Raw genomic sequence first — 69,060 nt, 5'->3', positions numbered from 1 at the left:
GACGGCGGCGACAGCGGGCTATATAGGAGGCGACAAGGAGGGGGGCAGAGTTCTGGCTACATCTTGGGCGGATGTAGCACGGAGCATGCTGCCCGCATACGCGCAGCAGCGCACAGCACGACGGCGACAGTGGTGCGGCGATGCGAGGAGGTGATGGCGGCAGCGGCGAGGTACGTGGGGGACAGCTCTCCCTCTCGTAATGTTGTTGGCATGATGGTCCCCTGGCTGGCGCACTCTCCGAGCGCGGTCTCTGGCTCGGGTGCTCCCCAGCGCGTGCAGTCTCCAATGGCCAGGCCCTGCAGGTACGTCCTCTCCTAGTTTGTTCATCTTGAGCATGTTATGATGGACCTCTACTGTGGATATATTGAAGATCATTTGAATCTCCTTCCTATGATCAGATCTCGTGTTTTAATTAATTCTCAATGTATTTCTCCTTGTCATGCATAGAAAAGGGCCAATGTTCTGATTAGTGGCCAATCAGTCAACTGAAGTATAAGTAGACGTGAATGAAAGAGGAGAGCTAATAGCTTTGGTGCACTAGCAGTAATAGAGTTGTAGTAGTGCATTTTGCATTAGATTTTCTTACCTGCTGGTGGCACATCATGATGCAAACTGGATACTTATTTTTAGCTGTGCAAGTGGGACTCGTGCATCCAGAGTGAGATATGTTGGCTAAAATAAACAAAGCGAAGCACAAAAGTAGGATAGTAAGCACATACAAGAATTTGTAGGATATGTAAAATTTCTCTGTTTGAGGAATTTTGCAGTGCTTGGATTAGAAAGGTTTATGTAGCCATGTCATTGCCATTGTTTAGTTTTGATGAATGCTATTCACACTTCTGAATAGTATGCATCTTCATTTACTCGTTTGCAGTTGTTGAATTAGTATGTGCTCTGGACCTGAGAATTGGCTTCATAATCTTTGTGATAGGTGTCTAGCTACTCATCCAAGGCAATGCAGGGGAGAGATAGTGATGCCTCGCCAGAAGCAGTGCGAATGCACTAAAGTGGGGGAACTGATGCCAAAGAGTGCTTCTGGAGGGCGTAGGAAAAATTTGGTGAGGAACTTGCACGAATGCTTCATGTGGAAAGTCGATGAGGCAGCGAGGCGGGCGGCAATGGAGACGCGTCGTGGTGGTGACGGTGATGCCGACTCGATTGGCGGCGAGGCAGCGGCCTAGGATGCGACAAGCCGGCGCACTGGGACACGACGGACTCTCGGCAGCAGGGTGGGCGGCGACGGAGATCTCGACAATTCGTGCATTCGTGGAGAGAGCCCTTATAGAGTTGACCCGTAGGAAAAAAGTACTAAGCTGCCCTTAATTAAATTTTTTAACTAAAACCTGCTGCAACGGGAGGAACCGATGGTTCCTCCAAGCACCCTAAAAAATCTCATATTGTAAATTTGTAATTAAAGTTAAATAGTTTGACTTAGGCCCTGTTTAGTTACTCACCTAAAAAATTTTCATCCATCCCATCGAATCTTTGGACACATGCATAGAACATTAAATGTAGATAAAAAATAAACTAATTACATAGTTTAGTTGAAAAAATCGCGAGACGAATTTTTTAAGCCTAGTTATTCCATGATTAGCCTTAAGTGCTACAGTAACCCATATGTGCTAATGATAGATTAATTATACTTAATAGATTTGTCTTGCAGTTTCTGACGAGCTATGTAATTTGTTTTTTTATTAGTTTCTAAAAACTTTTCCGACATCCATCCTTTCGACATATTCGATGTGACATTCAAAAAATTTTCATTCTTAAACTAAACAGAGTCTTAAAATGGTGCCAAATGAGTGGTACTGTATTTGATTGTACTGCTCAAATTTTTGAATGACGTGAGTGTGACCACCCACAGGCCACAGCTAAACGCCTCTGACATGAACAATCGCCATACTTTTGCACTACGGCACCGTGTGCTATTGAACAGCAGCAGTTATGGGGCTCTGTTCATATCTGAGAGATGGGATGGCCAGATGGCACGTCGTCCAAATTTTGTAGGAGCTGAGGCCTTGTTTAGTTCCTGAAAATTTTTGCAAAATGTTTCAGATTTCCCGTCACATCAAATCTTTAAACGCATGTATGAAGTATTAAATATAGACGAAAATAAAATCTAATTGCACAGTTTAGTCGGAATTGACGAAACGAATCTTTTAAGCCTAGTTAGTACATGATTAGATAATATTTGTCAAATACAAACGAAAGTGGTACTATTCCTATTTTGTAAAACTTTTTGGAACTAAACAAGGCCTGAGTCGCTGAGATGGTTTGGCATATACTTTTGGCTTGGCTCGGTTACAGAAATTGCAAAAGGCTAACGAGTTCAAGAATCTCTATGAGCATTGACAAAAGTGTAAAGTAGGATTCGCAAAGAGGACAGTGGACAGGCGTCACAGATTCACAGGCATAATTGTGATGGAATAATTGTGTTTTTGGTAGAATATTTAGAAGGAATGGAATGGGAGAACGTCCCAAAATACCACAATGCAGAAGCTTCACATGGCTTTCATGATCATGGAAGACATCAAACTATACAATCGGGCGTTTTAGTTGCTTTGGGAGCTCTCTGGTTTGTAGCTATCTCGGTGGTTACTATTGCCGTCCCTTATGGCCGGCGTGAGTTCCGTAATCGGCTATGTCTAAATGATGTGTGTCCGGTGTCCCTCGCATCTCATTAGCGATCACTTTTCTTTCGTTGTTTTTTCTTCTTCTCCTTTTTCTTTTACGTGCTTTGTAATTATTCTATTTTTTTCTAATAGAGTGACTAGATAAATCTGTTGTCGTCCTTTGAAAACAAAATAGGCCACACTGTGACTTCTTTCCGAACAATTTGAGAGTTTAGGCCTTGTTTAGTTCGCAAAAATTTTCAAGATTCCCCGTCACATCGAATCTTTGGTTACATGCATGGAGCATTAAATAAAGATAAAAATAAAAACTAATTACGCAGTTTACCTGAAATTTGTGAGATGAATCTTTTGAGCCTAGTTACTCCGTGATTGGACAATGTTTATCAAATAAAAACGAAAGTGCTACAGTAGCCAAAAAGCCAAAATTTTGCCAACTAAACAAGGCCTTAGGACTTGGGTTCGGACACAGCCCTATAATTTGCGTGTCCTTCCCTACGTCCACGACAATATAAAACAAGAAACGAACAAAAACGAAAACAGTGATCCTCATGTCAGAAAAAAAAAGGGGGAAAACTGTGAGGTCTGATAGTCTCATGTCAGTGCAGTACGAGTACGCAGCAAACAGGCCATATCAACTGTTCACACTTTCAAACAAAAGCCAGAAGTTAGCAGCTATTTGAATTCTAGAAACTGGAGACCTTGGAATCTTTTGCAAGCGATACATGCCGCCAAATTACAGGAGTGGAGCATACGGATCCAAGTGTAAGAAACGGATAGCCTTATTTTTGTTCGTTCCATGCATTTCACCGAGAAGATGGGCTGGCAAACACACTCAAGAAACAGTTGTTCTTGAGCAGAGCACTACAGCACCTACCTACATGAATTTCCGTCGTCCAGTGCGCGCAAACTCGCAAGCAACAGAGCACCTCAAAAGCAAGTGCAGGTAGGTACGCCCCCACAGGAACAGGCCACAGCTTTTCCGCAGCCACGCGTGAAAAGGCCACGTCGGCACGTACTACGCCTAAAAAAACGCGTGGAAATCAGCGTCCACGTCGGCTCCGGACACGCCATGATGGATGCCGACACCTGCGGTGCGGATTTTCGAGCCGCTTCCCTTCGTGATCCCTGCATGGACGTGGCGGTAGGTGGTGGTAGCTCGGCAGGCCCAGTCAGGTGCGCTGCGGCGGCGCGGCGACGGCGGCGGCGGCGGCGGTGGCATGGGAGGTGTTGGTGTTGTTGAGCTCGAACCAGACCTGCCGGAAGACCTTGACGATGCAGTCGTGGTGCTCGTCGGCGTTGAGCGACAGGTAGCACGCCAGCAGCGTCTCCAGCTCCTCCGGACGCCCCACCATGCGCTTGCTCGCGATCATCTCCACCATCGACGCCCGGAACGCGCGCTGCGGGTCCCGCGTCCGCCGCACCACCGCGAACCGCTCCAGCTCCGACACCGCCGCCGCGGCGGCGCTAGGCCTAGGGGAGCGCACGCGCACCGCGCCCGCCATGCGCGCGCCGGACGCCGGGGCCTTCGCCGAGGAGGAGGAGAATGACCGCCGCCCGCTGACGACGCGCCGGCGCCGGCGCCGGCGGCTTCGTGTTGTCGTCCGCTTCTCCTCCTCGTCCGTGTCGGAAGAAGGCAGCGGGGGCAGCATCGGTGTCAGCGTCCGCACCGGCGCCGGTGTCGGCGGCGCCGCCGGGTTCGCGGAGAGTGAGACGAGGTGACCGAGCGGAGGACGAAGGTCGCGGTCGCCGCCGACCGAGTAGTGGCGACGGTGGTACAGCTGCTGCCGCGCGGTCGCGGCCTCGGTCCTGCTGCAGGTGTCGTCGTTGCCCACCGAGCGGCGCCGCGGGGCGATGCCTGCCACCGTGTCCCCCGTAGCGTCGTCGCGACGCGGCGGGATAATGCCAGCTGCTGCCTCTGCCTCGGCGGCGGATGATGACGAAGAGGCCAGGCTGCTCCGCGACGCCGACGCGGTGCCGGGGCTCGTGGGCTTGTGGAAGCAAGATGGGAATGCGGTGGCGGCCTGAGCGGTGGCGTTTTTTGCCGCGGGCGTCGCATGCACGGCCTTGGTAGCGGCCACGCCGTTCTTGGCCGTGAGCTTCGCAAGCCATGCCAAGGGCGAGAAGGACGAGAAGATCGCCTTGCTCTTGCCCTTGCTCTCTGGCTGGCGCTCTTGCTCAAGTGGTTGCAGGGATTCCCTCTGCTGTTGCTTGCTGCTTCTAAGCCCCCACCTCATGGCCGAGCGGAGCAACTGGGTTTCTTGGCGAGCTGGCGTTTCGTGAGGTTGGCTCTTCTTCACCTTGGAGTCTGGACAGTGGAGAGTGTGGAGACTGGAGAGTGAAGAGGAGTGTTTGAGAGGGTCTGGGACTTTAAAGTGGGAGGTTTTGGCGGTTCACCGCATGGCATGGCCGCATGGGGAATGTAAGGAGTGGTTGGTGCGGGTGCTATTGGAAATTTGCAACTTTCCGTCGAATAAGAAATGTGCAATGCGACTATGAGTTTGAACTTTGAAGTCGCGAGAGCTTTCTGCCACGCCACGAGGAGTAGGGGGGAAAGTGGCTGTTTCACTTTTTCATGGCGCTTCTTTCTCGTGCATGCGTGCCTCTGGGCTATGCTATGCCTGATTGATTTCCGTGATTGATGCTATTGATTTTCAAGCACTCTGTGTAGGAGTACAAGTGTACAGCATGCTAATGCTGCTACTATCTCTCGCTTTCCTTTTTTTTTTCTTTCTATTAGGGCCGTGCAATGCAGATTAAAGAACAAGTGCCGGTCGTACTGCATTGCAGCCTTGCAGGAGTATGCACAGTGCCGGCCGGGAACTGTGTGCGTGGATTTTGAGTTTACCAAGATCTTGGTCATATCTGTATCACACGAGGAGATTATTGGCTGTGCATGGAACTAGTTTAACTGTTTGTTTAAGCCTATCATCAGTCCCAGATCCTGTGTGGTGCGGAACTACAAGAAAACCCCACGAAGAGTCGAGGATCGACCGAATGCGCCCCAAGTGCAGCTTCGGGAACAGAGAGGATGCTGGATGCCAGCAGCAGGCGTGACCCGACCTTTGTGTGCGTGCGTGCGTGCCTCCGCCTGCGCCTGCGCCTGCGCGCATGGATTTCGCTAGGGCCATACCGTGTCCCATCTTTGCGTGCACGCTCCTATTGCAGTGGCACACAATGACACACAAAAGCACCGAGCAGTGTGAGCGAGCACACACACAATACAGGGAGGAGCGGAGCTCGCGCCATCGACAGACAGCGAAGCCACACCACACAGAACTGCGGAAGCGGCGAGAGTGGCAGACACGCGCAGGCGCACAGGCACAGCGCAGAATGGGAAATTCGGGCAGCGCGGGGCCACACTCCTGGCTCTAGTCCTGTTGGCTACTGTTCTCGTTAGTATTTCCTGCGCCGCCTCTGCCGGTGCGCAGCGACCAGCGAGCACCGCCTGTCGCCCGCCCCGCCCCGCCCCGCCCCGGGCGGCTTCGTTGTTTGAATCGAACGGCGTCCGGGGCGTCCTGCCACCTCATGCCTTTTTCAGTCTTCAGACCGACGACACGACGGCGGTGCACGGTGAACACAACACATTCCGTGGACGGTAATGAGCCTGAGCCCTCAGCAGATGCGGCTATGCGCTGTTGCACGTCAACACCAAGTTCTGGGAACGGTAAGACTGTCTCCAATAATAAATACCCAAACATCGAACTCATTCTATGATTTAAGTCATGTACAATAAAAAAAATCATATACTCAAAACTTAGCTTCTCCAACAGTTAATCCAACTGAAAACCCAAAACCTCCTCCTCCGACAAAGAAGACGACCGGTACAACAATTCCGATAAGGAAGAAGACGCGGACGACGACCCGGAAGACGACCAAAGCGATGAAGACAGCGCCCACACGCTGAGGATGGCGGACGCGGCCACAGTGGCGATGTTAGCAGGCGCACGGGGGAGTTGGCCAGCGGCCAATTCGGCCTAGTGGGTGGCTAGACGACAAGGATTTGGACGCCCGCCGCTCTCACCATCCATCTCGGCTTCTCTACCATGTTCTTGAGGAAGATTGCTCGAGGTAGAGAAAGATGTGTCAGTGAGGCAGGCGAGGAGCGCAGTGGCCCTAGATTCGCCGGAGGCGGCGGCGTTAAACTCGAGCAGCGCGTCACCCACGTGGAGAAGAGGAAGTCGTGGCTTACGGTGGAGATTTGCATTCTCCCATTTGGGAGACACTTATTTGTGTGCTGTCTGCGAGAGTATACAAAGGTGTCTTTGGGTATCAAAACACTATGCATGATCTATTTTAAGTATGGGTTGCATATTTGGAGCTAGGCCTTGTTTAGTTCCGAAAAGTGAAAAGTTTTCGGTACGGTAGCACTTTCGTTTGTTTGTGACAAATATTATCCCATCATGGACTAACTAGGATCAAAAGATTCGTCTCGTGATTTACAGCTAAATTGTGTAATTAGTTTTTGTTTTCGTCTATATTTAATGTTTCATGCATGTTCTACAAGATTCGATGTGACGGTGAATCTTGAAAACTTTTTGGTTTTCAGGGTGAACTAAACAAGCCGTGAAGACCGATCGGGGTCTGCTTGTAGCGCGCGGCAGAGAGTGAAACACGAGTTGGTGCGTTATGCGGTTTGCCTGCTTCTGTGAGTGAAATATTTTTAGGACGTAGTACGATACTTTAGCTCACAATGTTACAGAGGTTGCATGATCCCATCTTTCCAAGAACAAACCCAAGCACTCAGCATTTCCTGCTGCCAGTAGGTTTCCATTACGCGTGGTTCGCTAAAAGAATTGGACGAGGTACCTTGTGATTGAACCATGGCCAGCGCTTACACTTCCGTGGCACAGTGACAGGGGCAGGTCAGCTAGAGCAGGGAGCTGGTCCATGCATCCCAAAGACAGCTTTTCTCCTGCTTCCCACCGGTGAAAGATCATTCAATTCTCTGAATCCCTAGCTACTTTTGCTGATGCAAGATCATCGTTCATTCAAATACTTGGGCCAAGGCAGTCGATTTGTATGTTCGCCGCCGGTCTCATCCATGTGCTCGGTCGTCTCCAGTTCAAAAATCGCGTCCCCTTTTTGTCGTCCTTTTTCTGTCGTAGCAAGCTGTAGCCTCACTTTTAGCCATGCAGCAGCGTGCCTCAAGGGCAAAGGATTCGAATCGGAGTAGATTGGGGCACGCAGCCGTCCTTCCCGTCCGGTTTTGTCCACGACACAGTACCATGGTTTGAAATTTTGAATCGGAGGATGTGAAATGATATACTCCAGGTTGATAGCTGCAAACATGTAGGCAAGTCTAGTCTAGAGTAGCTACTGTTTGTGGTCGTTTTACTTTCACTTTATGACTGTCAATTCACCCAGCAAATAACTTAACTTTCCGGCATAAAGTTTTGATTTGAAACAAAAACCTGTGAAGAATGAAGATGCAACCTGATTGCGGTTCTGAAATGTGCTTTCGATAATTGATACACAATCCTTGATCCTTTCCCATGTTTAAGGACAAATTGCAAGGGAAAAAAAATCCCAGAAGAACAGCCCAACAAGGCCCAGTTATTCTGCTGGCAACCTTGCATGGACTCAGCTTACGGCCCATGAACACCTGATCCATACAGCATGGAGTACTTTCCTTTCTCTTATACTAGTATTTCCGAGTATTTATAGCGCCAAAAGAAGTACATTAGCATTTATACTGCGATGTTTTTTTTAAATTACACAATACAATTCAGATACTCACAAAGTCACAACACATGCATATTCACTCCTATGAGCATGTCCGAAAGACTTTCTGAAGTACTACACCGTGTGAAAAGAAGTACATGAGCATTTATGATGTACACCCCCCAAAAACCAGTTGGTCCACGAAAATAAAACGATGTCTGGACCATCCTCTAAACCAAACCGACAAGACACGAGATAAAAACGAAGACTTGCCTCCCAACGGTGCAGCCGTGCTATCAAAATAATGCCAGTCTCACCGAAGTCCTTGACCAGAGACTCGCTTTTATACAAATGTATATGTATCTTCCAACGCGTATCTTCGGAACGTATACATACAACATACTGATAATCTGATATGCATGGACCGAAGCTACGATGGACGGATGAATAGGTCACGATCCGTCCGCGTGATCTGGTTGTACGTGCGTGCAGTGCAACCACGCGGTTGCTCAAGTCTTCTACACGTACATCTTGGTCGCAGCAGGCATCATGGCATGTTGCGGCTCATGGATTGGCGCTAGATACGCAAGTTGTACGTAGGCTCTACTAGTTGTAGTTGTACCTAAGGGAACGATCAGCACGTTTGACTTGGAAGCAGGGATTGTGGTTTGGGATAAGCATATTCCCATGATCCCATCCCTACTGCTTTTTCCTCTTCCTTTCGCTGCTGTTGCATGAGCCTATCACTTGCGCGGTTGCGCCGACGGTCCGACGTCAAGGCGGAAACTGCGTGCACATCACGTGGCAATGTGTATACTTGCAACAAAAAACGGCATGGGTTCTACCTACGCGAAACTGAACACGATGGTCGATGGTCACGATTCTCTGAGGGGGGGGACATCGCTGTCCAAACACAGCCGCCGAACTGTGTGCACCGGCGAGCAGAGGCGTCCGAAAAAGAAGAGGCCAAAATCAAGGCGGCCAGGGCCAGGGAGCACGAGCGCAGAAAGAAACCAAAGAGAAGAAGGCCGCCGCCGTGGCCCCCGTGGTCCCTGCAAATCATCCAAAACCAACCGAAAATTATCGCGCGCAGGCGAACACACGGAGAGCCGTCCCGCGGTTCCTGTCCACAGCGGATACGCGTGCATGTTGGACGGATGCGCGTCGCCGTCTTATCGCGACCCGCGAGTCAAGCCCCTCACAAGCACCCCGAACCCAACCCAACCCAACCCAACCGGATCAGATCGCGCGTCGCGCCGGGGCCGACGACGGCCTGATGCGGTGGCGCCCACGGCCGAAGGCGAAGCCATCATCCATGGCGCCTTTTCCGCTCCACTTTCTGCCGACGGCGACCCTGTCGCGACGCCCCGAGGCGAGGCCAAGCGCGCAGCGGCAGCGCAGCCGTATCCGCTGGGCGCTGGCTGAGCTATCCGAGGAACGCATCTGCCTGCAGCTGGTGGCGCTGCTGCCTCCCCCCTGGGATCTCAGTGAAGTGCGCGCAAAATTTCGCCAGCTTGTCGCGTCTCTGGTTTGCGGATACTATCACTACCACTACCACTATCCACTTGCACTTCCAGGTCCAGCCATGCGACGTGACCGTCGTCCGATCTTTCTCCGTATCCCGCGTGATTTTGCCTATTCGGGATTTGTGGCGCCGCCGTGCCGGCATATCCTTTGCTATCTCGTCTTGCTGGATAACCAGGGCTCTCTTGTGTTCCACCACTTGTGACTGGTCAATCAAGCCCCACTCACCAACACAACATGTGGTATAGAGTATATCGGTTTTTGGTGTAAGTGGTGGGCTGGTGGCGGAGGAAAGCCGGAAAGTATCTTTCGTCGAAATAGAGGGAAAGCGGCTTTTGATTTTGCCACTACAATACTACGCTTACAATCATAGTAATATCACGGTGGCTTTCGGTTTTTTATTATGTACTTCACGGCATGTGGGCAACATTTGATTCGATCGCGGAGATGCATGCAGACCAATCGGCGACCCAGAAACTAGAATCGGTGCCATCGACCCAGGCCACGTGAATAGTACGTGAAACGCTGAAACGTGATGTTCTTTGCCCCCTCTTGCGATGCTAGGGCAAATTCCTGTACACGTACGGCGGCTATCTGAAGACCCAAGGGGCCAGGCAGGCACATTTGAAACATGTAAAAGGTACAGGCCAGCCGGGATATGCAGGGTCCGGTCTTCTGACTGAGGCACGCTGCTTTTGCGGAGATCCAACCGCAAGTGGACGATGTTCGTACCTTCAGTTTATATTTCCTATAAGCACCAAAAGCAAGAAAACAAAGCCAGGAAAAGGAAAACGAGGTCGTCAGGTCCAGAGCTTTTGTTCCTCGGCACCTGCAGACGGCTAACCCAACTAACTTCAAGTACATGCGCTCGGAATCAGATTAAACATGCGTGTAGGCCTATAGGGGCTAGGCGCTACAAGGCAACAACAAAAGACCCTGAGCTAGTCGGGTGGTGGTATGCTGCTGCGGAACGCTCGGACGCAAAGCAAGCAACCGGAAAAGGAAGCGGCAAACGCATGAGTGCTCAACTTAAAGCGTTAAAGGGTTTATTATCACCAGCACGCACGCAGCATCGTCAGATGCATCGACAACAAAGCAGGCACCCAGCCCTTTGGATCCATCCATCTGCCCGCGAGAGACCACTAAACACCAGCGCACGAGGGTGCCGCTGGGGGATTAAAGTATACTCCAGTTGACACAGAGCTAGGGCCGGAGAGCCGGCTCTCCACTGATGATGCTCGTGCCTCGTGCTATAGAGATCGACGGAGATCGTACAAGGCAAGTTGGTGTATTTATGTGAGGAATCAAGTTTCGGTTGTTTGGAAGAAGTGTTTTTATACACTGGCTTCTGCTATTCTCAGTGCAGGTATCGTGGTCCTTAAGAATTCTTTTGCTGATCTAGGAGAGAATTAGCGAGAAAGAGAAAAATATTTTCTTGGTTCCTAACTAAATCAGCTTCTGCAGTTAGTCTTAAGTCGATTTCTTTTAAGTTTAACCTAAATTTGTTTATATATATAAAAGACTAACATTCTTGACATGAAGTTATTAGTATTATTATAATTTCTCTATACCTATGAAGAAAGTTGTTTTGGACAAAGTTTCAGTCAAATTTCTTGTCGTCGTTCTCGATGATAGAGTCACTTGTTCCCCACTGTAGTATGGGCCAAGCAATGCATGGAGAGGGCTCGTTCTCATGTATGGTGTTGGACATGTGTTGGAGCCATGCATGCTAGCCCCTCTTTACATCGGCGAGGGGAGGAGTGGCAGCGACACCAGTGGCATAATGGAGATCCAAGTAATAGAGGAAAACTGAGCCATGTCGTCAAATTTACAGGCCCTGTTCATAGCTCTAAGTGACGCCTGAATCAAAGTTCCAAATATAGGCAAAATAATGTTTATACTGTAGAGCAAATGTGATATATCATGAATGGTACCTTTCGAACTAATCTTTACTTAAATAGCATCATTCTCTTAGTGTTTTTGAAATAAAATATTCAATAATATGCTCATAGTTAATCTTCTCAAGCAATCCACTCTCAAGCGCTATCGTGCCAAACTATTAAGTATTTCTTGTGTTATTGTAGAACACAAGTATGACTTTAATAGCTTCAACTTAGAAAAGCTTTGCTCTGCTGAGACTGAGTTAACTCCTCAATTCTTTGTGTTCTTTTTATACTTTGGTAACCAGATTCATATTTTCTAAATCAATTTGTAGAGGACATGACTTCAAAAGATGAAAATAATAAAATTAAAATTATATAAGCAGTTTTAGACTTTCATACGAATGATTATATTAGTACTATACAGATGGAATTGAAAAGAAAAAACAATACCTTCAGTCCGCAGGGGGCCTCTGCCTTGAACCTCTTCCCATCGTTGGTGCCTGGTTCACTGCTTGTTAGATAAAAACGCACGAGCGCCGGCCGGAGACAAGATGATCAGATGAACATGAAGCATCGCACCGTCGCCAGACACGCGAAGTCGCCATGAGGGCTGCAGCCTTGCGGAGATGGGAGATGACTGTGCAGATTTGAACTATGTTCTGGCTCTGACTTCACTAAAATACATAGGGTCTTCTACTACTTGGCTTATTTTTTGAGACCCTGTAATTTTTGGGGCCTGTACGGTGGTATGGGTTGCACACCTATGGGCACGTCCCTAGAGGGAATGGAGATGTAGATAACACCAAGATTCACGGATAAGCAAAGAGCAGAGAGTTGTTCAATGCATCTACGTTCTAATTTTGGATTTGGGGCTTTGGCAATTAATGAACATAAGTGCCTATGACTAGGATGCATTTTGTAAGAGTAAAATTACATTGCGTTAGGTCTTGTTTAGTTCACCCCGAAAATCAAAAAGTTTTCAAGATTCTCCGTCACATCAAATCTTTCAGCGCATGCATGAAGCACTAAATATAGACGGAAATAAAAACTAATTGCACAGATTATCTGTAAATCGTGAGACGAATCTTTTGATCCTAATTAGTCCATAATTGGACAATATTTGACACAAACAAATGAAAGTGATACAGTAGCGAAATCCAAAATCTTTTCGTATCTAAACAAGGCCTTAGTCGCATTGCAGCCAAGTATCATCAACGAAATGATTTTTATGAAAATTGAGCACACTATAGGTTTCGGGTGCAAATAGGGTGTGTTCAGAGTAACTTGATGTAGTGTTAGGCATTTGTTTTATCTTTGGTCGTAGTTTTAAAGAAGGTCGAGATGATTAGTTTGATGGGAATCAAGTTGAGAGCATTATTTGGATGCACGCATGTGGTATGTTCTCCTAAGTTAGCTCAACGGTTGTCTTTGTCGGATTTTAAGTTTACGTTCTAAAAAACATTAAATTAGATAAGATCGAACATGAAATTGGTTAAAAATATGCACCAGAACGTGTCGCGAATGATTAAGACCCCCCAATGAATCATTTGGTGGCAGCATAACTTTATCTCGTGTTGTTTCATAAAAAAAAAGAGTGGCCTTCTTTTAGAAAAGCTCGTATGCAACTTATGTGGACAGGCAGGCGACGCTGTGTGGCCTTTCGGGCTTTCCGTTTCGGCTACTCACTATCGCTGTTTTTGCTTGACTGAAAAGTCATAACTAAAATTATTATTTATTGATTTGTTATGCTGCTGAATGGCTGATAGATTTAGCAAATAAGCTTAAACGAACAGAGTGGATGCCATTTGATTGAACAAGATCCGGATCAACGGCAACGACACCTTAAGGACAATTTCAATAGAGTTTATGAATACTAAATAAAATTATGTGACATAGTATTAATAAAAATAAGATAAGATAAAAGTTTTATAGAATGAAATAAAATTTATGGGGATACATTTTATGTGCATTGTTTTCGATACATGAGTCTTTAAAAAAAACAATAAGACAGGCTTACATGCCCGTTCAAGTAACCGTCGGTTGTTGTCAAAAAAGAGTAGCGGTCGGTGATCATAGTAGGAGCCTAGGACTACCTGTTGTTAATTGTTTTTTTGCCTAGGGCCTTCTTTAGGTCATGAATTTTTTTAGGTTTAGCTACTGTAATACTTTTGTTTGTATTTAGTATCTGTTATTTAATTATGAACTAATTAAGCTTAAAAGATAAGTGTTATAAATTATAGACAAATTGTGCAATTAGTTATTAGAATTTATATTTAGGCCTTGTTTAGTTGGGGAAACATTTTGGCTTTGACTATTGTACCACTTTCGTTTGTATTTGACAATTATTATGTAATCATAGACTAAGTTCAAAATATTTATCTCATAAATTACAGACAAACTGTATAATTAGTTATTATTTATTTATATTTAATGTTCTATGTATGTGCCGTAAGATTTGATGTGACAGAAAATTTTGAAATTTTTTAGATTTTAGGGTGAACTAAACAAGACTTTAACGATAACTGCATGGTAAAAGGTAAAATTAGATGTGACAAAGAATCTTGATTTTTTTTAAACGAGGACGAAAATAAATAGCGTCCCGCACGGAGACCGGCTGTTGCTGCCGCGCTGGGCCTGACCTAACAGTCCGACCTGGAATCCACACATAGAACAGGATAAGACAGCTTCGAAATGCTTTTGCATGTACAGTATGCAAAATCCTTCCGTTCTGATGCCGACGCGGATGGGGTGGCTGACACGACGCCGACGCGGACGCAGCTAGGGCGACCGGTGGCCGCCGCCCGAGCGTCCGCTCACAGTTACAGCAGCCTTCACGCGCGCGCGTCGGGGTCGGGGCCGGGGCTCGCCGCAGGGCAACGCCGACCCGCCACCCGCCACCGCCACCACGTGGTTCAACTGTCGCTGGTCAGCCAGCCGTGGCCCCGGCTCTCCGCTCCTCGCCCGCCCTGGTCAACACGTACGACGACGGATCGAATCGCGGACCAGCCGGTTCCGAGTTGGCGCCTGCCAACGACCAGCTAGCTGACCGCGCCCTTTGCGTTCGCTCGCTGGACGACGCGAATCCAGCCTCCTCCGCATTGGGAGGGCCTCCTTGACAGCACCGGTTCGGAGAATACGAGTAATTAAAAATAAACAGACTTGGTTTGGACTGCTTCGTTAAGCGCTGTGCACAGGTCAATTACTTGGATCACCTTCAGATTACATCGACGTCTTCTGTTGTATTCAGCGTCACAAAGTTGGCTCGCCGCACCTGGCTGACAACACTAGGTACGAAATCCAGCGACACACGGCTTGTCTTGGGTTGAAAACGACAAAAGCAAACACTGAAACGATTATATGCTTCTGTGAAGAAAACCGGAACGGTGAAAGTGGCATTTGCATTGTAGTTACAGGCTACGGATGTGAAAGGAAGCCTTTGGATTGCGAATAGGGACGGAGACGGGATGCAAAATAACAGAAAATCGTCGCGATGTTATCCAAAAGCACCACCAATTCGACAAGTTGGAATCGTAAACTGGCCTTATAAAACTGTGGAGTATCTTGTTGAGAACGAGAAATCACCAGGGGATTCTGAGGTGAAGACGGATTTTCGATAATTCCTGTTGTTATCGAGAAAAGTGAAGACCGTGGCGGGGGGAGTTGGATAGAGCAGAGGACGTGGTAAGGAGTCACTCCTCACACGTCACAGCTGACGTCACACGGCCAAAGCGACGTGGCAGTTCCTGTAGACGACACGTTTTCCTCGCAGCCAGGCGCCCACCTCTATAGCCATTGGAGGAAAACATCCAAACCAACCCCCCCAGGAACAGAAAAAATTGCCAACAGTTCTTTAAAGCGGCCCCATTGTGTTGCCCTTCGAACCACCAGCCCCCCCTGGTTTGGACGATCACGGCTGTTGATCATGCCGGCGCGGCCCGAACTGCTCGTATCTGCACCGTCCAGTGGGTGGGCCCTACAGGTGAAGGTGGGGCGCGTGACGCCAGCTGGCATCGGAGGGGGCAAGCGCAACCTTATCCTCTTTTCCCGAGGCAACTGGTCCCTAGGCGCGGTCCAATGAGCGCTAACACACCGACAGACCGATGGGTCCATATGTCAGCGATAGGTGGTCCAGGAGAGGCTCCGCGCGCCGAGACCAACACGCCCGTGGAATATACGGGCGCGTCCTTGCCTTCCCCCTCCCCGAACCTCTCGCCTCGCGCCGGTCGCGTTTCCCATTCCGAATTCGCGAACCCACCACCTCCCCTCTCTCCCTCTACCGCCGCCGCCATCAGATCAGATCAAAGCGGAACACCAACTCCTCCTCCTCCTCCTCCTCCTCCTCCTCTTAGGGTTTGGTGAAACCATCGGCCCCGCTGATCCCAAGGGCTAGGGTTTGTTCACCTCTCGCTTCGAAGCTTTCTCTTTGCTCTGCTCGGTGTTTCAGCCATGATGTCGCGGTCGTATACCAACCTGCTCGACCTCGCGGAGGGCAACTTCGCGGCGCTGGGCCCGGCCGGCGGCAGCGGGCGGCAGAGGCAGGGATCGTTCGGGATGAGGCGGATGTCCCGGGTGATGACGGTGCCGGGGACGCTGTCGGAGCTCGACGGCGAGGACGAGTCGGAGCCGGCGGCGACCAACAGCGTTGCCTCCGACGCGCCCTCGTCGCTGGCAGCGGACCGCGTCATAGTGGTCTCGAACCAGTTGCCCATCGTCGCGCGTCGAAGGCCCGACGGCCGAGGATGGTCCTTCTCATGGGACGACGACTCGCTTCTGCTCCAGCTCCGCGACGGCATTCCCGACGAGATGGAAGTGCTGTTCGTCGGTTCCCTCCGAGCCGATGTCCCCGTAGCGGAGCAGGACGAGGTGTCGCAGGCGCTGCTCGACCGATTCCGCTGCGCACCGGTGTTCCTACCTGACCACCTCAACGACCGGTTCTACCACGGCTTCTGCAAGCGCCAACTCTGGCCTCTGTTTCACTACATGCTCCCCTTCTCATCATCCGCGTCTGCCGCCACCACCTCTTCCTCCGTCGCCCCTTCGTCACCAGGCAACGGTCGCTTCGACCGCAGCGCTTGGGAGGCGTATGTTCTCGCCAACAAGTTCTTCTTCGAGAAGGTCGTGGAGGTAATCAACCCGGAGGAGGACTACGTCTGGGTTCATGACTACCATCTCATGGCGCTGCCTACCTTCCTCCGCCGCCGCTTCAACCGCCTCCGCATCGGATTCTTCCTCCACAGCCCCTTTCCCTCGTCCGAGATCTACCGCACCCTCCCTGTTCGCGAGGAGATATTGAAGGCTCTGCTCAATTGCGACCTCATTGGGTTCCACACTTTCGATTACGCCAGGCACTTCCTCTCGTGCTGCAGTAGGATGCTGGGAATTGAATACCAGTCCAAGCGTGGGTACATTGGATTGGATTACTTTGGCCGCACTGTTGGGATCAAAATCATGCCAGTGGGAATTCATATGGGTCAATTAGAGTCAGGTCTGCGCTTGCCTGATAGAGAATGGAGACTTTCTGAGCTTCAACAGCAGTTCGAGGGGAGAACTGTCTTGCTTGGTGTGGATGATATGGATATCTTTAAGGGGATCAATTTGAAGCTTCTTGCCTTTGAGAACATGTTGAGGACACATCCCAAGTGGCAAGGGCGAGCAGTGTTAGTGCAGATTGCTAACCCGGCCCGTGGAAGGGGTAAGGATCTGGAAGCCATCCAGGCTGAGATTGAGGAGAGCTGCCGAAGGATCAATGGAGACTTTGGCCAGTCAGGGTATAGCCCGGTTGTTTTCATCGATCGTGATGTGTCAAGTGTTGAGAAGATTGCCTATTATACGATAGCGGAATGTGTGGTGGTGACTGCTGTGAGGGATGGGATGAACTTGACACCATATGAGTACATTGTCAGTAGGCAGGGTGCACCAGGATCTGAGTCAGTATCAGAGGTGAGTGGGCCAAAGAAGAGCATGCTGGTTGTGTCAGAGTTTATTGGCTGCTCACCGTCACTGAGTGGTGCTATTAGGGTTAACCCATGGAATATAGAGGCAACTGCAGAGGCGATGAATGAGGCCATTTCAATGCCAGAACAGGAAAAACAGTTGAGGCATGAGAAGCATTACCGTTATGTCAGCAGCCATGATGTTGCTTTTTGGTCAAGGAGCTTCATCCTAGACTTGCAAAGGGCTTGTCAGGACCACTTTAAGAGGACTTGTTGGGGCATAGGGTTGGGTTTTGGTTTCAGGGTGGTGGCCTTGGACCCTCATTTCACAAAGCTCAACATGGATTTGATTGTTAATGCTTATGAGATTTCAGAGAGCAGGGCTATATTGCTTGATTATGATGGAACTCTGGTTCCTCAAACTTCCATCAACAAGGAACCTAGTCCAGAGGTTTTGAGCATCATCAATACCCTTTGCTCTGATAGTAGAAACACCGTTTTTCTTGTCAGTGGTCGAGACAAAGATACGTTGGGAAAGTGGTTCTCCTCATGTCCAAAATTGGGTATTGCAGCTGAACATGGTTACTTCTTGAGGTACGATTTTCCATTTCTGCACAAATGATACTTTTTTTTTTTGTGAACTAGTGGCAGCTGGATCCCTTTCCTCCCTATAATTAGCAAGAACAGTACAGCTGTCTTGTTTTTTCATAGTTATTAATAAACTTTGAACTTACTGTATACTGTTTTAAGTGGCTTGGTTAGTTCTGCAACATGTCAAATTGCATTGCTTACATTCTCTGTGAAACTGAGTAGAGGTATAATGCATCAGAAAAGAGATTAAAAAACAAAACCCTTAATAGTGTTTTGTGGAATTGATGAATTATGAAAGCAGTATTGCTACCTTTCATGGTTGATGGTTTTAAGTTTATCAATTAGCAGTTCAATATTGTTTGGAGACTGTTAAGTTGGTTCTTAATGTTTCCCCTTTTCGGATTGTGTGGAGCATTAACATCACTTAACCTAGGGATTGTATAAGAACGTGAACATGATAGATCAATCGTAGGCTATCTTGTTTGCTAGTTAGTTTTTTAGATAATGTTTGCTAGCTAGTTAATGGCAGTAATTGGTTTAATTGGCTGCTATTGAATTGTCTTAGCTAGAATGGCTCTGCGAAATAAGATTTCAAAATTTTGGTAGGTGGTCTAGAGAAGAAGAGTGGCAAACATGCACTCAGGCCTTGGACTTCGGATGGATGCAAATGGCAAGGCCTGTGATGAATTTGTATACAGAAGCAACTGATGGATCCTACATTGAGACGAAGGAAAGTGCCTTGGTGTGGCACCATCAGGATGCTGACCCAGGCTTTGGATCCTCACAGGCAAAGGAGATGCTTGATCACCTGGAAAGTGTATTAGCAAATGAACCAGTCTCTGTCAAGAGTGGCCAGTTCATTGTCGAAGTCAAACCACAGGTTCGATCATCTTTTAGCCTTCCAAATCCTTTCTTGAAGATCTGTGGTTTCAACTTATAAGTTTGTTATTTATGCCTTAAAAACATTTCATATTTATTTTCACGAGTCTAAAAGGTAGAGTTGAACTGTAGACGATTGAGTTCAGCTAACACCTTTTGTTTTCTCGCAGTTAATATGATAATTAGCTTCAAAAGTTTAAAAGGACCCAGTACAGTTCTTTTTCTTGTTGCAAATACATTGGCTTCATTTTTGTTCAATATTAAGCTAGTGGCTCCCCTCAGTTATAGAAGATCTCATTTGGACCTGTTTTAGATTTTTATCTGGTTGTGGTGAAAGCAACTTTCTAAAAAGCAGCATGGTGATGCTTTTCTGCAGGTTTTAGAATTTTGGCTTAGTAGCCTACTAGCTTGTAGAAAAGCACTATTTTGTTTGCCTTATTGCCTACTAGGCTGTAGTTAGTTTACCACCTTTCTTACCTTCTGTAATTTTTTTCCTGCAAGTGGTTAGTACTAGTGGTGAAGTATAAGTTGATTGATATGGTTTTTTACCTAAGTTTCTTGTATTTACTTATGTAAATTAAAATTGATTCCTTTGTTGTGCACTAATCTGCAGGGAGTAACCAAGGGAATAGTTGCCGAGAGGATACTTGCATCAGTGAAGGAGAGAGGAAAGCAGGCTGATTTCGTATTGTGCATCGGCGATGATAGGTCCGATGAGGACATGTTTGAAAATATTGCTGATATCATTAATAGGAATGTGGTTGATCCAAGAACATCGCTGTTTGCGTGCACTGTGGGACAAAAACCAAGCAAAGCCAAATTCTACCTGGACGATACATTCGAAGTGGTCACTATGCTGAGCGCACTTGCAGATGCCACAGGACCTGAACTGGAGACTGATTCGGCTGATGAATTGGCCGCATCTATCTCTTCACTTGATATTGGTGACGAACAATCAGAATCCAGTGATAGACCAATTGGAGGGTCTTAGCCAGTTTTCTCTTGCATTTTCAGAATATGATGATTGTTTCAATAGTCAATTCTACACGATTTTCTGATGGATATGAAGTTCGACTACTAACAACTGGTTCTACGGATGCTCCAGAGGGAAGCTTCTTAATCTGCTGTACTCCAAGTTTCTCCAGTTGGGCAAGATAGTACAGTCTGTTGCTGCAAGGCGTAGATCCATATGTTCATAGCTGACTCGCCGACTTTCTTGGCACATTCTTTCACTTTCTCATTTCTGGTTGAAGTAAAATGAAAGCCTCGCAGAAGGCAAGGGAACTGTGTGGCTGAAGTGATTGTGGGGAGGTATAGGAGTGGCAAATGTGAAAGGAGCACGTGCGGAGCTTGTGATATGATCCCGTATTAACACGACGTTACAAAGTGGTGTCACTTTTTGAACTATCAGTAGTAGCAATCTCAGGGGTGAGGTTTGAATTGATTAATTGATTCAAAGCCGGATCTGGGCTCCTCTCTGATGGTTTTGCTCCTACGTTTTCCCCTCATGTGCGTGTTTTTTTTAAAAAAATAAATTTTCTGGGGTTACGTTGAGAAATACCTTTAGGTGGAAGATAGCATATTTTTAGGCCTACTTGCGTGTCAATTTTGATTACCATTGCCAATCAGCGCTGGATGCTTGGCGATTATGTTGGGCGTTGTGTGGCAGCTTTGCTTGTAGTAGTAGCAAAGGTTTTATGTGGACTTATCACGTTCTTGCCCTGTTTAGTTCCCCATCTAAAATTTTTTCATCCATCCCATCGAATCTTTGGACACATGCATGGAACATTAAATGTAGATAAAAAAATAAACTAATTACACAGTTTAGTTGAGAATCGCGAGACGAATCTTTTAAGCCTAGTTACTCTATGATTAGCCTTAAGTGTTACAGTAACCCACATATGCTAATGACAGATTAGTTATGCTTAATAAATTTGTCTTACAGTTTCCTGACGAGCTATGTAATTTGTTTTTTTATTAGTTTCTAAAAACCTCTCCCGACATCCTTCCGACACATCCGATGTGACACCCAAAAAATTTTCGTTCCCAATCTAAACAGGCTCTTACCCTTCCATTTCTTCGGATAGCACAGACAACCATTTAGTCTTTGTTTAGTTTGTCAAAAATTTCTGGGTTCGGTTATTGTAACACTTTCGTTTATATTTGATAATTGTTGTCCAATCATAGACTAATGATATTCAAAAGATTCTTGTAAATTATAGCTAAATTATATAATTAATTAACTTTTTAGCTATATTTAATACTCCATGCATATATCTAAAGAATCTTGAAAAATTTTAGAAACTGAACAATGCCTCATGCTATCGTGATCGTGATTATATTCCTAGGCCTTGTTTAGTTCCTTCGCGAAATTTTTTCGCGACACGGTACCACTTTCGTTTGTTTGTGATAATTATTATCTAATCATGGACTAACTAGACTCAAAAGATTCGTCTCGTAAATTTCGACCAAACTGTACAATTAGTTTTTACTTTCGTTTATATTTAATACTTCATGCGTGCGTCTAAAGATTCGATGTGACAGCGAAGTGATGCGTCTCAGAGCAGATTTTACTGGACGTTTGACCAGCATGAATTTTCTGCTGGATAGAGCAGACAGAAATCATGGTAGAGTAGGCTGAAAGCTGAAACCATGGACCGGCCTAGGTACAGCCGATATGAAATACAGGCACTTGCACAGGACCAAGTGGTGGCACCTTAAAAGCCATGGACCGGCCAAGGTATTTATACCAGCCGAATATGCATATTGCACAGCACCATGCGTGGTGGCACCTTGAAATGCATCTGCGAGCATGGAAGTGCAAAGTGCATCTCAGCACGCTAACCTACCTACCATGCACATTGGCACGCTGGCCCCTGTAATTGCAAACATCGTCGCAGGCTTTCTTCCCTTGTTTGCTGATAATAAACCATGATAAAAAATACCGTTGACTGATTTATTGTGAAAGAAAAACACTACTGAATAGCCGGCACATTCAGTTGATAAACTCAAACGCCATATGGGCTGGTACACACCGACACTAGAAATTGTAGCTGGCGCATTGTAAATACAGTACACCGTACTTTCTTGAGTATAGTGGACGCTGGAGCAGTGCCGTGCTTGATGCGTTAGCGTCAGCAAGTTGATCTGGTCAGGGGAGAAACTGTCAGCAAGTTGATCTGATCAGGGAGATGCAGCCAGTGGGCCGAAAGGGCATTCTGAACTTCTGAAGGCAGGGGAAGCATTCCCTCCCACACCACGTTCACGTCGTTAGGTCAGTCATGGACAAGAAAGGACGACACAATCATCATATTCTAAACATTTGAAAGAAGCAAATCCATATGATTACGGACCAAGCATAACCTATGGGATCCTAGGCGGGCATAAAGGTCTATCATTCCACAAAGGTCTAGTTTAGTTCGCGAAATTTTTTAGGCTCGGCTACGGTAGCACTTTCATTTGTATTTGATAATTATTATAGACTAACTAGACTCAAAAAATTCGTACAAATTACAGACAAACCGTGCAATTATTTTTTTTAATTTATATTTAATGTTCCATGCGTGTAGAGATTCAATATGATTGGGAACTAAACAGGACCAAAGCTGAAAACAACCTAAAAGATTTAACATTCTGGCACTATACCTGTCTCGGAATCGATCTTTAATCTACATAGATACTACTATTCAACAACAAAGTGAATATTATCATCTACATATATAGCCACGTCGACAAACCTGAAAAATCATAGAAGCTGTGGACAGCAGTACCAAGAAATGTCTACTGACCAAGTATGAATGCAGCACTCCTAACAAAAGTATATTATCAACTAGTCTCTGCATCATTCTTAACACGACCAAAGTACAAGGGAAAAAAGTATGACTACAAATTCGATGTCAGTCAACAGGTGCAGGTGGCGAAGATATGATACACTGCAAAGTACATGTCAGAGGCACCAACGTCCTATGTGTTTCTGTACTAACTGTTTTTTCACCTACAACTACAAGTAATACAAACAGTCAGGTTTTCTCCACCGAGGTAAGATGCCCCAGCTTTTCTGTCATCTGTTCAACATTCTTCTTTCCCCACCAAAATTTTTCCCGATCTCCTATTCTCGTCTGATCGCCTTTATCATCTCCATCTCGCCTTTCTGATTGGGCCTCCTGATGTGCATCAGAACCAGGCTGCTCAGTGAGGAACTGCTGCCAAAAGCCATCGTTTACCCCAGTTGCTGCATGAGGAGGCTCCTCGACAGGTTGGTCCCTTGATAGACCAGTTTCTGTAACAGCAGGCTCCATATTAACATCAATCTCAGACACCTTAGTTCGTGGATCTGTACAGGACTGCATTTGAGGGAGGGGAGGACTTTCTGCGCAGCTAGTTGAACCTGTTACATCACGAGAAGAGAGCGAATCACCTGCACCAGCTGAAGATGTATGCATCCTTGACACAGGTGATGGTACATGGGGATCACTTTCTCCGGATGAATGGAGCTCCGTGATAACAACAGCAGATGAAGGGCCAGGGAGACCATCATCATATGAAATATTAAATGCTTCACTCGCTTCCCGAAGGAAACTCTCCAATGAGTTCAAGGAAGATTCCATTTTGTCAAATGATTCCCTGCAAGCCGGTGGGTCCGTTAAGCCCCCATGCACAATCTGGTTCCCCTCAGTATTTGCATCTTGGTGGAGAGAAATAGGTATTGGTAGTCTCCTTTTCTTTCCATGATGATCAGGTTGCTGCACAAAGCTAGCTAAAAATCCTGGTGCTTGTACAATATCCCTGACATATGCCATCAGATTCTTCTGCCGATCCTCCAAAAAGATCAATTTATCTTCTAGGTCCTGCATTCGTTTCTCTGTAACAAGTTTCTTTTGTGCATTGTTTTCAAGCTCTGAGGTGAGAGCTGCATTGTCAGACTTAAGCCTTTCGATCTCCTCCTCATAATCCCTCCTTTCAGTATCTGCTAACGGTCCAGAACCAGTGTGCGATGAATGGCTGAATATAGGCTTGCGCCTGTGTATATTTTTCAGTCGGTGCTGTTGTCCCCTAATGAAATCCTCATTTGCAAACTCCCATTGTTCAGGATCAATTTTCCTAAAGCCCTACACAAGAAGCAGCAGGAAGCTATTACCACAACATCACAAAAAATATGAGTCGTCAAGGCTCATAAATCAGAAGAAAGATGCCACTTCAACAGCGTTAACTGTCAATAGCACTTCATTTGCCAAAAGGTCCACTAATTCTGTTGAGTTAACACTTAACATCACATCATCTGTCAAAAGGTACACTAATTCTGTTGGGTTTAGAAAAGGAAAAACATCTCACCAAGATAACTGAGCATATACTGGATATATAAGGCAAAAATGGACACATGGAATTAAAGCTATCGCCAAATTGCCAATACCCAATGGGCTATGCTATAACAAGAAAACAATTCATTCGACCTAAGACGATACCCCTAAACAATTGTTCTACTATATATAATAAGGCTAACAAAATTCGCCCCCCCCCCCCCCCCCCCCCCCGCCCCCCCAAATGCCAAATTGTAGAGTTTTCGCAAAGGCGCAACAGCCATAGCTGACAGTAGCACGCCGCCATGCATCCCGATCGACCAAAACCGCAGGTGGACAAAGAGGGAGGGAGACGGGGCGACGAAAAATGAAGGATCGCGCTGTGCTGGCTTACGTAGGTGTTTAGCTGCCGCACGAAGCTGGAGAAATTGTTGTGCTTGAAGTACTTGGGGAGCAGATCCCTGCAGAACTCTGCCTGGTTGGCGACGACGAAGCTGGTCCCCGGCGGCGTCCACGCCACGACGGCGTCCGTGGCCGGGTCGTCCACCATCTCGTACGTCTTGCTCAGGAAGGGCGGCAGCGAGGACGCTCCCCCGCCGCCCGCCTCCATCCCCTCCAGACCACCGCCTCCTTCTCCTCCACCTCCTCCTCCTCAGGCTGCGGCGGCGGGGGCGGCGGCGCGGCGCATGCCAGGCGTGAATTGTGATCCGAGGCGGAGGCGGCGGTGGCTCAGGGGCTGCTTGCTTGGGTTTGGTTGGTTGGTGGCCGGGAGAAGGGAAAATCTTCTGCCGCTCGGAATCGGATTGGTGGAAATTTCCAGAAGGCTACTCCAGATTGCTGCGTGGGCCTCGACCTCGACCTCGATCGCGGAGCCGGAGCCGAGAGCCGGAGCCGGGCGGCGTCCGCCCGTCAGTGGGCGGTTTCTGGTTGGGGCGTTGGGCGGGTTGGGTTAGGTAAGCAGTGACGCGTTCAGGCGCCCGCGGCTTGTGGAGGCGATGCCATGGGGGAGCCGTGCGAGATCGGGCCTCAGTGGTTGGATACCTCTCCCCCTTGACTTCCGCCGGCGGGTTGACTTCCTCGAGATCTCCACCTCGCAGATATGCCCCCTGTGCAACCATTGGCGCCGCGTCGCTCTGCAACCGCGTGATCCGCTACCGTAGGATCTGAGAAAACAAAGAGCTTGTCACCGCTTGTCTGCATCTATTTAATTACTTAATTTAATAAAGTATTCTCAGTACATTGAATCATGATTTTTTGCACACACATTAAAAAAAGGAATTTTTCCCACGCCTCTCACGTATAACTGTACCCGTAGCGCTAAAACGCACAGCCGAAGATGCTGATCATCTTTAATTCAGGCCTCGTTCAGTTCGCAAAATTTTTGAGATTTCGACACTGTAGCACTTTTATTTTTATTTGACAAACATTGTTCAATCATGGAGTAACTAGGCTTAAAAGATTCGTCTCGTGATTTACAGATAAACTGTGTAATTAGTTTTTGTTTTCATGTATATTTAATGCATTATGCATGTGCCGCAAAATTCGATGTGATGAGAAATCTTGTAAATTTCTGAGAACTAAACAAGGTCTCAATTCATTGCGTTATGTTATGTAGCAGCAAGAAACACGACTACTCTCTCTGTACCTAAATATTTCTCATCCGCGTTTTTCAAAAATTAACTTTCACTAAACATATATTAAAAATATTTATATGTATGGTACATAATTAATATCTTTTTTAATGATAGATATTTAGAGATGGAGAGTGTCGTATCCTAGTCACAAGATAGGAGTACGAATTCAATCCATTACTTTACTTTATGTAGCAGCAAGGAATGCAACCAACTCGTAGCCTTTTTTTTTTCTTTGGATTACGATCGGATTCGAACTATCTATTTATCTCTAGGCCCTCACAAGTCTAATTCACAGCAACAAATGACCTAGGTCTAGTCAATATTATTTCACTGTAGTTTGCCATCATCGTTCTGTTCGTTGTCGATTCGACTGCAACTTCAAATCTTATTGGACGTAGACGTGTTAGCATTATGACATTATTGTATTTTAAGGTGTAGAGATTTCCTTGTTTCCAAAATAAATCATTTTTAGTTATCCTAAGTTAAATTATTTTTAGTTTTATCAAATTTATAGAAAAAATATTGATATTACAACATCAAATTAATATCCTAAGATACAGCATAAAATAGATTTTCATAGTCTCATCGTTTGGTGCAATAGATATTGTTATTTTTTGAGATAAAGTTAGCCAAACTGATAGTTTGACTTAAGATGATTTTAAAAGTTAATTTATTTTGGGACGGAGTAAAAATTATGTGTGTGAAGCGTGCTTTGTTGCTATGGATTAGGAACTAACACGAGGTCAAGAGCTCAAGGTACAAACTTCGATTAGCATCCTTCTGACCACCCATATAGGTCCTCCTCCATGAAAGGCCATAGAAGGAAGCACTGTGCACTCACTATATCATATACAATCTCTAACAAATATAACCCTCAGCTATGCTTATGCGTATACCCTAGGTGACCAAATCATTATTCATAAGGCAATTTGCCTCTTTTAATACAAACACGATTGCGTTTTACGTTGGCAGCACAAAACGTCACCTGTATGTGGTATTTTCTTTGATGTTTCCATGTGACGTTTTCCAGCATTTCCAGCATTCAGTTATAGTGTGTTTGGTTGGTGAAATGATGTGATAAATCATCATGTCATTCTCTAGTTTTTATTTGATTTGTGGAATAGAATAAGTTGATCAATGATCACCATACTACCTACAAGCTAATGATTAGTATTAGTACGAGAAATGATGGCTTTCCACTAAATTTGAGGAATAAACTCACGATGCATCACTCCATCTAGGATAAATTGTCTCAAAGTAAACACGGTGTTACATTCCCAACCCAAGATATAGGTCACATGAGGAAGCACAAGACTATTCTATATTCTACAAACACAGAAGAAAATACCACACCCCGCCACCCAAGAAAATTGGTTATGAAAACAAAGAATAACTTTATAGCAAACTTCCGAATTTAAGTTGCAGGCCGAACAATGAAACAATCTACCACCTCATATCATGTCAGGTCAAAATTACAAACTTCAACTAGAAAAATAGAGATTTCACGTTGATTTAAACTGTACCAGATTACATGACTACTCATTGATAGAAATATGACTGAATTTCATGCTTTGGTAAACATCCAAATTACAAAGAGGATTTATACTCCCCCCTGGTCAGAGGCATGATTATGAAGATGACATTCAAAACAAAGGGCAAAACCTTCTGGGGAGGAAATCGTCACTGCATCCTTTTCAACCGATGGAATTCTCTAGCCAGTTTTTTGTATTCTTTTATCCCTGATTGGGAGTGGGACAGGTTTTTGAGCCTCGTGCGGATGTTCTGCCCCTTTGTATACCTTGAGGTGGGTAAATAACCTTCTTCCCAGCTGCAAATTGTCCAAAAAGATGAGCAGATAAATATAAAATAGAATAAGTATATGGCACATGATGAAACTAAGTTAAATTAAATTTGCCATCAACATGAAGAATAGAATGGCTAGGGCCTAGGGGGAATGCTTCAGATAACAAGATATTTGCCTGCCAGAATGTGAGTTTCAGTAAATGCAACCATAATACCCAACTATTGAACTAAGAAGCAATTTATTTTGCAAGAAAAGGTTAAAAGACAATCTTTCCGGAGTTCATGCAACACACCTTTGTGAACTTACACAAAAAAAAAATGAAAGGAAAAAACTTGACAAGATAATTAACTAATTCAATCTGAACTTGTTAATTTTGTTCAATAACAGCATTCCCTTGAATTTAGGTGATTTATTCTGAAAGTCATGCTTTCCGAGGGAGGCACATGCTGATGCTTGAGCAACACTCTGACCCCAATACACTTCACCATTAACCATCGTAATTCTCAATCTCAAAAATATTTCCACAGCTGCTAACTAATATCAAGTTGTAATTTTTGGGGACTCAAAAGAAAGGTCACCCAGAAATTCAGTTATTTTCATATTTGGTATACATTATTACATGTGCACTAAAACGAGAAAGAGAACATGTAGACCTGAGGCAATCAGCTAGTACAAGATGGTGTCTTACCCTGCCCTTGGGGAGCATCCCACGAACCGCATGCTCGACGATTCTCTCTGGAATTCTTTTCTGAAGTTGGTCAAAAGTTTCTTCTTTCATCCCTCCAGGCCGTCCAGAGTGCCTCCTATAGAGCTTTTGTGACCGCTTTTTACCAGAAACAGCAACCTTCTCTGCATTGACCTATGTGAACATAAAATTGTTAAAGACTTTCAGCGTAGTAGCACAATAATGCATAGCATCTATGTGGTAATGAGCCTTCAGAGATACACCAGTTACAATAGGACTATGCTAACATAAACAAAACCACAGTTTCAAGATTATTTGAGGAAGCTTATTCGACTCAGTATCAAATAACCTGAGGGAAATAGAATACCATAGCGTGTATACTAACACTATAGGTATCGAGAGGATGCTTACCACAATAACAAAAGCTCCCATGTCCACACTGGGAGTGTAAGTGGGTTCGTTTTTTCCCCTGATATGTACTGCAATGGTGGATGCTAGCCTGCCTAGAATCTTGTCTGTTGCATCAACAACATACCATGTCTTCTCTGTGGTTACATGATCTGCAGCCTTAGGATACCAGGTTGTATTCCATATGTCCTGCAAATTAAATTACTCAATCAGATTTCAGTACGACACAGGTACTTCTGGAGTAAGTAACTCATAAGAAGAAAGAACAAGGCATGGTACCAATGAACTGTTCACATTGTGCCCATACTAACTGATCCTAAACTGTAACAATTATGAACAGGCTGGTGGGCAACCAGAGCCAAGGTAACCATCGCACATGTAGTTCGAAAATGTAATTTCTCATACGACATCAATTTACTTTGACTTCCATCTCCTATTAAGCTAATTTCTACTTAATTCTCTCACCATAAACAGCCCATGGCTAATTTTGGATGTGATGGCTCATGGCAGATAACATATATAATGTAAGCAGTAATATTGTAATTTGATTACTCATCAGCATGCACATAAAAGGTTAACCTGAGGTGGATCAAGATGACCTCGGTGAAACACGAACAAACTGGGATTGACTACGATTCTGTAAACGAGCTATGAAAGTGTGCACATTGTTTCAAGAGAGGAAAGAGAGGACGTCGTACGGGGCCGCAGAGCTCGTCTCCCTCGAACATGAAGCGCTGCTCGCGGGGCACGAGCGCGGAGAGCGGCTGCCTCTTCTGCTTGTCGCTCTTCTCGCATCGCACGGCCAGTCCCACCGGGGCGGCCCGGCGCGGGCCCGCGAGCCGGGTCAGGCGGCGGTGCTGCCGCGGGGCGAAGGCGGAGGAGAGGAACGTAGGGGAGGCGACGGCCGTAGCCATTGCGGCACGGCGAGCGAGCAGCAGCAGCAGCAGGATGTGGTGGTTGTCTCAGACGGTTGGTTTAGTGGGACGCGGCCATTTTTAGGCGAGATGGGGAGCGTCGAGCGGATAAGGGGATAGGACATACTCCTAGGAGACAGGAACAGGGAAGGTTAACAAGAACATTTGGGCTTCATAGGCCCAGAACAAAATGCAGATTTGGCCCATTATGACACCTTATCAGCTCAGCTCATCTGAGATTCAAACTGAAAATAAAGGGGGGTTCCGTCTCAAAAAAGAAATTCAATGCATTGCGCAAAGAAGAAAAAAGCAATAGAAAGACATGGCCAACAGCTGCGCTAGTCGTTGAAGAAAACAGGGCTGCCCAATCAGAAATTTGGCTTCCTCCTGGCTCCACACACGAGCATATTTCATTCAAGGACACCGTTAACGCGTGATGATCCCTAACCTGCCGAAACCCTAGCCGCCGACGTCTTCTTCTTCGTCTTCGGTGGGGCGCAGGCACGATCGTGGGCAGGAGGAAGAGCATGGGAACGGAAGAGGAAGAGAAGGCGTGGGAGCAGGTTGTGCTCTAGCGCAACAGTTGCATATTTGCATTTCCCTAAATGATTCCTCTGCTTCCACACTAAAACCATTGTCATCCAGAGGCATTCTCGAATCCGAATAAAATGATGGGAACAGAAAATCTCCATTGCTGCACCGCGACAGCCATCAGCAGCAGAAGCCGAATTAATTGATCATGGACACCATTTTCACATGTTCAACACGTCAGGAAAGAAAAAGGGGGCAGAACAGTGTTCGTTCTCTTCTAACCAAAGAAAACTATATCTTTTACATATAGTGGCAACATCATGTGATTGTATGCAGTAAATCAACAGCTTAACGTGTTTCAGGTTCAGATCCGTCATACCTTTACAGGAAGAATGCAAAGATAATAATATACAACAACAAAATTGTGAACCAGAGATGCCGACGATTAGAACCATATGTATATCAATGGTTAGTTGACTACCAGAAAATGAATTGGGGGGAACGTTACGAAGTAGAAGACTCTGGAATTGTCTGTGTAAGAGGTTTTACTTTCCTTGTGTGACCCAAACTATTCACAAGGTCCCTGCGAGTGCATACAGGAAACATGCTCATTCCATGCATGTTTAGTCGCCACAAAACATATGGAAAACTGAGCTGATCACGAGATGTGAAGCGAACCACTTCATTAAACCAAGCACACATGAAATGGTTCGGTGCAGGGGTGAGTTCCCTCACAATAACAGAGGCTTCCGCTAGAGCTGAAAATCAAACAGGTAAATTTATCATATCAGACCTGCTTCACAGTTCGCAGATCATATACAGAAATATTCAGCAGGAGCACAAGAATAATTGTTTGAGAAAGATTAACAAACTGACCTTTCAGTCCGTGCAATCTTTTTGTGTCCGGCATCCCATCTTGACGATACTGAGTCAATTGTACCTCTACCTCTTCAGGAGTAGCCTTGTGCTTTTGAACAATAGCTTTCCCCTCATCATATATGTTACTCCGTGCTCCATGTTCAGAGATAGCAAATGTAGAGTTTGTCCTCCAAAGAAGAGCTTCCAGCACTCCTATAGGATCCCTTCGAAATTGGTATTTAGAATCAACCCATATGGAGTACCTTGCCTCTGGGAAAAGCCGATGAGTCAACATCTGCAAAAATCATGTAAGGTGATTTGGTATCAGAACACACGCTGTTGTCCAATCCTAAAAAAATCAGGCTTAGGAAAGTGAGAATGATAATAGCAACAAATTACTTTACCCATGTTTCTATCCTGACAAATTGGTAAAGAGGATAGATTATGGCATCTTAAGGTTTCTACCTTTGGTATCTTCCCATTTAATCGTTGATCTACAAAGGGGAGGCTCCTGACAACAATGATCCGCCACCTTCCTATCATGCCATCATCACCAATTACCTTTCCTTCAGCTTCCTGAGTTGATCGTGTCACTTCATCCCAGAAAGCCACATAGCAAACCTGCTTTACCACAAGACCATGCAAACTCGTATAAGCATCAAATGTGATGGTTTACTCTGACGTTCAGTTCTGAAAATCTTGGAGGATGCAATACCCTGCCAATAGAAGAATTGGTCATTCCAATAGGTTGGTATAGATCATCCCCACCACCAAATGCACAGGTAGACACAACAATTTTACAGGCTCTCATGTATCTCCTGTCCTCCTCAGAAATTTTGAAGCCACCATTGTCGCTGTAGAAACCACAATGCACACTAACAGTCTCATTCAACTGCAGAAGTATGGAAACACGTTAAACATGTCATGGAGGCGCAGCTTTGTTACAGCAAAACAGTACACATAAGTAAGCGCTACAACCTTGAAGCTATCTTCTCTTTCAGCAAGTGTCTGAAATCCTGTAAACAGGTTAAACCTTGTTGCTTCCGCATGTTGCAGCAAATATGTAGAGTTTGCTTCAGAGTGGTACGTGTCATAATCATTCTCATCAGATTTGTACGTGATTCCGTTCACCACAGAATCGAGTCTTGTACCCTCCGGGAACACAAAATTTGCCAAACTTTTGGGGCTAAGGAGCTTCAAGCAAGCTGTCAATATCAACGACGCGAAAACTAGTCATGCCACTGTTAACATGCAGTTGTAAGTGAAGTCAAACTAATAAAGAGGCTAAAGACTCTAGTATCCAAGCCAGGAAAAGCTTACTAATCTGTGATCTTTCAGAACATCACACGAAAAACGATCTCTGGCTAATAAGTAGAAACGGGCACACAAGCATCTTCACACTCCTATTCTGCCTGATGTGTCACTACTTTGTCAGCGTGCAAGATCTAAAATGTTCAGATCAATCGCCCATGAATATCTAATTAGTTGTGCAAAAACAGCAATCAGCACCGACAAAAGTACGGCATATCGCCGCGCAATGCAGCACTCGCGTTACCAATTAGCCACACCAATTCCTTGTTAAATTTAGTCAATTCGGTACCAAACCTCCACTACAATCGCCAGGGGCACGGGGGAGTAGGAACAGTTTATGCGTAGATCGAACTAGAGTAGGTGGGGGGGAACTCACGCTCGCGCACGCCATGGACGAGGTGTGTGGTCGGGTCGAGCCGTCCGAGGCTGGAGACCGGTGGGGCGGGGCCCGGGGACGAGGCGCCGCGGAGCCGCGAGGCCTCGAAGAGGAGGAGCGCGACGGCCGGGAGGAGCAGGAGCACAGGCCACCACCGCGCCACCAGCCGCACCGCCCGCTGCCCCAAGCTACGCGCTGCCGCCTTCCGTCTTACGGCGCGCGGTCTCCGTGTCGGTGCCGCCGAAGCAGCGTCGTCGTCGGAGACCGTGATGGAGATGCTTCGGATCGTCGACGACGGCATCGGGAAGGAAGGAAGCGGTGGCGAAATGGTGGCCGTGGTGGGTTTGCCATTTAGCGGATGGGTGGGCTCGTGGCCTGGGAAGGGAAGAGAGAGCCCAACCAAGGCGGGCCCATCTACGACGCTTCGGCACTTTGGTGGGCCATGGGCCACGGCCGCCCAAAAATCTCGCACAGCACCGCAGGCGGCGACATTTGTCCGTCGCTACAGCTGTTTCAGCCATCTGCCACCTCGGTCACATGCCGTCCGCCACGTCGAGACCACGAGCTCCATACGTGTCACGCCCAGCCAATTCCCGACGTCTCCGGTCTCGTGTTTTAAAGAATCGCGCCGGTCTGATGTCGTGACACAAGGGCAAGGCTGAGCAAAGCGAGCTCGATCCAATATACGATGGCGTCCAGCGACGGGAAACCGGTGCCAACCCCGGCCTCTGAGGGCGGCACCGCGCCGCCGGGGCAGCCGACCACGGTGGCGTCGAAGGTGCTAGACATGGGCGCGGCGGCGATGCAGTCGCTGCGGCCCGTGAAGCAGGTGAAGCAGCACGTGTGCACGTTCGCGCTGTACTCGCACGACCCGAAGCGGCAGGTGGAGACGCACCACTACGTCTCCCGCCTCAACCAGGACTTCCTCCAGTGCGCCGTCTACGACTCCGACAGAGCCGACGCCCGGCTCATCGGTGCGTGCACCGCCGTGTGTGCACCCATATCTTATCGTCTTTGCCATGTGTGCTCACGGCCAAGTACACTGCCGCATATATATATATGTGTACGAGTCTTTGATGAACTGCATGCATGTAGGCGTGGAGTACATCGTGTCGAGGAAGATCTTCGACTCGCTGCCGGCGGAGGAGCAGCGGCTGTGGCACTCGCACGCGCACGAGATCAGGTCAGGCCTGTGGACGAGCCCGCACATGCCGGTGCCGCTGGAGAAGGCGGAGCTGGACCACCTGGCCACCACGTTCGGCAAGTTCTGGTGCACCTGGCAGGTGGACCGCGGCGACCGCCTGCCGCTGGGCGCCCCCCCGCTGATGGTGTCCCCGCAGGCCGACCCCGCCGCCACCGTGCGCCCGGACCTGGTGCGGAGGCGAGACGACAGGTACGGCTTCTCCACGGAGGAGCTCCGCGTTGCTAGGGCCGATGTCGAGGCGCCCGCCGAGGAGCACCCGGCGCAGCAGGCCGACTACTGGCTCCGCCACCGCAAGGGGTTCGCGGTGGACGTCGTGCCGCACGAGATGAAGCGTCACGCGGCGTTCCCGTGAGCGGTGAGCCGCCAGCCGCGTGTGTGCAAAACCAGTACTGTGTCTGTACAGTGGCGCATGTGTAATAAAACAAAGGACAAGCATCCAACCAGCAGTCTCCGAACTCATGTGAGTCATGAATGGCATGCGTTTGTTTGTTTTTCAGTTCATGATGAGTGTTCAAATCAGCCATGTACGTATTATATGCGTGTGTATGGATGATGGAATGATGGGAAAAAAAACACAAACATTGCAGGTGTTACACTATCAGAACTGCATGCAATTGCGCCCCTCCCAATTACAAGTGGGATTTTCTTTCCTTCTGAATTTCGAATTGCTAATCCTTTGCTCAAACAGTAATATGACGAAGCTTGCACGTTTCGAAGATGAATTTTAGCTCTTACTTTTAAGGGCCAAAAGAAGATACTCCCCAAGAATAGAGCAATGGATTGCCGGTCTTTTTTAGCTTGGCTGTTAGCAGTTCTTGTACTGCTTTTATTTGTTTCTTTCTTTGTTTACTAGGTTTCTTAGGCCTCTCTCCCTTCTTCTGGGCTTTTAGTTTTAGTGCTTTTGCTGTAACTGAACCGCTTGTTTTGGGCCTTGTTTCAACCCGAAATCCAAAAAGTTTAAGTTTTCAAGATTATCTGTCACATCAAATCTTGCAGCACATAAGTTTTCAAGATTTTCTGTCACATCAAATCTTGCAGCACATGCATGAAGCATTAAATATAGACAAAAATAAAAACTAATTACACAGTTTAACTGTAAATCCTGAGACGAATCTTTTGACTCTAGTTAGTCTATGATTAGATAATATTTACTATAAACAAACGAAAGTGCTATAGTAACGAAATTTAAAAATTTTCACATTTAAACAAGGCCTTGCTTTGCATCTATGCCGTGGGTCCTCCAGTTTCGTTTAAAAAAAACTGAAGGTTGCACGCCTAATAATAAGGTTCAACAAAGAGGGGCTGACAGCTAGGATTTTGGGCCACGAACATAAGGCTTGTGCCGTGGCTAAAATAGCTTATGCCGTGGCTAAAATCACCTGGGACTTTAGGCTAGTGCCGTTACTGCCGAATCGGTCACGAACATCAGGCCTGTATGGTGGCTAGAATCTCGAACATAGGGCTTGTGCCGTGGCTAGAATCTCAATAAGAGACGCTAACAGCCGGGACTTTAGACTGACTCCAACCACGTAGCTATTACGGCACCCAAACCTATTTTGCATCGTTCGTGTGAAAAAATCAGAATCCAACAGCATAGGTAAAGCAGGTAGCCATTTTCCCTACGTCTGTTGGCAGAACCCAAATATAGGTTCTCTCTCCCGTCTCTCTCCTCCACTAAAATAATCTGCTGCGCCTGCGAAACAAAACCGTCCATACTTGGCTCTCTTCTACTGTCTTCGCTGCTGGAGAGGGAAAGATTTGGGTGGCCAACCTTTTCCCCGTGCAAAACCCAAACAAAAGAATCGGTCTCAAGTTTGGCTACTGACTGTTGGAGTCAGTCTTAGGCCATTGCCGTTTGGCACGGCCACGAACAAGGCTGTACAGTTAACAGTGGCTAGAATCTGGGTATGGTGGCTTTATAGCTTGACCCGTATTTTGGGTCCGCGCGACACAAAAAATTATGCACAATAAGAACACGAGAGTCACATCGTGCTCATGATCTTGATATGGTGAGCTAGGTACATAGCCTAACCCATATGTTAGACCGACACTATATAAAAATAGCACGTAAATACATTATAACTCATTTTCTAGCATTTACTATATATACTACCTCTTATTTAATTCTTTAAATAAAATATAAAAAATATTAAACATTTTATGAAAATAATACACATAAGATATATATTTTTTATAATTATATAAAAGAGAAGACTAGTTTTGAGAGCCATATTTAGGCTGGCATGATCCGAAGATATGCCGACATGCCACTAGTCGTGTTACCGTGTCATATCGGCATAATCCGATATGCCTTATATGTAGAGGACCATGCCGTGCCCAGCAGAAGTCCCACCTCTAACAAAACAGCACTCGCGAAGAGGGTAGACAGATAAATTAATAAGCACACGAATGCATCACACTTGCTGTTGCTGCTCCTCGGCGGCGGGCGCCTTTTCCTGAGGCCTGTACTTGTACCATCTCGCCCAGAATAGATAGTTGAAAAGGTTGAGGGTGCTAAGCACGGCAAGCAGCCAGAAGAAGAGGTCGAGGTGGTTGCGGTTGATGCTGCCGGCGAGCCATCCGCCGCTCGCCGTGGACCTCCTGGTGGCGGCGTTGACGGCCTTCACGATGATGGTGCTCATGAAGTAGCCCAGCGAAAGGGAGCACCAGAGGAACGAGGACGACATGGACTTGAGCGCCGCAGGCGCCTGTGAGTAGAAGAACTCCATGAGGCCGACGTAGGTGAACATGTCGGCGATGCCGAACACGGCGAACTGCGGCGCCAGCCAGAAGCAGGACATGGGCAGATGCTGGACCCCAACAATCATGTCCAGCATGCCGTTCCTCGTGGCCACCTTCTTGCGCTGCGCCTCCACGACGGCGGCGATGACCATGGAGACGATGGAGAGCACGAGGCCGACGCCGACGCGCTGCAGGTACGTGATCCCGGTGGGGATGCCCGTCAGGCGGCGCGCCAAGGGCACGAAGAGCTGCTCGTAGATGGGGACGGCGAAGATGAGGAGGCCGAGCGGGATGATGAGCATGGAAGCCACCGGCATCTTGAAATGCGGCCCGAGCGTCGTGTCCATCGTGCTGCCTTGCACCATGGAGAAGGTCTGCAGCTGCGCGAGGCAGGTGCCCATGATGATGGCGCTGCAGAAGATGGGCACCATGGCCAGCACCGTCTTGGCCTGCTCCACCTGTGTCACCCGGCACTGACGCCACGGGTTCGCCGCCGCATCCTTGTCTGTCTGAACTATGGCCGCCCTGTCCAGGAATCTGCATCATGAGCCAGCACGCAATCAAACAGTACCGTCAGTGCCTTCCTCTGCCTGCCAGGAGTAGTTTCTTGAGGCTGACCAGTACTGTAGTGAGCGTCAACCTGAACGGCCTATCCCTGTGCGACAAGAACTCCATGTCAGGCGAAGCTTTGCTCCTGCTGATCTCGTACAGCTCGTCGGGGTCCTCAGGGAGCTGCTGTTTCCTGTTCCTGATTGCAGCCACGTACACCTGAACACAACATCATCATTGAGACTCGTTGAGGACTACTCTCTGTTTGCAACTTAATTTGTCTAGGATAATAACATAGGCCAATAGACCGCCATAGCCTGCAACAACGCATGGTAAAGGCGGAGTAGCGAAGAGATAGTGATGGCGTTTATTCTTGACCTGGCAGATCTCCTTTAGCGCACTGCTTCCCTGCACGGTGGCGATGCGGTACCTCGGCATGCCAGCGATGAAGACGATGACGGCGAGCCCCATGACGCCCGTGGCGGCGGCGAACCCCTTCTCCCATCCCCTGTCTGGAAGTCCCTGGATCCACAAGAACAGCGTGACGCTGACGACGCCGCCGGTGCAGAGGCTAAGCAGCAGGTAGTTGAAGCAGCTGGACATCTGCTGCTTCTCCTTGGGGTGCTTGGCGTCGAACTGGTCGGCGCAGTGCGCCGGCAGGGCCGCCTTGATGCCTCCCGAGCCGAGCGCGATGAGGTACAGCGCCAGGTAGAGGTGCACCTCGTTGCCGCCGTGCACCCGCAGGCACGTCAACGGCTGTCTGGGGTCGCACATGGGAGGCTTCAGCCGGTCGGAGCGCGCCTGCAGAAAAAGCAGCAGAATCCCCTGCAATGCAAGGCCTTGTTTAGTTTGAAAAAAATATATTAGGTTATTGTAGCACGTTTATTTATAATTCTTAATTATTGTTCAACTTCTATAAACTACAGATAAACTATGTTATTAATTATTTTTTATTTATATTTAATAATCTATATATTTTGTAGAGATTTAATAAGACGCGCGGGGAACTAAACAAGACCCAAGAAACGCCATAAGCAGGAAAAGCAAGCGATCAATAAAGCAGCACGTACGAAAAACCATCCATAAGACACAGCACAGGCATGCATGCGATTCGTACGTACCACGAGCTCAACCAGTGATGATAGGATCACAGTCATGTATCGGCCGACGAAGACGTCCGCGAAGACGGAGATGAGCACGGCGATCATGTAGCTGGCGCCCATGTAGTTGGTCAGCAGGTTTGAGGAGTCTTCAGCGTTCATGTGCATGACGCCTATGAAGTACAACACGAGGTTCACGGCCAGAGACAAGGTGGCCATGTTCTCAAATCCGAAATTGGCTGCAGAAACAACAGCACAGCTTCGAGTGTTATGCTTGGTTCAAAAATAATAACCTCCTGCTTGTTTCTCGGTCACTTACTGCAATCCGGAGTACTGAGCGTAATTAACACACGGTGCATGGTGTTCGTATATTTCTTGTAATTATGTTGCTAAATATAATAAAATGGTATCTTAATTCATTTATTTTTGCTAATGACCCCTTTCCCTCGTGGCTAGTCTCTAGGACTGTTTGTTGTTGTTAGGGTTGGCCTCCAGTTGTTTCCTGAGGTGTGTTAGGCTGTGAGTGCGTGGTGTTGAGTTTGTGTTGGTGTAACTGTTATTGGGTTCTTACACTCCTTCTAAATATAATGAGGCGTAGATCTCATGTGTTTCTTGAGTTTTTTTGGTAATAATGTTCCATATTAATCTCCATGAGACGTGCTAGAGAAAAAAGATAAACCATATAAATTCACACAATAATCACAATCATCTTGCTATTAGTTTGATATACTCTAATCAATATCGCTTATAATAACCTTTGATTTTTTTCCCAATAGATTACCCTCTAAAACCTTCTAATTTGCATCTAAATTATCCACCTCTATGAGTATAAAAGATAAATTAAAATAACTCTCCATCTAAATTACACATGTCTATCACTATGAAAGATAATGCAAATTAACCCCTAAATTAGCTCTTAAATCAACCAAATCTATAATTACAAGAAAATGGTATAAATTAACCCATTTAAGTTTGCCTGATTTTATACACTCTAATCATCATCGCCAATAATAGTCATTGGATCATTAAGAAAAATAAAGGGCAACCCCTCAATTTGTATCTAAATTATCCACCTTACCATTATAAAACTTAATTTTAAATAATATATCTAAAATTTGAATCTAAACTATCCACATATGTTGTTATGAAAGATAATATAAATTATCCACTTAAGAAATAAATCCTTCTGAATGCAAATTCAGTCCAGAAACTATAAACTTTTAATTACACCTTTTCTTTCTAAGAGAGAATATAAACAGTTAGGAATAGAGGGTACCAAGAATGAAGAAACAATTGCCCAAACCGCCATGGCGTCCTCGCAATGCAGGTCTTCCCCGCCAATCAACCTTCCCTTCAATGACTTCATACGTATTTCCTCCAACAGCACGTGTCTCCACCTAGTGCACAGATAATATATGAACAACCAAGCCACGCCTTTGTCATCCTTTTGGCTTAGGATCAAGTTTGTGAAAATATGTCTTTGCAGGTAAGGAAAAGTAAGCATTAAATGGACAATCTGGAGTGATCTACTGTAATCCTTATAAATTGTCTAAGGATTGAAGGGGAAGTGAGCTAGAGATATTGAAGCGGGGAGGCAATACTTTAATCCTTATAAATTGTATAAGGATTGAAGGAGAAGTGAGCTAGAGATATTGAAGTGGGAAAGTTGTAAGGATCGAAATCACTATAGGAGACCCATTGTTGACAAACACGTCGTAAAGCACTAGGAGAATAACACAATTAAATCCTAGAACGAGATTGAGTACTTGTGTCAAGCTGAGAATTTGGATCAGGTGAACAGGTTCTATCATAAATAACCCAACCAGTTTAGCTACGCATAATTCGCTACGATGAGAAGATTGGACACCCCATATCACTAGACCAGCTCAAGCACATGGTTTGATGAGTACTATCACTTAAGGTAGTACAACCAAAAGCTTCTTCATGAATGTTCAGATGCAATAAGCCAATAACACAACTAATAAGTTCTCTTTTTTTTATTTGTTCTTGCGAAGTCAACAATAACAACGCCGATGGATGCTGGCACGTGATTGTTTGGTTTCATATTTTTTTAGGAATAAGTTCAGAGTGTAGCAAATCCAATCCGTAAAAGAAAAGGAGACATTCATGTTGACAGTTATCCATGCACACGCAGTTTTCATATAAGGTAATAGCAATTTATATCTTCTGCAATATGAAATACTCCTAATAAGCAGTTAAGCACCAGCTGTATCAAAAGGAAAACGGGAACCACGGACCAAGGCACATACCATGGACGTGGAGTCTGCCTTGCCGTTGGCTTCAGATGCTTTGCTCATCTCCTCGTTTTCCTATTAAGATCCAAGAACATCATACAGATGAGAACATTGGCACGATGAGAAGTTGGAAATAACAGAGAGGGAAAGCAAGCTACCATTTTGGCCAAGAGCTATCTAAGGACTAAGGAGGATAGGCAGAAAGTGCAGTTGCAATGACTTATAAGAGCATGCTGCACAAACGAGTCATCCTAGGATATTGATATTCTCTTGTTTTGTTCGAATTCTTCTGTACAGCTTCGTGGATGTATACAATCACAACTGACATTGCTTTATTAGAATTTAGCAAACTCAGTGCACATAAAGATTAATCAGCTTTGTCCGGCTCTTCTGTCATAATATATGCATAATGCATAGTAGGCTCTCCACGGAAACATCCACAGATTTGTTCTTCAAGGATTTTCCTGTCCATATCACACATCCTTCGGTACTTTAACAATGCTGAAAACGACACCATGTGTCTTCTACTCTCATTCCTCACTGTGCCGATCAAATCGAAGCAAAAGGTGTTTCAGAAACACTGAAACAGTACTCGAGAGCGCGACATTTGGTTGGAGCATTGCTTGCCACTTGCTGCCAGGGCCGGCGTTGGTATATGATGGATTTTGCAAGACAGCACTGTGATATAAAACTAATCCACAATTCCACGGAGACGTCTCGACAATGTCCCTGCGGAAACACCAAGTCAGAGGGCACAAGAAAGCAGGAGGCCGGAATCTTTGGTTAAGAATTCTCCCAGCCTGCAACTCTGCATAAGAGATTAGGTAAAATTATATTCTAAACTACAAGATTTAGCCATTGTATAAAATAAAAAACTCACTCAAAGCAAAGAGTTTCACAACAGACTTTGTATTGGATAGCTAGTGAGAACGATATGCTATATATGACAAGCGAAAGTTTAGGGATAGCAAACTTGCTATTTTAGCAAACCGAATAACATACCTATTGGACTTTAATTTTCACTTTAAAAATGTAAAAATAGTCTAGATAACATGGATAACATATCTGTTGGAGTTGCTCTAAATTAAAAGAGTTGCAACAGGTCCCAACGGAGCACAGCTTGCAATGAAATTAAAAATAGTATATATAGCCGGAAGAAAATTTCTCTAGAATCAATTCAGCTTACGTTTCTGTTAAGGTCGAGGATACGATTTGCAAAATTGCTGGCAAAGCGGAAGGAAGTCAATTTGAAGCATCTCCTAAGGTCCATCAGATGATATGGCAAAAGATGCCGCGGAGCGCGTCAAGGAATTTTGAAAAATGCCGTATCACCCTATCCCCATATCCATATCATATCAGTATCCCGTATTGGTGGGTCAGGGAAATCCCCTATCACCCATGTTATTCATTATTGTCATGGACCATTTGCATTTGGATCTCGCTAAGGCCAGTCTCAATGGGGATTTCATTAGAGTTTCATACACATTAAATATGCTGATGTGGCGCTATATTAACGAAGAGAGAGATGATAAGAGTTTCATGGGAGTAGAGAAAGTTTCATCCCCATGAAACTCCTATGCACTGTTTGCAAAATATTGATGTGTTGAAAACTGTGTCATGAAACTCCCATTGAGGATGGCCTAAGAGCACTCCCAATGCAGAAACCATAGTGGTTTCTATAGACATTAATTGCAGTACCACCTAAGCCTTTTGCTGATGTGGCAATGTAGTTATTGAAGAGAGAGAGAGAGTAAAAATCATAGAAACTGGGTCTAAGTTAGTAACCATGTCTACAGAAAATCCAAGACATGAAGTGGTATGATTGGCTAAGAATGGAGAAAGAATGAATGTGATTGGATATAAAAATATTCTATAGAAACTATCCATTGGCACCATAGTTTCTATATGTAGTGTCTATAAGAATTAATGAGTATAGAAACTATACGTAGTTTTTAGTATTGGGAGTGCCCCATTCTCACGTAGCTCCCATCTGTAGTGAAGTCGAGGACATCCGTGTATGTAGACGATGCGTCAATCTTCGTCAATCCGAGGCTAGACACAAGATAGTCATCAACCTTGTCTAGACGTATTAGACGATTTTGTATTGCAGTAGCTTAAATTTCAAACAACTATAAAAAATATACACATATAATTGGTTAAATGTCCTCTAGTATCCAAAATACTAAGACAATATTATAAGAAGTTGAGATTTTAAATACAATAGTTCCAAGTTCTCGGTTTATCACACATCTAATCATGTTATCACATCACTATTTGGCTTTCATGTGTATCAAGATCTTAGTGTATCAAACAACTACTCAAATATTTGGCTTTTATGTGTATCAACAGAGATGTCGTTAACTTTTTCAATTTGCATTTCTTAGTTTCTTATAATGTATAGGAATACCTAAATAATGCATTGGGAAAGCACTAGACTTGCAGCCAAATAGTGGTGTGATAACATAGATCTTGATACACATCACTATTTGGCTGCAAGTCTGGTGCCTTCCCAATGCATTGTTTAGGTATTCCTATACATTATAGAAAACTAAGAAATGCAAATTGAAAAAGTGTGGAGGAATGGTTTGAGAAACATTTGAGTAGTTGGAGAGGAAAACACTGAGGACGTTTTATACTGATAAACTCAGTGCTTGGTAGCCTTTTGATGTATATGATGTCCTCAGTGCTTAGTAGCCTTTTGATGTATATGATGTCCTTCTCTGCATTGCCAAAGGGTGTTCTGAAGAAGTTGGATTATTCTGCTCTAGATTCTTTTGGCGAGGTGATGGGAAAAAAAGAAGTATCCTTTAGCTAAGTGCACCATTTTGTGTCAGCCTGGAGACCAAGGAGGCCTTGGAATTTATGGTCTGAACGTTAAAAATATTGCTCTGCTTTGCAAATAGTTGTTTAAACTCCTCACCATAGATGGGACTTGGCAGCAAAGAAAATCCTCTGAGACAATATCTAGGTTCTAAACCTCTAGTGCAAGTAGAATTGTAGAGTGGGGACTCCCATTTTTTGTCTTCTCTCATGAAAGTCAAGCGAGATTTTCAACGCTTTAGATCATTTGTGGTTAAGGATGGACCACAAGTGAGGTTCTTGGAGGACAAATGGCTTGGCAACACAACTTTGCAAGAACAATATCCAAGTCCAAACATGTGACTATAGGTAAAGTGCTTGCCGTTTTCCCACCAAATCTCTTGGCGCAGGGATCTAACAGGTCCTAAGTTAGTAGCTTGGAATAGTTTGTTAGCACACATTACTAACATATAATTTTCTCTAGAGCTCTGTTTTTCATTGGAATTTACACCCAAATAGACAATTCTAAGTGAAATCACACTGCCAAGCATTAGTAAATGTCGATGTCCCCAATTATAACAAAAGTTTATGGAAACTTAAGCCCCATTAAAAATCAAAATCTTTTTGTGGTATTTGTGAAGAGGAATTGTATTGACTAATTTTAATCTTACTAAGCACAACTGAGATAATTAGGCACCTGTTTTTTGAATGCCACTTAGCTTGTTCTATTGGTTGATTATTCAGGTGGCTACTGTTCCTCACTTGTTTGGTGGTTGGTAAGGAGGATTTAGTACAGAATTAAAACCACTACTTATGCTTGGAGCGGCTACTACTTACTGGTCACTTTTCTAAAATAAAAAACATGTTCTTCTTGTGTAGGTTATCTATTTGGTTATTCAGTGGCTACATACTTGGGCTATTCTAAAGAAGGTGGCTTCTTAAGACTTGGTTGCGGTGGTCTTGCAATAGTTGGTGCAGGTGGCCAAGGATATTTTCTCCTAGGCACATGAATCTAGTCTATGAATTGATAGTCACTAGAATGTGTCGATCTCCTTTTATTTTTGTGGTGTTGTGCCTCTTTGTTAGGCAGAGGACGGAAGTATATTTTCAAGGCTTTGTATAATCTTGATGTAATGTTTTGAGAATTTAATAAAACCTTCCTTTATAAAAAGAATAGATCTTGAGCATGTGCTCCAACCTTTCCCCGGAACTCGAGGTACTTTTCCATGCCATTACCGAGGATTGCAACTTCACACGAGATCGTTGCAGCAAAGTCACGTACAACCTCTCATCGAGCAAATAAAAAAGGGCTACTAGGATGGAAAGAACATATGTTATCAGGTAGTCATCTGATAGTATTCCCCCTAGCGGTCTGAACAAGAAAACAAATTGATAAATTAGAAGTTTTTTATGAAAAGGGGACGACAACACAAATGCTTCCATGGTGGCCACTGTCTAGTTAATGGGATGACAACACAGATGGTGTCCATTGGCCAGTCAATTGGCCAACATTTAGTAAGCCAAAAGGCCTTGGAGGGTTGGGAGTCATTGACTTTGAAAAGTTTGGAAGAACTGTATGATTTCATTGGTATAGCAAGAATGGGTGTATGACTCTAAATCGTGGACACGAATAATGTGCCCTGCAATGCAGCTAATTGACTCCAGTACGATGCATCCACCACAATAATGGTGGGAAACGGTAGGAAAGCATGGTTTTGGCACCACAATCGGTTTGATGGGAAGCACAAAAAAAATTGGCACCACACTTATTCGAACAAGTTAAAAGGAAAAACAAATCTAGTGAGCAAAAGCTCAGCAATGATGCCTAGATTCAGACACTATCCAACAACATTACAACAACCATCCAAATTGAGAAGCTCATCTCATTGTGGACTAGGCTTCAAAATATTCACTTGTAGCCCAAGATAAGAGAGTCAATAGCCTAGAGATGGATGCCAGATGGACAATGTTCCATATGTTTAGCGTACTAGGTTCAATTCCAAGACTCATGTTAAAGATACAACCAAACCTAATTTGGAAAGCTCGCATAGAAAACAAGTGTAAGTTGTTTGGTGGACGCTCATACAAAGCAAAATTCTCACAACGGATGTTTTGGCTTCAAGGGGTGGCCTCACTAGGAGTGTTGTGTTCTGTGCAACGTGCCACTTGAAATTGCCCTACACATGTGCCTCCATTGTCCTTTTGAGAAACTTGTTTGGTATCAAGCATTGGTCTAGGAACACTTTGACACTGGTATGATCTAACATGTGGACGATTCATCGTCCATCAGTTCTTGGTGGGACAAAATGACACAAAAGGTAGAAAAAGAGCAACGATGGCATTTCAATAGCGTGGCCATTTATGTCATGTGGAATCTCTAGAAAGAGCAAAATCAGAGATTTTTTTTAAACCATTACATGAAAGCAAAAGAAGTGACTATGAAAGTAAAACAAGACTTTAAGTTAAGAAGACGACACTTGTTTTATATAACTTACATGCCACCCTAGTGGTTGGGATATGTGTGGGAAGTCTCTTTATCTTTATTGTGTTTAAACTTATTTTCTCTCTTAATTGAAAGACAGAACTCTTGCCACTTTTCAAAAAAAAGATGCCAAAAGATCAACTCATCAACAGCAACAAGAAGAGCACATGCCCTTTTATTTACAGTTACAAAGACTGAGATTGCACTACCTTTCAATGAGAACGGCTCGTTGTAAGTATTCATGTGATATCTTTATAGTTTCCTTACTAGACACACTCAATGTAACACCTTTCCTCCATTAGTACTCTACTGGTCAGTTAATCAGAGCAGTCATACTGCCTGAGTGGGTCAGGGGAGTACCACGCTCTTCTGCACTCCTATATGCAACATAAATGTTTCTGAAATTCATATATCCTTTTGTGGAGTGCACAAACATATTGTGTTTGTTGCCTTCTAGAAGTGTTATGTTGATTAGAGGAGCAAGAACAAACCACAATTGTTTTCAAACCAAATTCCAAGAGTGGAGTAACAGACAAGCATAAATAGCAACTTCCAAACAGTTGGGAAACATGTCAACATAATATTTTTATATGATCTATCAAAAAGGATACATGAATTTCAGCATAGTAACAATCTTGCATTACGAAAGACAATGAATACCTTGATCCGGTTGTTTTCTTTTCTCGTCCCTTACCCCGTCGACCTTAGGCAAAGCACAGTTCTCTTCTCGACACATAGCTACTCCTTGAACAATAACCTACACAGCATGCATAGCTACTTCTAGAACAATAACAAACACAACAACGGCATGTCGTAGACTCCAAGTTAGCTAACACTAGCACAAAAGGATACATGAATCTCAAGAAGCATTTATGCATGTTACATACTCTCCCTCTGTTCTAAATTATAAGTCGTTTTTATTTTTTTTAGTACATCCATTTTGCTATGCATATAAATATAAAAATGTGCCTAGATACATACACAACAAAATGGGTGAACCAAAAAAAAAAGTTAAAGTAGTACAAAGAAATGTTGCATCCCCTCACCCACACAGGCACTTATCGTTCACACCAACCGTCTGGTAGAGTAACCAGGCAATATCTATGAGAGACAAAACAAACTTTGAAGAATTCCATACTCATTATCAACTGTTGAACCTGAGAATTATGCCAATATGCAACAACCATGCACTGCCATTCTCATCTGTGCCAGACCATCAATCACGCAGTCAAAAAGTGACTCACCCAGATGTACAACATGAATCCAATTGATGAAAATCAACAAAACTGTTAGCACTTAGTAACCAGGGGTGAATATACTAGTTATGTTCCACTGATGAATTTGGAGAGCAAAACACCAGTGCCAAAACTCATGGAACACATCACTTTCACTGTCACAATCGTATGGCTGTGGAAGAGATGACTGATGCCAGATCAAACACTTTTGAACTGAGCATAAACATCTTCATGCTACTTCACTCAAGGCATTAATCAAAAGCATGGATCCACATCAAGTTACAAGGGGGACGGAAAGCCATACATGAAAAACAAAAGAACAAATGCTACCTTAAAACACAGTGCTCAATATTAGAGTGAGTGAATGAATGCTTTAAACATTTGGTTAATAATTCAATAAGGAGTACTTTGCACGCACAACAATCCTGCCTTTCTCAACACCCAACTTAGCACCTGTGATCAGCCAGTGGCCAGGCGCATCTTGTGGGCCCTTCAATGTTTCTGTCATGTCAACGATCTTCAGAAGTTTGGCATTATCACTTGAGGATGATGAAGATTCGTCTGTTTTATGAATCGAAGAACTTGATGGGCTGTGGTCCCACACTGATCTTCTAATTGTGCACCCAGGAACCCTGGAGAACAAAAGTTTAAGATGGAGAACACTCTTTGCACCAAAATCCCACACTCCCAACTGTGCTCCTGTAACAATATAAACACCAGATAGGTCCGTAATATTTGTTTCAGTGTACTCTATGGGTGCTGTGCTAACATGAGCAAAGTTCTTCCATTTGATTGGCTCGAACCATCTGCTGTCCTGTTCTTCAGGACCTTGCCATTTTGGAGGTCCAATGGTAATATGGGAGTCCCAATGAGGTAGGAATATCTTTGGTAATGATCCAAGGTGCTGCAAATGAATAGCCAGACGATTCTGTTTGGCTCCTTCCAAGAGCAGTTTGAGGCCAACAACTGGTCGACGCCCAACAGAGATCTGCATGTGTCTCATTCAGAGTTAGCATGTTCACAAAAAATTGATTGTCTTAAAAATATATCTTTTTTATATGAGTATAATGCGTCATAAGTACAACACTTGCACCTCAGGTGCAATTTACACATATTTGTTCTTCTGCATGCCCTGATCTTTAGAATTATATTATTATTCAGCCCAGTAGAAAAATGTTTATGATGGTAACTGTGCTTCATAGACTCAGCTAATACAAAATAGCATTTGCTCAAAAAAAAAGTTAATACAAAATAGCATTGCGTGAGAACAATTAAAATAGCCTTTCTAGTGTAAAATTAGAAAAAGTAATCATTGTACTCATATGTTCAGATTTAAGGGGTAGCCTTTACCTGTTCTGTGCTAATGAAGAGCTTTGGGCCCATTAAGCTAAACTGAAGTGATGGACAGACAGGTTCCTTCCTGTGGTGACCAGCAATACCCGGTGGGGCTGGAGCCCAAACTAGTGGGACTTGAAAATCTAAGAAGTACTGTAATTCTTCAATTGGAGGTTTGTCTGTAAAACAGAACTTATCAAAACAGTATAACTGAAGAGATATCACATTATATGTTAGCTTTAAGCTCAGGGCATTATAAATGTACTATATTCAATGTGGCGAATGAATTGCATAACTGCATAGAACAAAATAAGCAATCAACAGCAGGTCTTACAGGTCAAGTATAGCTCAACTGCACGAGCAAGGTGCTTCTTTCCTGGTATATCGTCAACAAGAGAGACAATTGAGAGAAAGGTCATGCCTATGACATCTGGTGCTGAGGCAACAGTTCCTTTCCAATCACTAAAACTTTGAACAAGATCGCAACCACCCCTCCTTCTGAATATTACTGTCATATCCTGTAAAGGATAAAGCAACAGCTAATCAATGTTTACATATAAATGCTAGAATGGTGGGCAGTTCAGGTGTCGGGAGAGTGCATGTTCCATCTACAGGTGACTCTACAATGCCTCTCATTACTTGTACATGCACGCATTAAAACATCAGTTACAAAGACATATATGATTTAATTTTATGTGCCTCTGTCCTTACTGCCGTTACTGGTGAGTAGATTAACACATGCTAGGGAGTTCATGGTGGTACTAATTGGAGAGGCAGGTTATGACTGGGAGTAAGTTTTCCAGGTGATTAAGGGCCCATTTAGTAGTGCTCCTGCTCCAACTTCACCCGCTCTAGCTTCTGCTCCTCTCGGATTGTTGTGTTAACCATCTGGTATAGCTTCACAAGTGGATTTCAGGAAATGACAGTCTCCTGGCTCCACCTTCGTAGAAGCAAACCTGCCTTAGTCTGGAGAATACCACACTCTTCTGGCAGCAGTGCAACACATGCCTGATCTGCGGTTGCCAACTTGGCCTCAGTGGTGGCAGGCAATCCTGCTTGACCTTGCCCTGAGGGTACATACAATGCTCCTAGCTGGCGAGGCGCTTGTAGGTGGTTACTGGTTTTGCTTGCCATGGTGGACATAATACGGGCGCTTTGTACGCAGCGTCGCTGCCTAATCAAACGTTCGACGCTTCGTGCTGTCCGACAAGCTTGTGCAAAGTCGCGCGCCTGGGCTTGAAGCAAATCCTACCGTTACAAACTAATTAACTACTATTGTTGACTTGTTCTCAAGTAAAGAAGCGCCTATCCCATTGTAAGTTAGAACTGCTAGATAATGTTTTGTGCCTTCTCTCTTTAAATGTCGATGTAAGCGTCTCTGCGTTATACATGCCCTGAGTGCCCTTGAGTAGCAGCAGGGGGAGCAGCGGACATTGGAAAGGGATGGTGTGGGCAGCAGCGAGGGTTTGTGGGCAACAGAGATGGGTGCCGCAGCCAGTGGCGAAGTCCAAGTGGAGAGGGCTCGGCCAACGCATGAATGCAGAGTGAATAAAGGAGAGTAGGTATTTTGCTCCATGAGTGCAGTCTCAAAACGGTGAATCGATTTGTGCAATTCACGAGTGGAGCTTGAGCAGGCGGCAGTGTTTGGTAGTGCTCCTCAGCTTCTAGTGGGGATGCTGGCTCAAGAGTGCTACCAAATGGCACCTTATGTGCTTACTTGCATATACTAGTATATTCCTTACAGCAACACCAGTGTGTGTGTGTGTGTGTGTGGAGAGGGGGGGAGGGACCAGCATGGTTTGATTTTGTACGTTTGGGAATCAAACTGTGGAAAGTGCGCCATGTTTTAGGTTCGAATAGAGGGCACTAAACAAATGGATCCAGCTGGCCAGAACACAGGAAAACAGACCCTCGGAAATTGAGCATAGAGCAGTTTTCTCCATTTTTATTTGACAAGGTCCCACTATTTTGTAGTTTAGAGCTACTGAACCAAGCTTTTCATCAGCTTGTTGTTTCTAACCAACACTAGGCATGCAGCATGCTCTTAGCAAGGTATCTACAGTTCATATAAGTCTACAATGCTAAGCTGTATGAAACTCCTCCAGCATGAGTTCAACAAATTCTGTTTTTCCCACTGAATGCACACATACAAACAATCTTCTCTCACACCAGACCTAGCCTCCCTCTTCACGCTACAACTATCTCAGCAAGTTTACGTTGAGTTGCAGAAGTTACACAGGCACCTGCTTATGGTGACCTTTGATACACAGGCCATCAACCAACGGTCCTCCATATGGGGAAATCAGATTTAAACCTCCAGCAAACTTTATAATTTAGACTCTATGAATGTCAAAATATGCTCAGGGGAATTAAATACTCACAGAAGGATCTGGAAATCAAAATATGTTCTGAGAATTAAATTATTTGCCTCGCTTATTTTTGTGGACAGACTAAATACAATGACTAAGCTCAGGAGAAGCAACAGCACATCCATGGAGGAAGATATTGACCATCTCTTCTTTGCCTGTCCTTTTGCTACACGGTGCTGGAATACTCTCAACATACAGTGGGATTTACACTTTAACTTGCATGGGAGGCTTTTAGCAGCGAGACAAGCCTCAAGTTTGCAATTCTTTTAGCAGCGAGACAAACTCAGGAATGGATTTTTTTTATGGAGATCGTGCTAGTCATAGCCTCTGGGTCGCGAGATTCAAGGAACATCCATCCTTCAAATGCGTTAAGTCAGAGAAGATCTTCAACCTTCTGTCTTCCAATGGCTAGGGTCTCTTGTCTAATCTATTTTTCTTTTCTTTCTGTACGTATGTTATACTCTGTTTTTATTAAAAAAAAAATGAAGTGCTGTAGGGGAACTCCCCCACAGTTTTTCTTCAAAAAACTGATTGTAACTGTTTATTCACAATAGCTAACACTTTTTTTAGAGATGCATCAAGTGCTCATAAAAAAGTAACCAAAATGCACAAACTATACTTTGTAACAAACAGTTGTATAACAATTCATGCAAACCAAATAATGTAGCCAAAACACCTCTAGTAAACTTAGATAAAGAAAGCAGTAAGGAGTTTGCTAACCTTCTCGCTGTAATTGATAGGAGTTGCATTTGACTTATTTTCCACATCTGAGAATCTTTCCCTCCCAATTTCCCTCACATAATTTTTGAACTCCAGCTCTGACAATTGGGACGATGAATGCTGCTTAATGTATACCTCATCCTTACCACCAACCGTAACAGAGATAATAATATGGGTACCATAGTTCTCAATAAAGCTGCAGACAAGTGAAACAAGACCTTCAGGCTTCAGCTAGCAAGTGGCTTAAGCTAATAGGGTGTGTAAAGTACTAAGCTAGGAGTTGTACAGAATGGGACTGATCAGAAATGGATCCTGATAACAGTACTATCAAATAAGAAGATTACCTACTGACCTAGCCAATGCTGATGGATCCCAAACATTTGGGATCGCGCGCTTAACGCTCTCAAGCAGTGTCAGTTCAGAACTCCTAATTTTCACTCGAAACAGAGGCAGAGAATAGCCATCGATCGCAAGGGCCTTCGTGGCCGCCGCATCATTCTTCCATGAACCGGTGAAGCTGAACAGAGAGTTGAAGGAACCCAGCGGTACTGTCTCGGACAAGCATGACTTCAAGTTGAAATACTCAGCCATCTGCCAACAGAGGCATCAGAATCACATAACGCGACGCGAAGTAAACCGCCGCGGAGCACAGGACATCGACTAGAATTCGGATCACAAGTGCAGAACAAATAGAACAGAAAGCGGCGCACGATCCGATCGGAAGTTTTCAACCGGGACGAAGCACCCCAGCTCACCTTATCGAAGCTGCAGACGAAGGGCGCGTCCGCTACGGCGGAGCCTGGGCCGGAGGGGAACGGGCGGATGCGCTGGGGGTCTCTGCGGCACTGCTCGACCTCGACGTCGGGGGGCACGCTCGGGAGGACGCCGCCGTCGGGGAGACGGAGGTCCCGCGCACGGTCCTCCTCGAGCGCCACGAGCCTTCCGGCTCCCTTGCAGTAGAGCAGCCGGTGGTCTCCAGCTGCGTCGAGGCCGCGCCCCACCGCCTGTAGCGCCGCCTCCAGGGCGGAGCCCGCGAGGCTCATGGCTGATGGGGGCCCGCCCCCACTCCGCCCCCCTCTTCCTCTTCCTCCTCCGCCTCGGGATTCGCGCCGGCTACGAGAGGGGAAGACCGGCAGGAGGTCGGGAGCTGTCGCGACGGAAGCTTCTGACCGCCGCTGTTGCTGTTGATCGAGGAGAGAGAGAGAGAGAGAGAGAGAGGAGAGAGAGAGAGAGTAGGGGACACGGTTTCTGGGGACAACCGGAGGAGAGGAAGGCGACCCCGCTGCTGAGGTGGTTGGGTTTGACTGGCTTTTCTTTTTCTCTATCTATTTATTAATTTTTCTTAATTTCGTGCTGCGGTTGGTTTTATGTAAGGGACATCTTGCTTGGTGATTTGCTGTTGTTAATGGGTTTCAACGTTGGCATGCTAGCCAGATATTTCAGAGCACGCTTTCAATGTTGTCATGCTGTGTATGTTTGAAAGGTGGCTTGTTCTCTCTTGCATGCATGGTTTTGAATAGCAGGTTGACTTCTTTGTTTTGGAATCTGGTGGAAAAGCTCACACGTTCAAAAACAGACTAATAATAAATGGAAAGGGTAATATATTGTGTGGCCCTTGCCGGATAATTTTACCCAAGCTACAAATAAATTCAAGCAACAAATTCTAGAGATTTAAGGTTCCAATACACAAATATGAAACCCAAAAATTTGAGGGCATTTAGCCGAGCAGTTTTCAGCAACACCGACTATCAGCTCCCTACTTTTCTGATAGTGGAGAAAAAACACTATAGATCTCCGTATTTGTTGATTGGCCCCTAATTCGCTCTCCACTAAGAACAACTCTAGCAAAGGTCCTACTAGAGTCCTCAAATTTGGGTGGGCATCTAAATTCTCCCCTTGGCCCTCATTCCTAGGGCTGTAAGCAAGCCCTGAAGATGGTTTCAGACCTCTTTTTCTCTAGCTTGCCTAGCGACTCCCTGGTCGTGCCCCTGGTAACTACCGACGACTTTGGCGACTCCATGCAACTCACCACCACGACGCCCCAACGCGACCTGTGACCATCGGTTGAAAGCTCTAGTTTGATTTTGGATAATTGATGAAACCTAAGTACTAACCTCTATGCCAAGTATGTGAATTGGATGAGGTTGATACATTCCAAGTGGTGGAGCTAGATGAAGTGATCAAGGTGATGGTGATGACCAAAAGATGGTCACATGCTCAGCTTGGAAAAGAAGAAAGAGAAATACAAAAATGGACTGAAGACAAAGGTATAACCTATAGGGCTATTTTTGTTTTGCACTCAAGACACCATAGAAGGTGTAAATGACTTAGGGTCGATAGTTGTACTATGAAGAGGAGTAATTCATGGTTAAATGGTTATCAAGTGCCACTAGGTGAATTCATACGTGCATATGCATGAGGAACCTAGTATGCTAACATTGACCTTTGTAAAATACTTTGAAAATGCTAACACATGTGCACATAAGTTCTATACTTTGTGATTAGCAAGTTGGAAGCAAGAGTGAAGTGGTTGCAGCGCTAGAAAAAGAAAAAGAGGGGTTGTAAGGGCATCGGACCCTGGTTCAGAGGGCGTCAGCCCTGCCAGGCAGAGTCCGACGGCTTACCCTAGCTCTCGGGCACACATGCAGGACCGTCGGGCGTAATGTGTGCACTATTCATCCGCAATGTTTTGGTGCGCGCGCCAGGCATGAACCATTTGACGGAGGGGTGACACGTGGCAGGCGTCAGACCCTGGCATGGTCCGACAGTGGGCGTCGGACTCAGGTGTGATTGTTTTCGCACTCTCTAGACCTCTCTGTGTAAAAACCATAGGCATCAAACCTTTCCTGCTCACAATCCAATGCTACTAACATTTGCGAGTCTGATGGTCTGTCAATGACCGTTTGGTCATGGCAACATTTGTCAAGTTTGAATGGGATGTGTGGCGCTTCGAGGTTGGTCGAGGGAGGCATCGGACCCAGACATCGAACGGTCTAATGCCCCATGTTTCTAGGTCTGACCGCCCTTCCCGTGGACTAACGACTCTATTGTTTTGAGGGGGTCTACAAATAGATGAGGCACGACTTTGGTTCACCCTCTTGTACATTTTCATTAGCGGTACATCCTTGTGAGCCTAAACAAACACCTCTCACTCATCTTCATCATTGATTCATCATTATAGTGAGATTGAGAGTGATTCTAAGTGCATTTGCTTGTGTGATTGCATATGACGACACTTGAGGATCGTTTGCGCTATGAATTTCTTGTTACTCTCGGTGGTTGTCGTCACCTAGATGGCTTAGAGCAGTGGAAGAGTTATGGCAAGACTCAGTGACTATTCTTGGCCATCTCCTGATGATTATGAGGGGTTCTTGTGCCTTTCCCAAATGAGCACCAAAGGCAACTCTAGTGGACTGCTTGTGTCATTGAGCTACCTCACTTCTGGGTAGGTTTTTATGGTGTCCAACATGTGAACGAGGTTCGTACAACATCTCTTAGCCACCAAAACAACAAGTGTTGGTTGATGACATAACGAGGACTCACGTGTTGGCAAGCATATGAATCTTGACAGAAAAATTGATTGTCTCTTGCCACTGGAATTTTCCCAGTATTTATATTGTATTCATTGATTGATTGGTTCATCTCCTCTATATGATGGTATAAAGATCACACTTCTCTCATTTACATTTCCGGAAACTAGTTGCAATAAGCTCTTTAGTGTAACTAGTCATGAGAGCTTGTCTTATCTTTGCTAGTTTAGTTTCCACCTAGTTGATCTATTTAGTGTAGCTAGTTGCGAGAGGTCTTAGTGACTTAGCCTTTGCTTGCCTAGAGATTATAGCAACTAGAATTATTGGATAGATGATTTGCAACCCTTATAGAGTTAGAGCAAACTTGTATTTTTGTCATTTAGTTTACTAACCCTTTTGCTCTAGTGAATTTGTAAATTTTTAAATAGAATATTCACCCTCATCTAGTCATATTAGGACCTTCCATCGGTGACTTCCCCACAAGCTTGCATTCTTCTCTCGCTTGCCCAATGACTTTACTATGACATGGCTCCACCGGTGACTTCTTGGTGGCTCCCTACAACTCCACGCTCCTTGGTGAATCCCTCAGTCGTGACCCGAGCGACTACTAGCAACTCCCCCGTCGGTGCCCCGAACAACTACTAGTGACTCCCCAGAACCACCCATGACCCCTGATTGTGAGTGTTTTGGCTGAGGCCCTGTTTGGGACAACATCTCCCGCTATGCAATGTAGTAGACGAGCAGCGGTTAGGGAGCCACAATACATAAATTGGGTTCACGGTTCATTCTCGTGGTATTTGAGTTGGGGCGGTAGGAAAAATTGAACGTACTGCGCTACATTTGGCGGGATTATGAGATTCCATTGACCGCCATCCCGAGAAACACGATCCCAAATGGGGCCTAAGTCTGTAACAAGCGGGCCCCAGTTGTCATACTCCATTGGAATTGTTTGAGATCCCTATTTTGATGGCTATTATTGGAGTTAAGCCTAGAAAATTGAGCTCTCAAAAGTGAGAGAAATCAGAAAAGAGCTTCCTGAGCTCACTAAGATGGGGATGATGATGAAGATCTCCACCTTCACCTTATGATGGTGATGTTGAGCACTTCCTTGATCTTCTTCTTTTTCTTTTTTTGTCTCTTAGTTCTTTTATTCTCCTCTCTTTTCTCTCTTCATCTTGTTCTTCCTTGTAGAGAGAGGAAGGGAGAGCGTGGAATGAGGAAAAGTGAGAGAGCAGGTGGGGAAGGGCTGGAATTGTTGATGCTTGTGTGTACTTTGTGTTGACATGTGGGACCAAGGGAGAGGAAGAGAGAGCTCACCAAAACTAAATCTACTAAACAAGTGACCTGGCACACCCTGACGGTCCATGAGACCACTGAAATTGGATAATTTGATTTGATTTAGAGAGATAGGCTTGACATTAGGGCCATTGATTTTGCTTATAGGTTTGATAAGCACCTTTAGAGAAATTGGGAAGGGTACGTACTTGGCATCCATTTCAAAGTATCTTTCTCTAAGTCAAGTATAGCTAACTAGGGTTGACCCTAGTTGACTTAAGTTGATTTGGGGGAAACGATGATGTTTATTAGTGAATTTGAAGTCTGATAAACTATTTGAAGAGATTGATGTGGTGTTTCTTTGCCTAAGAGGGCCCATGCAAGGTTATTAAGGAAGTTTTCGAGAAAGTTTTATTTGGCACGCTCTTTGGGTCATGTCAATAAAATCTTAGAAAATTATAAAAAGAAAATCCAATTTTATCAATAGATATTTAATACGATATGCTTTAGTTTAAAGTTTTTGTTGTACATGTAGATCTATGTGTTTCTATGTTCAATTCATAACTACAACTTCTATGCTCTAATTATAGTAAAATTTTTATGGTAGGCTAATCATTGTATGCTTAAGCTTCAGCGGAGCATGTATAACTGAGTTAAAGATTTACCTAGGTTTATGCTTGTTTAGGGATGAAAGTAGTACGGATAATCCTTACTCCACTCTGAATCCGAATTTTAAGGATATTAAGAAGTGTTTTTAATATCCATGCGGATACGGATGATCTAAATCTGACTATATGCGGATGCGTCGTATGTTTTGGTATTAGTGAAATTTGCCAGATATGCATTATCTATTAATTAAACTTGGATTGTCAAGATAATTAAACTCGAATTATCCGATGCTTATAATAGAATGATGCAAATGTTTTAATGAATTGTTTTTCATCATAAAAAACAACATGAAAACATGTATTATCTGATTTAAAAAAGTTTGCTTCCGCTCGGTCTGAATCCATACCATGTCCAACATCCTAAAGAATCTGTATTCACATCTAAATCCATACAATATTCGATCCACTCCTAATCCGATAAAAAAACATGGATTAGAAAATGGAAAAGACATTATCCGCTATGATTCAACCCATTTTTATCCTGCTTGTTTTATATATAGTTAATGACTAGTTAAAACATGTTTATTATTATTTGTTTGTGTACCAAATATTTAATTTGAAGCTGAGATTTTTATGGGTGATAGAAGATAACAAACATAGCAAATATAAAAAGATTACATGCCCACATTAGTAGATCAATTACTGCAATAAAAACAAGTTTTAATTGCAAGAAAGCATGTGATATAAAGATAAATCTAAAGCTCAACATTTTCTGCAATAACATAGTGAGGTTAAGTGTTCACAATGCATAACAACATTATTCAAAAGGCAATGGAACCACCGTTCCATTTTTACAACTTTTTAACTATCTACTAGTATATTGCCCGTGCTAACGCTACAGTGATATTTAGAAAAAAAAATTACAAAACTTAAATAAATCATAAAACTAAAAGACAAACCGTACACTAACAAAAAGGTCTATATGAAAATTACGGTACTTCATTTGGAAATATATATATATATTTATATTTATATTTATATTTATATTTAACAAATGCTATGTAGAAAAGTTGAGAAACACAGCTGATCTACAAATACCCATCATTTATCTTGTAATTTTGGTAACAAGTCCATAAAAATGAGATACTTGATTATAGTTAGTGTAGGCGTATATCTGCCTTACTGGACAAACAAGCAAGAAAAACAAAATTGTTGCCTGTGCTAACGCTACGGTGACATTTAGAAAAAAATACAAAACTTAAATAAATCATAAAACTAAAAAACAAACCTACCCCACTAACAAAAAAGTCTATATGAAAATTACGGTACTTCAGTTGGGAATATATATATAGTTTTAACAAATGCTACGTAGAAAAGTTGAGAAACACAGCTGATCTATGCCCATCATTTGTCTTGTAACCTTGGTAACAAGTCCATAAAAAATGAAATACTTGATTGTAGTTAGTGTAGGCGTATACCTGCCTTACTGGACAAACAAGCAAGAAAAACAAAATTGTAGAGATCGATTAAAGAAATAATAAAACAAAAAATACCTAACAAAATCAGGCACCTATCTTCAGTCTATCACGCAATGCCAAGAAAACAAGCAAACACTAAATTATACACAAGGCTAAAGGAAAATTAAAATACTCATGTTGAGAAGTTTCAGATGGTCTAGATTATTGTACAAAACCGCTCCAGATAGAAGAACATACATATATAATTTATTTATTCTCCCATCACGAATTAAGGGTGCATATAAAGTTAGCATTCTAGTGTGTAACATTATATTCTCTCTATTTTTGGTTGGTGCTCACGCTGGGAGGACTATCTGTCAAGTTCATAAAAGTTCAAGACTGAATACTGAACCAGGAGCAAAACCACAAATTAAGACCTAAATATTGAAGACTAAATTAGCACTAACTTTTGTAATTTAGGAACACATTTATCATGTCAAAACTTAGCAATCACCGGATAGAATATTTTACTATAAGCAATTTGTATAATTGTATTGCACAAATACTCAAACTGAGACCATTCCAAGTCTTGATAAATTGATCTGACAATCTGGTGAATTAGACCGAAAAAAAGCTAATAAACTCAATCTATTCTCACATCAAACTGGTTCTGTTATTCAAGTAAAATAACATACAACATGAACAAACTCGTGCAAATACTAAAGCCATTGACAGGATATTTCTTCTTTACTAATCTGAAGCAGGAACTATAGAAGATAAAATAGATGGAACAATCAAATGCAGCATGAAAAAAAATCAGGAATCTTTTCTAGTTGCTATGCGATCCGCTTGCTATGCCACCATGGTCAAGAAAGCAGCAGCCACCCCCTTTACTGCTACGATATGAAGATTTATTTGGCAATCATTAGTTTTAGCAAGTCGCTATTTTATTTGGCAGGTCAAAAAAATCTCTCTCCAACAATTTAGTATTCTAACTTGGTAAAATCACCATAAGCGTGGTTTTTTTTCCTGGGGCTATTTGCAAAGTGAACACAAAACTTTCTCGTAATTAATCAAACTCAAATCAGAAAATTTTCCTCTCTAGCAATTTTACAAAGTGAACATGGTAAAAAGTTTCTATTTGGATGCCCTTCTCTCTGTCTACGGCGATGGATGGCAACGGTCTCGCGGCTTTGACACCAGCGTCGGGCGTCGCGCTCGTGGCCAGCGGCTGCGCTCGCGGCGGGCATCGCGCTCGCGGCGGGAGGCGGGCCGGGCGGCGGGTGGCGGGCGATGGTCGGGCAGCGTGCTGCGAGGACGGGCGGGCGAGCGGACTGGCGTAGCTCCGGCGGGCGCGGCGGGCGACGGAGCCGCACGTGTGGTGAATTTATGTGATGTGTGATTGACGCGAGGCTAAGGGTGTGTAAGGTCGTGATCATACTTCTAATTTAGGTCATTAAATCTATAGGATATGTGTTGTGAGTCATTGATCTTGCAGGTGGGATTTGTCTAGAGAAGATTTCAATTATAGTAGAGATTAACTATTAAACAAGCATAAACCTAGATAAATCAATAACTTAGTCATACATGATCCACTGAAGCTTAAATTTTTACCATAGCTCAAGCATATAATTATTAGACTACCATAAAAATATCACCATAATTGGAGCACAAGATCTATAGTCATGAATTAAACACAGAAACACATAGGTCTATAGCTACAACAAAAACTTCAAACTAAAGCATGTCATATTATATATCTATTCCATAGATTATACTCTTGTGGAGTCTAACAAAACTAGATTTTTCTTTTTATAATTTTCTATAATTTATACCATTTTAAAGAAACAAGCAGTTTTTGAAATAAAAAAGAGCACGTGGCGCCACATCAGCGCCCACATAGGCAGTAGATTCATGTGTGGCTAGCTTTAGATGATGGCTAGGATGTGGACAAAGTTCATGGATACGAATGATAGAAAAAATTATGAATCTAGGTGAGAAGTAGAAAAAAAATTAAGAACCTATGACACAATTCAGTCTAACTATTAAATTCTTATGATGTATTTACAAGTTGCACTTTGGGTATACATTGTTGTAGTATTGTGGTGCAACATCTTGGTACTGTATGATTAAGAATTCGATCAACTTGCTAACTTTTACAATAGTAACAAAAACAATAGCATGCAAGATCACAAGGGTTCAAAACGATATGTGGTCAGCCTTTTAGCTAGGATGCAATGGTGATGGCAAACACATGATGGATAGATCAATCAAGAATATGGCTAGTGCAAAAGTTTAACTTAGTTATAATGTAGAGCTGAAACAAGTCTTCCTCGACAGAGTCACCAAAAATGTGTTCACCAGCAAGGCCTAGGTTGCCTGGTCACAAATGGACCGAGGAACCCAATAGATAACCAACATGTTTTCACGGTAAAGAGTGGCAAGGTTTACAAGCAAACCAATCAAGGGTAACTATCTCGCTTACGTGATGAAGAATGACTAGTTTTCAAGCAATCTAGCAAAGGAACCATCAAAACTCCCGTCTGGGAGCGACCCCATCGGGGCAAAGACACCGACAGGTTGTCCTAGGTTGGCCAACAAGTCTAGGATTCCAACCTTGATCAATGGATCAAGCGATGAACAATGACTTGGGAGTTGGAAGAAATTAAGGCAAAAGATAGATAAAGAATGGTAGTATATTGGTTTTTTTTGTTGGCTGGTCTTATCCTAGTGGACCTCCCAAAGACGCAATCTTCAAGTTTCTCATAAGATTAGAGGAATTTGGATCGAGTGTGGGAACAACTAGAATCGGACAGGGACGTCAAAAGTTCTAACAACAACGGTTCGTTAGATGCCCAACTCCCAAGACTTGAGAATGTGGGAACTTCCGATGCCCAACTCCTAATACTTGAGACCCTCGCGGAACTACTGATAGGTGTTGGAAGTTATGACATCTCAACCTCTCAAACAAATTTAACCTACTAAGACCTTTTTTTGTTGTTAACAGAGTGGCTTCTACTCATATATCTTGAGCAAATTGTAGGATCAAATTTGTGCTCCACTCGATCTCCTCCCTCAAATACGAAGTTTTCTTCTCTATGATATTTAGAGCTATTTTTGTGTGATTTTTTTGTTCTTACTTGTTGGCTGTGATTTTAGGGGCGGGGGAGGGCGTTAGGTGCTAGGACATGTGTGAGCAAGGCTAGATCAATCCCCTAACAAATCCCTCACTTGAGCATCACGAATTTGAAGTCTCCAAAGTTTTTCATTCGTTAGGGTTTCTCGAATTTCTAAAATTCATGACAATTTTTCAATCTTTGTGTTGGAATAGATTTCCTATGATGTAGTGAGGCTTTGATCCAAACCTCTCTTCATCTAGTTTTGGTTTGGCTCTTTTTTGTATTTATTATCTGTACTGTGTCGTTTTTGAAACTTCTGTTTTCAAAAGAATGATAGCACAACTACGTTGGTTTTTAGTTCATTTTAAGTGCAGCTCATGTAGTTCTACTTAGGCCCGGTGTGAATAGTCTATGATTATAATAATCATATGATAATTAATTTTTGATCCAAACATGATTAATTATACAATGGATATATAATTATAATCAAAACCTCTTACTATCATAACCCCAGAATCTAGATGAGTTTCAGGTGATTATGGATGCTGAAAATTTAACTTGCCCCCAATCGATTGGCCAACTTGCCAAACTAAAGGATAGATATAAATTTCTCACTTTAAGTAACCATAATCTAAGGACCCAAACATTTTGGTTATTATAATCCATAATCTTGATTATAATAATCCTATGTATAATCCTAATTATAATAATCCAGCTATGATACAAACAAACCCTGAGCATCAAGAAAGTATGCAGTTCTGAAACCACTGCATGCATCTCCTTGAAGTTGGTTTCCTTCTTTGATTTTCAGTAACATCATCAGTTCAGTATTGCATCAGGGCTACATCAGGCTTTTTGTTGCTACTCTGTTTCCTTGTTTTCCTCTCTACATTTCTTCTGAAGACAATGTGGATTGATAGTAGCATATTTTTCTCATCGACAATTGCTTCAATTCTGTTGTTCTCCAACCCGTCATACAGTTGGACAAGTCTTCATTTTTCAGCTACTTGCTGTCCTCTCATCAGTGAACCAGCAGTAGGCCGACAATTGCACCCAGATATTCAGTAGTTAGGCAGCTACTACGTGTGTTTACTTTGTGGAATCTTGCTTTCAAGAAATAGTGAACTACTAATCAAGCAACGATTAGCTCATCAGTGAGTTCTAACTATTTTATTTGTCTTTTGCTTGATCAAGTACTTGGTGTTGCTTTGTTTAGTATTCATGCTATCATTTTTGTTGCACATTAGTTCTCACATTTTTCAGTGATGTGTAGTAGGTTGCAGTCTTTTCGTTATGTCCAATGATCTGACTCTCTTCTTAGTTAAATTGGTTATTTCCTAGAGCATTTTCGAGAAATTCCTAATTATTCCCACTACACCAGGAAAGATCATCCTGACAGGCTATCACTGTCAGGTACTAATATGTTGTTTGTAAAAAAACACTTTTATTTTGAGATGATTTACAAGTCTAAATATTTATTATAAGTTCTCGGATCAGATTTCAGATAATTAACAATGTCGAATGGAGACAAAGTCAATGTCAAAGTTGTAGTACTCGACGAGATATACAACTTTGTGGTTAACAATATTTTCATTTGAGATCGTTTGGAGTGTCAAATATACAATATAAGATTTAAAGTTGTGTAGTTAAAAGGACAACGTTACCCACCCGTTTAGTTGGTATGTGGGCTCAAGGAAAATGAATGTTGAGGTGCCGAATTTGAATCATGAGAAACACATGTTTTTATATTTTTTATCACTTAAAAAACCATTTATATGTTCGGGTGTCCTATCACACCACTAGTTAGTTGGTATATGTGTGTGATCTTGCCAACTATTAAAAGAGACTAATGTTCGATGACGAGCCACGCGGCGTGTGTAGTGGTGTTTCTGCGGATCTGCAAGACCTCCATAAACTCTGGGGGAGACGGTGGTGATGTAGATCCACGACAACATGCATGACGTTGTGCGTCCATGCATGCAGGGATGTTGAGGTGTGGGAGCCTGGGCGACATTGGTCATCCGATATGACGATGGTTGGTGATGAGAGAGAGAGAGAGGTGTTCCATTCGAGGGTGAGCATGACAAGATCGTCACGCCGGCGGATACTTATAGTCGTAGTTAGACACGAGAGAGGACCAAGGTGATCAAGTACGACAGGCACAGGGACCACCCTTCACGTTGTAGACGCCGGAAGCCTGTGCATATGCATGGAGGTCGATGATATGATAGCGCAGCCGCGCATCGCCTCGCTTCACTACTGCAGGCTGATTCTTCGCCGAGTGTCTGTTACACTCGGCAAAGGCAAAATTGTACTCGGCAAAGCCTTTGCCGAGTGCAACACTTGGCAAAACCTTTGCCGAGTGCAACACTCGGCAAAGAATTACGGTGAAGATGTTAACGGTAAAGCCAGCTTTAACGAGTGCCAAAATGCGGATTCTCGGCAAAGGAGTTACCGAGTGCCACGGTGACGCTCGGTAAAGATTTAACGCCGTCTATCAGGCAGGTCACGCCGTGTTTTCTTTGCCGAGTGCAACACTCGGCAAAGATTTTTATTTTTTTAAATTAAAAACTCTCTTTGCCGAGTGCAACACTCGGCAAAGACTTGTTTTAATATTTTTTCAGTATTTTCTTTGCCGAGTGCCATGACCATTGCACTCGGCAAAGCCACCTCTGAAAAATCTTTTTTTTGTTTTCCCCCATGTAGACAACAATGCATATATATATACACACACACACACACCAGAAACCACGATTCAATAGCAAATAATCACAAACCACAAATTTATATCAAAAAGGACCAAATTTGTCTGAAATCCACAATATGTTACAAACCACAGCTCATAGTCCACAAGTTCAATACATAAAAAAGAATCCGCAAGCGGCTCACGGCGACTGTGAGGGATGGGACGCCCCAACGTGCGATCCCAGAGACGGTCCGGGTGGGGACGGGCCGACTTGCGATGCCGGCGACTCTCCGCAATGGTTTGACGCTGCCGCCGATTGATGCTGCACAAAAGAGAAGAGATTGCATGTGAGTGAGAAGAAAAAAAATGTAAATAGTTCAAACAAAAGTTAAAAACTTTGGCAGCACCTCCCCTACACGGGGAGGTTCCCAAAACCTCCAACAAAAACGTCGGCACGAAGGCTGACAAATATATTTCCAACACATAGCCCGACATATGAACAAATCTGGCACGAAGGCCCACACATCAACAGATCTAGTAGGCAGGCCATCGGTAGGTTTGACACTAAAAAGCTAACATGTTTTGAATAAACAATTACCCAAAAGCACGAACATGGGTTTCAAGGATGAGCTAATGTATCATCATATAGGACAATTTAATGTGCATGCTAGGCTGCTGCCCTCATGTTTCAGCAACCACAAAAAAAAGATGTGCTTACTGTACAGCAATAATTTCAAATGTGACTACAAGAAAGTTTACTTGGTTTTAATTTGCATATTGCTGTCAGGTAGTACAAAATATCAAGCTCATGCAAGAATAATTAAGGTCATGCAAGAAAAATGTGTGATGTTATATATTTATCTCAAAGCTTGATAAAGAATGATCTTGTCACTTTCATATTTCACATTGAGGCAAGCGCAAGGTTGTGAACATTATATACTGATCACCAGTTTACTAAAGTCTGAAGAAATTCTACGGAAAAGTAGTGGACGTATTGAACTGCAATGCATAAATGTATTTGATCATAACAATTCAATAATGTAGTACGTATGTACATGTACATAATTTATCCATTCAGATTTGCAAGGCCAAATGGAATCTGTAGTTTTCAGATTCCAAAAAGAACTGGTTGTTGCTCAATCGTATATTTACGGTCACAAATAAAGCAGAAGAAACTTATATAAATAATTGATACGCTGTATGCTCAATTCAAATTAATTACTTAATCAACTTTTGAAAAAATCTAATCAATTAACTATTTAACTAACTTTTGAACAACTACTTTATCAATCTGAGGCTCTGTTGCTAAGTGCGACTGGATGCCTGGATTGCTTGGCTGCTGCCTCAGTGCCTGGTTACCGTGCATTTTAGGAGACAAAAGCTAATTTACTCATGCATTTTGTTACTTCTGTAGTGGCAGAAGCCGTTCTTATGATCGGAGGTTGCGCTCAAGGTCACCTGGTTACAGTGATTCTCCTAGGGGTAGATCAAGGTCGCACAGCCCAAGCCACTCGCCAGCACCTAAGCGAAAGCACTATTCAAGGTACGACTTACATCCATCCGCCTCCTATGTGCTGATGAAAACTCCATGTGCTTGTACTGTTAATGTCCCAGTTCAATTGATTGGCCTACCTTCCTCCTTCTTGACAGGTCCCCGCGTTCACCTGCTGAGAGCAGATCAAGGAGTTTGTGCCCCAGTGTTAGCAGAATAGCAGGTCTCCTCGCAGACAGAGATCTCAGGGCGACGAACCTTGATGTTTGACCTGTTGAACCACTGCACCGGCGCCGCTAGCCAGGGGCGGGCGCGCGTGCGGCCTGGGTGCGGCCGGCGGCGGGCGCGCGTGCGGCCTGGGCGCGGCCGGCGGCGGGCGCGCGTGCGGCCTGGGCGCGGCCGGAGGCGGGCACGCGTACGGCCTGGGCGCGGCCGGAGGCGGGCGGCGCGCCTGCGGCGGACCTGGACAGCAGCAGCTTGGCCGGGGGCAGTGCGGCCTGGCCTGGGGCGGCGCGGCGGCGGAGATCGGGCGGAGGTGGCGGCGGCGGCGATGGGGATCTGCTGGAGGCGTCGTGAATGGAAAGGATGTGTGCGAGGATTTTTTTTTTTTTTACAGAAACAAGCCACGGGTGGGTGTTTTGTTGGGCTTTAGGGTTAGCTCTTCGCCGAGTTAATTAACAGAAAAATTGTTTCTAATTATAAAAAAAGAAAATGGTTGTTTGTAATTCTTAAAAAAATGAATGTTTTTCTCCTCATTATTTATAACTCTATTTTCAAATATTAAAAATTGTTCGAGTTTGCTTTCTAAATTTTTTAATTTATTTTGTTTCCTTACATTATTCTCGAAAAAGTTAATTTGAATTGAAGGTGCTTGAAATAATGAAATTTAGTGTTTTAGAAAAATGATATTCATATTTATAAGTGTATTTTGAGGCCGTATTTATGAACTCGTCCAAAATTATAAACATCTTGTTCATGTAACATGACCATCGGCTTGTGGTCTAAATGTTTTAAAATTATATAAAATGTGAATGAAGTCCGTAAAACATGAAACTTGACAAAGTCTCATGTTATCATATGTAGATGTTATGATAAAAATTTGAGACGATTTGGAGAACGTTGTCACGTCGAATGCCTAAAACCTAAACATGACCATGGATATAGTGAGTGTGATCACATGTAATCATGTATGAGTTTTAGACATCCGACATCATAACTTAGTCGAAACCTTCTCAATTTTTTATCATAGCCTCTATATGCAATAACATGACGCATCAACAAGTTTCGTGATTTTTGGACTTTGTTCGAATTTTATATAATTTAATAACTTTTCTTGCAAAAATACCTCGTCATGTTAGGTCAACAAGATGCTTGACATTTCATGTGAGGTCTTGGATACAACCTCAGCATAAACCAAAAATCATGAATATTATTTTTATAACGATCAAATTTGATTATTCCATAAACATACAGTTCAAATTTGAAATATTCCAAAAAATTCAACAGGAGGAAAAAATAAAGAAATATATTTAAAAAACTCAAAATTGTCCCAAATTTGAACATAGAGTTTTAAACAATGTGGTAAGGCCTCACAAAAAACATGGGTAAAAAAAACAAAAAACAAAAAAAACTTCGCCGAGTGCTAGGCCGCGGCACTCGGCAAAGAGAGCTCTTCACCGAGTGCTAGCCAGTGGCACTCGGCAAAGAGCCCTTTTTGCCGAGTGCCACATCCCGGCACTCGGCAAAGCAAGCGTCTTCGCTGAGTGCTTATGCCGGCTCTCAGCAAAATACATATTTTTTTAACAGCGTATGCGGGGGCGGCCGTCATGTTATTTTTATTTTGTTGGGTGGCCTTCTTTGCCGAGTGTTGCACTCGGCAAAGAATACCTTTGCTGAGAGCAGCTCTTTGCCGAGTGCCAGGCTCTTTTTGGCACTCGGCAAAGCCACTCTTTGCCTAGTGCAAATCTTTGCCGAGTGCAACACTCGGCAAAGAGAGACTTTGCTGAGTGCCCGAGTTTTGGCTCTCGGCAAAGCCTGCGACACTCAGCAAATTTCCCTTCTCCCGTAGTGCTTGTAGTCATACTCAATGTGGCCGGCGGCCGGCTTCGCGTGCATGCAGTGGTCAAACCACGGGCGCATCAGCCCAATCATTCTTTTAAATACCTATGTAACTATTAATATTTATAGTACAATAAATATTAATTTCACCTTTTTTTCAAATATGATGATTTTGATAAAAAAAAATAGTGTAATATTTTTTAAAGTTTTTCTCTACTCCTAAAAAGAATCACTCGGACCCATCTACCGTCACCGCGGTGAAGCCTGCTAGCTATTGTTTGCGCCGATATGTGGGCCCCTACGACGTCTCTCCCGCACACGCCCCCACTCGGTCGTTCGTCCGTCATCTAGGGCAACCAAAAAAAGGTTTTTCTATTCACGCCATTACACACGGGCCTTGTTTAGTTCCAAAATATTTTGCAAAATTGACACTGTAGCTTTTTCGTTTGTATCTGACAAATATTGTCCAATCATGGACTAACTAGGCTTAAAAGATTCGTCTCGTCAATTTCGACTAAACTGTGCAATTAGTTTTTATTTTTGTCTATATTTAATACTTCATGCATGAGTCTAAAGATTCGATGTGACGGGGAATCTGGAAAATTTTGCAAAATTTTTTGGGAACTAAACAAAGCCACGGCGCTCACAAAGCGAAGTGGCCCTTAGCGAGGTCCCTGGCGCTGCGGCATTCGTGACATGCCATTGCCACACGCGGACCAAGCTAGCGCACTGCATGCGGTGGACACGGGGCACGAGCGGAGCCGACCTATTATAAAGTCGTTGTACGCGCGAGCCATGGATGATGATTGCCTGGTGGACGGAGACGGAGCTGGTGCGACGTATAGTAGGTGCAGTGGATATATGACGGCAAGCAAGTCAAGTACATATGATGTCTATCCACCGCCGAGAGCTGTGTCATCGATAGCAATGGCATCTACAGCCTTGATTAGATAAAAAAAATTACAAAATAGACACCGTAGCACTTTCATTTGTATTTAATAAATATGTCTAATTATGAACCAACTAAGCTCAAAAGATTTATCACTTAAATTACAGATAAATTATACAATTAGTTATTTTTAATCTATATTTAATACTTCATGTGGTTTTTGTAAGATTTAAT

General features: G+C 44.2%; 8 protein-coding genes and 1 long non-coding RNA gene across 10 annotated transcripts; 2 read left to right on the top strand and 7 right to left on the bottom strand.

Moving 5' to 3' along the window:
* On the bottom strand, positions 3,288 to 5,245 carry LOC8075578 (transcription repressor OFP3). Its single transcript, XM_002456315.2, has one exon. It carries the CDS (start codon positions 4,865 to 4,867, stop codon positions 3,803 to 3,805), a length of 1,065 nt encoding a protein of 354 aa, XP_002456360.1. The 5' UTR covers positions 4,868 to 5,245; the 3' UTR covers positions 3,288 to 3,802.
* On the top strand, positions 15,837 to 20,597 carry LOC8072076 (probable alpha,alpha-trehalose-phosphate synthase [UDP-forming] 7). Its single transcript, XM_002458445.2, has 3 exons — positions 15,837 to 18,228; positions 18,832 to 19,105; positions 19,718 to 20,597. The coding sequence occupies exons 1-3, from the start codon at positions 16,148 to 16,150 to the stop codon at positions 20,093 to 20,095; spliced, it is 2,733 nt and encodes a 910-aa protein (XP_002458490.1). The 5' UTR covers positions 15,837 to 16,147; the 3' UTR covers positions 20,096 to 20,597.
* Positions 22,860 to 25,404, bottom strand: LOC8072075 (heat stress transcription factor A-4b). Its single transcript, XM_002456314.2, has 2 exons — positions 24,796 to 25,404; positions 22,860 to 24,212 (listed from the first exon to the last, which is right to left on the bottom strand). Exons 1-2 carry the CDS (start codon positions 25,009 to 25,011, stop codon positions 23,124 to 23,126), a joined length of 1,305 nt encoding a protein of 434 aa, XP_002456359.1. The 5' UTR covers positions 25,012 to 25,404; the 3' UTR covers positions 22,860 to 23,123.
* On the bottom strand, positions 27,449 to 29,966 carry LOC8072074 (50S ribosomal protein L13, chloroplastic). Its single transcript, XM_002456313.2, has 4 exons — positions 29,631 to 29,966; positions 28,936 to 29,121; positions 28,528 to 28,698; positions 27,449 to 27,863 (listed from the first exon to the last, which is right to left on the bottom strand). Exons 1-4 carry the CDS (start codon positions 29,844 to 29,846, stop codon positions 27,747 to 27,749), a joined length of 690 nt encoding a protein of 229 aa, XP_002456358.1. The 5' UTR covers positions 29,847 to 29,966; the 3' UTR covers positions 27,449 to 27,746.
* On the bottom strand, positions 30,636 to 33,266 carry LOC8075577. Its single transcript, XM_002456312.2, has 6 exons — positions 32,923 to 33,266; positions 32,214 to 32,440; positions 31,951 to 32,127; positions 31,701 to 31,856; positions 31,254 to 31,530; positions 30,636 to 31,135 (listed from the first exon to the last, which is right to left on the bottom strand). Exons 1-6 carry the CDS (start codon positions 33,221 to 33,223, stop codon positions 30,882 to 30,884), a joined length of 1,392 nt encoding a protein of 463 aa, XP_002456357.1. The 5' UTR covers positions 33,224 to 33,266; the 3' UTR covers positions 30,636 to 30,881.
* LOC8068711 (oil body-associated protein 2A) lies at positions 33,570 to 34,724 on the top strand. Its single transcript, XM_002458444.2, has 2 exons — positions 33,570 to 33,896; positions 34,018 to 34,724. The coding sequence occupies exons 1-2, from the start codon at positions 33,611 to 33,613 to the stop codon at positions 34,476 to 34,478; spliced, it is 747 nt and encodes a 248-aa protein (XP_002458489.1). The 5' UTR covers positions 33,570 to 33,610; the 3' UTR covers positions 34,479 to 34,724.
* Positions 36,541 to 45,157, bottom strand: LOC8062188 (protein NRT1/ PTR FAMILY 4.3). The gene is made up of 7 exons (XM_021456305.1): positions 45,125 to 45,157; positions 40,806 to 40,838; positions 39,794 to 39,914; positions 38,539 to 38,756; positions 37,796 to 38,242; positions 37,509 to 37,636; positions 36,541 to 37,405 (listed from the first exon to the last, which is right to left on the bottom strand). Exons 1-7 carry the CDS (start codon positions 45,155 to 45,157, stop codon positions 36,541 to 36,543), a joined length of 1,845 nt encoding a protein of 614 aa, XP_021311980.1.
* LOC8062187 (MACPF domain-containing protein CAD1) lies at positions 47,325 to 53,002 on the bottom strand. The gene is made up of 6 exons (XM_002456310.2): positions 52,468 to 53,002; positions 52,065 to 52,303; positions 51,713 to 51,908; positions 48,958 to 49,141; positions 48,639 to 48,802; positions 47,325 to 48,276 (listed from the first exon to the last, which is right to left on the bottom strand). Exons 1-6 carry the CDS (start codon positions 52,753 to 52,755, stop codon positions 47,674 to 47,676), a joined length of 1,674 nt encoding a protein of 557 aa, XP_002456355.1. The 5' UTR covers positions 52,756 to 53,002; the 3' UTR covers positions 47,325 to 47,673.
* Positions 64,456 to 66,246, bottom strand: LOC110433429. 2 transcript variants are annotated; one of them, XR_002450856.1, is made up of 3 exons: positions 66,138 to 66,246; positions 65,942 to 66,054; positions 64,456 to 64,709 (listed from the first exon to the last, which is right to left on the bottom strand). It is a non-coding gene; the product is annotated as an uncharacterized LOC110433429 (long non-coding RNA). The 2 variants fall into 2 exon arrangements; XR_002450857.1 differs by having other exon boundaries at positions 65,942 to 66,051.

This window comes from Sorghum bicolor, chromosome 3 (genome assembly GCF_000003195.3).
Source record: "Sorghum bicolor cultivar BTx623 chromosome 3, Sorghum_bicolor_NCBIv3, whole genome shotgun sequence".
NCBI lineage: Eukaryota > Viridiplantae > Streptophyta > Magnoliopsida > Poales > Poaceae > Sorghum > Sorghum bicolor.
The sequence above is the reverse complement of the archived record's forward strand: the minus strand, read 5'-3'. Positions and strand labels throughout refer to the sequence as shown.

What these genes read in the sequence shown, in the direction of transcription:
- LOC8075578 (XM_002456315.2), bottom strand. Translation starts at nt 4,867, where the DNA reads ATGAGGTGGGGGCTTAGAAGCAGCAAGCAACAGCAGAGGGAATCCCTG.
- LOC8072076 (XM_002458445.2), top strand. Translation starts at nt 16,148, where the DNA reads ATGATGTCGCGGTCGTATACCAACCTGCTCGACCTCGCGGAGGGCAAC. An exon ending in GAACATGGTTACTTCTTGAG is followed by an intron (nt 18,229 to 18,831) that starts GTACGATTTTCC and finishes AAATTTTGGTAG; the next exon opens with GTGGTCTAGAGAAGAAGAGT. An exon ending in TTGTCGAAGTCAAACCACAG is followed by an intron (nt 19,106 to 19,717) that starts GTTCGATCATCT and finishes ACTAATCTGCAG; the next exon opens with GGAGTAACCAAGGGAATAGT.
- LOC8072075 (XM_002456314.2), bottom strand. Translation starts at nt 25,011, where the DNA reads ATGGAGGCGGGCGGCGGGGGAGCGTCCTCGCTGCCGCCCTTCCTGAGC. An exon ending in TGCGGCAGCTAAACACCTAC is followed by an intron (nt 24,213 to 24,795) that starts GTAAGCCAGCAC and finishes CTTCTTGTGTAG; the next exon opens with GGCTTTAGGAAAATTGATCC.
- LOC8072074 (XM_002456313.2), bottom strand. Translation starts at nt 29,846, where the DNA reads ATGGCTACGGCCGTCGCCTCCCCTACGTTCCTCTCCTCCGCCTTCGCC. An exon ending in GAGACGAGCTCTGCGGCCCC is followed by an intron (nt 29,122 to 29,630) that starts GTACGACGTCCT and finishes TTTAATTTGCAG; the next exon opens with GACATATGGAATACAACCTG. An exon ending in GGATGCTCCCCAAGGGCAGG is followed by an intron (nt 27,864 to 28,527) that starts GTAAGACACCAT and finishes GACAATTTGCAG; the next exon opens with CTGGGAAGAAGGTTATTTAC.
- LOC8075577 (XM_002456312.2), bottom strand. Translation starts at nt 33,223, where the DNA reads ATGCCGTCGTCGACGATCCGAAGCATCTCCATCACGGTCTCCGACGAC. An exon ending in AAAGAGAAGATAGCTTCAAG is followed by an intron (nt 32,128 to 32,213) that starts GTTGTAGCGCTT and finishes ATACTTCTGCAG; the next exon opens with TTGAATGAGACTGTTAGTGT. An exon ending in CCAATTCTTCTATTGGCAGG is followed by an intron (nt 31,857 to 31,950) that starts GTATTGCATCCT and finishes GTGGTAAAGCAG; the next exon opens with GTTTGCTATGTGGCTTTCTG.
- LOC8068711 (XM_002458444.2), top strand. Translation starts at nt 33,611, where the DNA reads ATGGCGTCCAGCGACGGGAAACCGGTGCCAACCCCGGCCTCTGAGGGC. An exon ending in AGCCGACGCCCGGCTCATCG is followed by an intron (nt 33,897 to 34,017) that starts GTGCGTGCACCG and finishes GCATGCATGTAG; the next exon opens with GCGTGGAGTACATCGTGTCG.
- LOC8062188 (XM_021456305.1), bottom strand. Translation starts at nt 45,157, where the DNA reads ATGAAATCATACAGTTCTTCCAAACTTTTCAAA. An exon ending in CATCACTGGTTGAGCTCGTG is followed by an intron (nt 38,243 to 38,538) that starts GTACGTACGAAT and finishes CTTGCATTGCAG; the next exon opens with GGGATTCTGCTGCTTTTTCT. An exon ending in CACAGGGATAGGCCGTTCAG is followed by an intron (nt 37,406 to 37,508) that starts GTTGACGCTCAC and finishes CTCATGATGCAG; the next exon opens with ATTCCTGGACAGGGCGGCCA.
- LOC8062187 (XM_002456310.2), bottom strand. Translation starts at nt 52,755, where the DNA reads ATGAGCCTCGCGGGCTCCGCCCTGGAGGCGGCGCTACAGGCGGTGGGG. An exon ending in TCGTCTGCAGCTTCGATAAG is followed by an intron (nt 52,304 to 52,467) that starts GTGAGCTGGGGT and finishes CTCTGTTGGCAG; the next exon opens with ATGGCTGAGTATTTCAACTT. An exon ending in AGTTGAGCTATACTTGACCT is followed by an intron (nt 48,803 to 48,957) that starts GTAAGACCTGCT and finishes TCTGTTTTACAG; the next exon opens with ACAAACCTCCAATTGAAGAA.